Consider the following 72,089-nt stretch of genomic DNA (forward strand, 5'->3'; position numbering starts at 1 on the left):
TTGATTGGACCATGATTGGGTCCTTCTTGGGGACCCTTCGACTGGTCCTTGGGGCGTCGTTCTCGGACGTTTTTACCCTACTTATGTGCCTCTAGTTACTAGGGGGATCCCCACTGATTTAATACATCAAATAATACCTTAAAACAAGCACAACTTACAAGGACACACAAGAACGTCCGAAGGTTAACTTTTGAACGTCATGGACATTCTTTGAAGTTTGACTTTCAAACATTTCCAAACTTGACACACTTCCTACTATCACTATATTGAAACATTTTAAGACCTTATAAACTCATGACACACATGTTAGGTTGTAGTTCACCTTAGTTAGTGTTTAAGGGTTTTATAATCATGTTAATGCCATAGTCTACAGTTCATATTATAACAGCACCAGAATCCTAAGTAATTTAAAACCACACATATGCAGTGCATTAATGGAATCCCATAAAACCACTCACACTAAGCATATCCTTTAAGAAACCTTACTCATGTTTACCATTTATTTGTGTAATTCTTGACCCACTTCATATAGACTAGGAGGATATCACCTTTAGTCAACACATCAATGCAGACAACAATAGAAATAAACTATTCTAGGCACACATCATATAAGAGAAACCTTCATAAGTACCTTTAAAGTTATACTTGTGTAATATATGAATTAAATCTCATACTACATCCATAATAAGTAATACCTTAGACTATCATATTTAAATGGTTCCTATTTATGACTTATAGACTACAAAATAATAGCACCCTACTAGGATTGACCAAACTACTTTGGAAATCACATTATCATGAAAGAACAAGCTATATAAGAAAGGGCACCAATATCCTAACCTAGCTACCATGCAAACAATCAATGATGCTAATGCAAGCAACTCCTTATGAGAGCGTGGTTTATCAATCTTAAGCTACTCTTAGTAGAGTATAAGTACTCCATCCTAAGTTACCATAAATTATTTGTGTCCTCACCAAGTGATGCTACAATGAAGGACTTCTAAAAATGACAGTTCATGCTACTCTTAGGAGAGTATGTGTCCTCAATCATAATTTACCATGACTACACGAACTCAAGGTACCATGAAAGAATCATACACATTCTAATTCAATATTACCTTAGGAGAGTATAGTTCCTAAATCGAACGGTACCATGAGAACTCCTAATTCATGCTACATAACTTAAACTATACATGAATGGATCATTTTTCACAAACTTACTCTATTCTAGTCTACCATGCGTTGATTCATTTTAGGCGATTAACCTTTCAATTGATAATCATTCTATGTGACAAATCTTTCACATTTTACATACAAGTATTCATACAGTACTAGGTAGGCTATAAGGTAAAAGCCTCTCACAACAACCCTATCCACTAGCGTACAAATTTTATGTGATATATATCTTCATATTAAACATACCAAAAAAGCACTAGTGATCATCATGTATGATCTCACTCCTACTAACAAGACTAAAATTCAACATCCATCATATAAATCTAGATCACAATATATATTAGTTACAAGAGTTGTTCATAGGCAATTAAAATCATATTATATCATACATTCCCAATTCCAACAATTACTACTCAAGATCCATCATATGTACATTTTTTAATTCAAATTATGTTACAGTTTCCTATCCTTTACCAATTTCTATTCATGATATCAATTCTACAAGAGCAATTAAGAATCATCAATTTCCCTTAATCAGGCATAAACCCACATACTTTGATTTTATCAATTAAATTAGGGTTAGCCATGTAAAACTATTAATATCATCAATAAATACTAAATCAATCATAAAAAAGTACTATCTATTTCATTGGAATCATACCCCACTAAACCCATAAAATTATAAGAAACCCTAGCTTAGATTGGGGTCATGTTTTCAAATTAGGGAAAATCTAAGGGTATGTATGTATGGAATAATCCATAGCTGAAATAAGATAACATAGATTGACTCAAATCCAACATAAAATCTTGTAACAATGGAGAAAATTGACCTATCATTCTCTTTCTCCTTCTCCTTCTCCTTCTCCTTCTATAGATAAATATTTGAGAGGGAGTTTGTTCTCTTTGTGAATCTAAAATAATGATTTTGTATCGATCCAATTAAGGGCCTAATAGGTAATTATAGATAGTATCATTAGTTATAAACAAACCATAGTTACTAAATAACTAATTACTAAATATCAAGTAGTCCCTTAACCTAAAAAACTAACTCAAAATCTCCCCCTACATACTTTACCTCGATCCACGGACTGTAGGTCAGTCTACGGGGAGTTCTGCGCACTCGTAGGTGGTGGTGTGCAGCTCCTAAAATTTTGCCTTGACCCAAATTTCTTCTCTACCTAAGGAAATTTGGGCAGATTAACGGGAGTGGGCAAAAAACATAAAAAACTTAAAAAACAAATTAAACAAAGAGAAGAACAAAAAGCAGTAAACAAATTTTAAATTAAAACTTTAAAACACAAATTTAATAATCAAAATAAGTAGAGAATAATTACAAAATAACTTTTATTTGTTAAGGGAGAAAGAGAACATGGATGGAAATGGAAATTATAGGGAGAATGTAGAGAGGATTTCAAAGTCGTATGATTTTTAATACCTCTACTAGTACAAGTTAAAATCCTTAAAATAGGCCTCAAAAGTGCTTACTAATATAAGTTATTATGCTATCTATTTTGAATGAGGGTATAAACTAATACATATTATTCATCTTACACGTAACTAGTATCTTTTACAAATAACTGATGATAATTATACATGGCTTGAGGTAGATGTCACGAAGATAGAACTACTTACACATAGCCTTTACTGCACGTTTATATTCCTTTGCTGAAAATTTATCTTCAAAACATATATCTTGTTACTTGGTCCCTTTGTCACTTTGTAGCTGTTCACTTTATTCCTGTGGAATCCACTTGTTTGCTTATTTGTTGACATAATATATGTTAACATAATATTGAGTCTTTCTTGTCTTTATTGAAGATAATACATATCCTCGATACTTTTTTCACTTGTATGTGAGGATGCAGTGTCTAATAAATTTCATGATCTTTTCATGATTGTTAGTTTTTCTAAGACTTGATAAGGTTTCTTCGAGCCTTCTTTTTAATTCTTCTTTTGAACCATTGGATTTCATTTGTGATGAAGAGCTGATAACTATCCTGTCATCGTGATCTTTCCGAGTCCATCCTTTTATTTTTTTATTTTCTTGCTTAGATATTTGATCCTCTCAAATTCATGAATATCAAAGGACCAACTAATAATATAAGATATCCTTTTGGAAATAATGAACTTACACCAATTAATATTTTCTGGGACTATAGAGATAATCTTCTCTACCTGGAACTTCTCAAACCGTATTAAAAACTGTGGTGATAATACCTATTTATTTCCTCCGAATTGGCTCCACCATTCATAAAACCACCAAGGAATCGCTGCTCTTTTTATATACTCTGAATATTTAACGAACAGAGTATTTGTGTTTTGTCGGAGATATATAAAAATATACCGAGCTGCCTTGTAATCATACCAATCAAACGTCTGGGGACGATAAGATGTTGATAGCGGAATGGAATTATGCAGATGATCCACAAACCACTCAAAAGGATTTAACATTCTTTTAGTTGTAAATCTTGAAAATTGAATATTATCTGGATCATTGATATCTTCTAATTTATGCTCAATTTTTATTGAATAAGTATATGTTAATATGAACGCATAATACCTTCAGGTTTTTAGGATTTTTCAATTTCCATATAATTCCAATTAGTGTAACATGGTTTCAGGAGGTCGGACACTTTAAAGCATTCATATTCTTTGTGAAGCGCCATGATAGGCAGTACCTGCAAAACTGCTATGGGAAAATCCTTTTTATCTGAATGAGTAACCTTTTCTTTATTTTTTATTGGCGTAGATGGAACTACCGCATATGCGTATGTTTCTGGTGGTTTTATTTCATAACTATATATTGTTTGGACAAAAATAGTTGTTGATGATGGTTTATTTCCTGATGAGGAGTTGGGTTTTAGTAGGTTTGGAAATTCCGCCAGGACTGAGTAACGATTTTCTAATTTTTTATCGCCCTCTTTGAAGGGTTTTTTCATTTTATCTTCTGGTTTGAAGGGCTGTAGTGGGAGCCTCGGGGGCCTCATTCCTGGTACTCCTGGTCTTATTATTTTCTAGAAAAACTTCTCATATTAAAAAGTCGGGTAGAGAATTATTTTTTCCTTTTATAAATTCTATTTCAAAATCAAATCTAGATAATAAAGCTTGTCGTCTTGCAAAGATCTGTTTAGAAACTAGATTTTTAACATCCTTTTTCATAACATCTTTGGTTGCTTTGCAGTCAACTTTTAATATAAATTCTTTTTTTATTAAATCATCTTGAAATTTTGTAATACATAGTACTATAGCCAAAATTTCTTTTTTAATAGTACTATAATTTTTTTGAGTATCATTCTGCACTCCTTAAGTGAATCTCACTAATTGTTCAGTGGATTCTACAGAAAAATTTTGTTGAAGTATGCCTCCATATCCTATATCTGAGGCATCTGTTTATACTATTATAAGGGTCGTCTGGGTGTGGTATACCCATACATATGAGTTTTTGGACTATTCGTTTTATTTTTTGGACTGCTCTAGTATGCGCTAATTCCCAAAGCTCTTCTTTCTTTTTAATGTGCTAATAAAGAGGCTTACAAACCTGTCTAATATCAAGGATAAAGTCAACAACATAATTTACACTCCGTAAAAATCACTGGAGTTGTGCTTTATCTATTAATTCATCAGGATATTTTGATGAGAACTCTATGGCTCTACAAATTGGTTTATAGGTTCCTTGATATAATTCATCGCCAAGGAATATAATAGACGTATGGAATAATTTAATCATTTTACCACTTATTGCTAGACCATTTTTCTTAGCAACCCTTAAAAAGGTGTGGTGATTTTTTAGTAATTGTGTCAGCTTGTTTATCAAGGACTAAATTTTTAAGATAGTAAATATTTTTCCTAAAATCAAGATTTTTATATGATTTATCATATAAAAATGTTTCCTTATAACTTCTAGCAAAGACATTGCAGGTGCAACTTGCACTACCACATTCGCAAGTGTCGGATGACTTACTATCTTCAGAACAATAGGTCATCTCTACTTGATCGTCGTTGCTAAGATTTTTATCGAAGGAGAAATTTTTTTTTTCTAAAATAGAATAAAATTTATCCCTAACTTCTTCTTCCATAATTAGCATATTAGAGTACCATTACGGTTATTAGATCGCAGGGCATCCATACCAGGACGCTAAATTAAAATCTTATATTCCCCTGCATAAATATATATCAAAAGAAGAAAATAACTTCCTAAAAGAAGAAAATACTATAAAAATAAATCTATTTACACATCAAGAAAATTATACAATAAAAATTATTAAACCTTCTCCTCCTCCTAGGTTTAAATTAACCTTCTTTATAGAAAAAGAAGTTACTCAACCTCAAAATAATTTAACACAACTCAAATATATTTGGCATAAAAACGATGTTTTTTTTTTGGAAAAAATTATTATGCAAGTTTTTTTTTCCAAATAAAGGGAGAAAAACTCTAAAAGAATTTCATAAAAGAAATTTTTCAAGGAAATAATGAGGTCAGGAATAAGACTTTTCCCAACCTTCAAACCCGAAGAAAAAATGAAACGATCATTTTATGAAGAAGATCAACCAAAATCATATTAAAAGGACCCATAACCAGCTCACAACCACTTTATTCAGTTTTCAAAGAAAACTCATCCTTCTTGATCAATAAAAACATTTTGATCCAAATCAAGAATAGTTACAAGATGGAAAACGCAGAGATAGACCAAAAATTAAATCTCGGGGCCACCTCTCAAAATAAAAAGGATAAGGTTCCAAATAAAAATAATTTGAGGTAACAATGTTACATGTTGTACCAATTACTGCATTTGATAAAAAATGTAGGAATTATGAAATTCAGGATTTACTAAAGCCCTGCTACACTAATAAAAATTATGTGGATACGGAAAATCCCCTCAAGACCCGAAGGTATTACGAATTTATTTTAACGGATACCAATTCGGTAAAAATTGAGCATATATTTGACTAAAATAATTCAGATAGTACAATTCCAAATTCACTGTCGAAAGAATCTTGAGTTGAATAGTTTGAGGATCATCTGTCACGACCCAAAAATGGACGTAATGACACTCGTCTTATCCCATCAAGACAAGTCAGTCCAAAACTCAACCATTACAATAGAAAATGCGGAAAATTTACTATCAACTTACATTATACCCCCAAAACCTGGTAGTCACGTGTACAAGCCTCTAAAGTATTACAATTGATTCAAAAGAAAAACTCAAGTCTCAAATGAACTTGTTTCTAGAATAGAACAAGATCATAATTATGGAGAAGAAAGTCTGCTGAGATGGAAACAACTACCTCACAAATCTCCAAGAAGCCTCAGGAAAGAAGAGAATGACAAAGTATAACAAAAATTCAGGCTCATAACCTACAATAATTTGTAGAAGCAAAGGGTGAGTACCAAAACACACGGTACTCAACAAGTAAACCTCTAAACACAAACAAAGGGGATGAAATACGGGTACTCCTACCACCCCCAACCGAACCTCCACAACTACAACCTGCACTAAAAATCAACCTAACCTAACAACTCACAGTTTACATAGCACGTAGCTCAAAAACAAAACTTAGACAAATTACATATCCTCAACAACAACACTTCAACAAATTACATATCCTCAACAACAACACTTCAACAAATTACATATCCTCAACAACAATACTTCAACACATTTCAGCAATAACAAGCTCAATAGTGATCAATCACAAATTCCACAAAAAGATAATCAGAAGATCAGCAAAACACGATATCAAGTTCAATGATAAATATGTGCAATGCAATGGAATACAATGTCAAGTATAATGATGCATTTCTGACCTAGTGATACACACCCGCTGTCTGTCAGTCCGCAACCCATGGGGGACATATCTGTCCATGGATCTGTCGTGGCGCACGACACGACCCTCGATAATAGTAACCATCGCGGCGCGCGATACGCCCCTCGAAATATAGTATCTATGGTGGCGCGTGATACGTCCCTTGAAATGGTACATCCTTTTTAAGTTGTCATTCTTTCTCAATGGACATAACATTTTCACAACCATGTCTTACAATATTGCAAATGACATGTTCACACAAATAAAGAGGATATGACCACTTTCTTAACACTGCACAATTCACAACAACATCAACAATGATTCAACAAACTTTTCAAACCATTCCTTATTATCAACACATCACACACATGCAATTATTCACATTGCCTTTTATTACCCTTTCTTTTCATCATTAGAATTAATCAATGTGGACAAGTCAACCCATCACCAAGTCCCATTACTCCCACACATATACCACAAGGAAATACACGCATTTCATACACATAACAAGAGTTTAGAAATCTACTTGCTTCAACCAATCAAGAATTCACTCCGGAACATGAACCTGCCTCTCCTATTAAACTTCCAAATCAATGCAATCTATTCAAGTAGGTATTCACAATGAGATTTCTAATTTAACAACATCTATATTACTATAATCCAGTTCTTAATTTTAATGCCAATTAACATGTCAACTTTTCAATTTTCTCCAAATTTCAAGTCTAGGGTTTATTTCTAATTCCCCCAATATTATAGTTTAATAATATTCACATAATACAATATATCTAATATTTAATTATTTATTTCTAATTTTATTAACACTTAATTTTTTATACGATAATCATAAGAAGAATTCAACATGGTGAAACTACAAAACCAGTAACTTGCATCCAAAAAAGTAATTAGTTAAATACTCCATCCCATCCTTCTAATTATTGATGAAATATAATTTTCTAATCATTACAAATAAATTAATAAAAAAAAGTGTGTCCTATCAATAATCCATAAACGTGCCTTCTCATTTTTATTCTAACTTTCAATTTCTGCAATTTATTCAATTAAACAAATATATGACTTGTTGTCATTAATTCAACTATATAAGCTTTAGATTATCGGTAAACGTCCAGCCAACACGTTATGTCCTTCTATTCTTTATCTAACCAATGTATTATAATAATATATTAAGATATATGCTTATCAATTCAATTGATAACAAAATATTTCAAAGGGACGAGCATACCGACCTTAGGGATATTGAGCATCCGTAGTTGTTTTCCGCCACCGTTCCTTTTCATAGTTAATAACTTCAAAATAGTAAACCCTACTTACTTTATAAGTTTAATAAAGTTGGGATAAGAGGTCTATAAGGTATTAAATTACTATGGACTTGACCCGTTAACCATTAACTAATTAAATAAATCGTTTAATATATTTCCATTAATTAAGTAATTGTAGTTAAATAAATAGTATAAATTTTTCAAATCAACTTCACCAACTAATCAAAATACTCGAGGCAACTATGGATATGGGTAACAATTGAAATTTCGTATAAATTATTTTTTAAAAAAATGACTTTTCGGATCATTACATTATCCACCACTAAAAATCATGTTCGTCCTCGAACATAAGGTAAAAGAAGGAAGAGTAACCGATTTTATCAAAGCCTAGGTTATTACTAGTTGGTGTTCTTCTCTCTAAGTGAGCTCCTACTTACTACCATGTCATCAAGATTAACTAATAAGAATTGAACCTTTTAATCAAACTTTAACAGGTCTATAGCTCAAGAGTGATTATCAAGTCACAAACAAACTCATGAACCCAATCTAAAGTGAAACTAATTGGACCATAACACAACCATCAAGCACTCATAATGCACAAATCATCACAAATCTTGTAAAAAATTCTCTGCTCAAAACATCATCATTTCCCGAGCTTAAGTTATAGGAATTTGACCTTTAGGTATCATATATTCATCAAGGAGATTAAAACTTATGTAACCCAAAGATGATTTGAGTGAAGTAAACATCCAACAAATAATACACTCCAAAATGCAAAATCTGTAACAACTCTTTCATATAACCGTAAACATTTCATGGAAGCTCTTCTATAAGTTCTCATAAGACGGGTCGTGTAGATAGATATAGTGGTATACTTTAACTATACCAAACAACATCAAATCTATCATAATAGAGATAACCAAGTCTGCCTAAAGAACATACCCTATCAAAAGGATATAAGAGGATCGGTACATCCGATCCAACACTAGAAATCCACCCATGGATGTAGAAAAACACACGAGTATATGAAACGAATCACACTCTAAACCTTTTTTTTTAAACGAAGTAGGTGGTTACCTAAAAATGTACAGAATCAAGACAGGATAACATAAGATACTCTTTTCATATTAAAAATATCAAACAATTATAGTTAAATGACTCCATATCAGATTTTTTTAACCACCCACATGCAACTAGCCTGATATCATTACAATCTTACACATAGTCGATTGTCAAACTCCACTTACTTCTCACAATACTCCATCGAAGTCAACACTCTTAATATCAACAAACATCATAACCACAACATCCATTTACCTTACTCTCAAACCATCACTAGTATCAAAGTCTTCTTAGCAAATAAATTATAACCTCCAAAAATTTTGAACTATGACTTTCTCCCTCTCTCTTTCCATTTAAGTATCACATGATAAATAAGAGTCTCATCCAAGGGTGATAACACAAATTTCAATCCCCTCAAATCCGCATTAATTATGTAAAAGTTCCACACCGTTAAACATCAATAAGTTACCTATCATAATTTAAATAATCTAGGTCAACAAAACTACATAGAATCTTCCACATATAGTTATCTGTCACCCAACCAAAACTCAACCTTTAGAAAAGTGTATGATAACCTCCTAGTAAGTTTGTACAGAGCTAGTTCATATCTCACAGTCATATCTAACCTCATAGGCAAAAAAAATTAATAAATCCTTCAACTACCAACAAGGGTTTCTACGGGAGGTCTTATTCCTCCACATTTCTTAGATTCCTTCCATGGCATAAAATTCTAAATGTCTTGAACCCTTCAATACACCATTCTCTTTTTCCTTTCGCTGACTTGATTACCAATCTTATCATTTTACCAACAATTCATGATATATTGAAACCCCCGTTAAGTATAACAATCAAAAGTAACAAAATTTACTAATCAAATTCTTTTTAAGTCTTGCCAAGTGCTTCATACTCATTGTGATCGACATTTATTACCTTACCAATCCATACCTTGAAAAAACACACTACCAGAATTATAACTCACAATGAAAATCTAAAAAAAAAAAATTGCCAACCATGTAGCACAATCCCATCATTATTAACATTAACTCATACCTCGAAGATTTTTATGAATTCATTTGTATTACCTTTTCTTTTTGCCTTTCTATCGATCTTATCATATCCTTCGCTAAAAATTGAACCATTATACTCATTATCAAACTCAAGATCACAATAGAATTTATAATCACACTCTAGTTGAACGTATATACACTCCTTTCTCAAGTTTTAACCAATAGTTTTTAACCAATATGATGAACCTTTGACATTATTATCATAACCAAAGCAAATTGAAATAAATGACATGTCTCTAAACCCAGTTCTCAATCCATTTGAAGACACCCCTTTATCCTTTGCAATAAGAAAAAAAATAAACTTACTCTCACCTCTTTCTGAAGGCTCCACTACATTCCACACTTTTTTCAGTATGACTGTAGATGCTTCAAATTTTGTTCGAGCAGTGTCTCTACATATTCTTAGACTTTCTATACAACCACATTACTCATCAAATAGTGGAAACTACTACATTAGATACTTTCTAGTCGTTATTACCATACAAAATTTGTTTAACCTACAATCCTTATAATATATTTTCATCTTAATTGTGATTTCATCACAAATTCTTATTATCGTTATTCTCGTTAGACATTTTTCTCATCTCAGAGTCAACCTTTTCATGTTCATGACATTTCAAACCCATCTATACCGATCTAATTCAAACTAATTCAATCTTATATGTACTTTCTTACTAAAATTCTCAATTGCCTTCACACAAGTATACACGTTAGGACTTCCTTTACCCACAAGCTTGGCATTTCAACATTAATTCATTATATTGGAGCTTATGATGAAATCACTTGTCGTTTGTTAAATTTCTCAAGATACACTCAACAACCTAAACACATTAATATCACATCAAAAATCAACCACTAAAAATTCCCCTTACAAACAATGCTTAACTTATTTATCTGTAGTTACAAGTTAGTTGGTTTCTCAAATATGAATACAACATCGAATATCTTTTTACGAGCATGTGATACAATTGATAACTCTTTAATTAGTTAGTACTCACACTTGACATCACCGTATTCATTTCCATAAGCCACTAGTACCACATTGTTAAGTTTGTTAAATCCATTACTAGAAAACATTATAACTATGGAGAAGATTGTACCCAAATAGTCTACACATTTCGGCCCCATTAAGGAACTAACATACACTATCAAATTTATTTGATTTGCTGTCAAACGGTATATGCATTCCTTCGTAGATCAGGTCAATAATAAGAGTACACATTCTCTAACTCGAAACAAGTAAGAATCGGCACCAGTATAGTAGTCGTACTATGAACCTTTTTTATATACACTAAATCTATGAAAGACTCTAACCTTGATTAATGCAACATTATTCTCTAAGAAATCCAAATATGTTATGACAACTATGTTAATTGTATTTTCCAAGGTTATACTATTTGTTATCAAGCCATCATTTTAATCATTCCATTTCAAATTTTCAAACCACTCCAGATATTATCTATACCACATAAGTATTATTCCGTCAGTTGGGGAAACTAACCTGAAGAGGATAACACATTCATGAAGTCCCTCAGACCATTGTTCAACCTCACCATTTAGAAATTCTACGAAAATTATCGCCAAGCCATCACCTCATTCAATTGTTTCAAATTGAACATTTCAAATCTGATCACACATCTTTTTCATCTAAATATCAGGTCTAACCTCCAAACCATATAGGAAACACGAACTTCAAACATAAGGAAAAAACACACGACTCATCACTATAGCTGAGAGAGAATGAAATAAGGCAATAAGAATCAGAACGGACAATGATGCACGATAGAGATTCAAGAAGTGAAGTTCTTTTCCTAAAAGTCATTATAGCCTCTCGAAGATAAGTATAGACGTCTCCATACCTATCCTGAAGACTCTAGTTAGACGCGACTTGTATACACGTGAGACTTATGAACCTGGGGCTCTGATACCATTTTTGTCACAACCCAAAAATGGACGTGATGGTACTCATCTTATCCCATCAAGACAAGTCAGCCTAAAACTCAACCATTTCAATAAAAATGCGGAAAATTTACTATCATCTTACATTATACCCCCAAAACCTGGTAGTCACGTGTAAAAGCCTCTAAAGCATTACAATTGATTCAAAAGAAAAACTCGAGTCTCAAATGAACTTGGTTCTAGAATAGAACAAGATCATAATTATGGAGAAGAAAGTCTGATGAGATGGAAAAATCTACCTCACAAATCTCCAAGAAGCCTCAGAAAAGAAGAGAATGACAAGTATAACAAAAATTCAGGCTCATAACCTACAAAAATATATATATATATATATTTTTTATCTTATTCTAATTGTACATCTGGTATATATTTTTCTTCTCCTTCACACTTTGAGCATAGGTGATCCGGATATTTTTGCTCAATCAATTTACAGTATCTTGTCATTAGATTAGAGGAAATGAAGTTCTTCCGAATAGCTCTTGTTGTGGGTGTAGTTTCTGGTCTAAGTAGACTTAATATCCATTGTCTTAACTCTTCCATATCTGCTTCTCTTATATCTCTGCAGTTTGAATAGATAATTGTCTGGTCTCTGTTGTAATATGTCCATATTGCATTTTCATTTAAATAATTATTTGTTATCTCGTTTAATATGGTAGCTATTCCGATAGTTCTCTTGTTTGCATAGAATTCCGGAATATCTACTTTCTATATCTCTTCCTGGGTATCTATCTTCTCAGGGATTATCATTTTCCTTGTTAATCCAATTTTTATAACTTGGATTGTAGGTTTGACTTCGTCATATAGTATTTCTGCTGTAGCTGCATAAAACTTTATATAGAAAAGAGTGCCTTTAGTTATCCTCTTATATTGCAAAAATGCTTTATATAGTTCCGGTATCTTGGATATCTCATCTCCTGTCACTGTATATGCTGTGCTAAGCAAGCCATAGTTGTAGCAAGTTGCTACTAGATTCGGATTTGTTCCAGGTTGTGCAATTAACTTATTGTAACCTTGTAGATATTGGGTTATAAAGTCTTCATTGGGATTTTTCGTATTTTTAGCTCTGGTGTTTTGGTTTAGAAATGTTTGTACTTTGTATATATTTTCGATATATGTCCTGGATATGTAATTATATGTTTGTTTCTGGGATTCTAGGCTAGCTTTGTAGGTATTTGTCCGTGGGGTAACAGATATATCCTTTTGGGTATTTTGAGGAGTATATGGTTTTGAGAATAACTTATTCATATTTACATTTGTATATTTTATCTTAGTTTCCTCCTTTTTCGTAGATTGTCCTGCTGTAGATGTGCTGGCTGTAGCTGCATTTGAACAAACATTGTTATGGGTTTTACAGAGTTTCCCAACGTCTCCTTGTAGCGCCGCATGTTTTTGGTCATGCTGCTGACCTAGCTCCGTATTTTTAGAGTCATGCTGCTGACTATTAGTTTTCAGTTCCTGTACTTCTGTTTCTATCTTTTCCATTTTCTGGCATAGATTTGTCATCATTGCCAATAGATCTTTCAACATATCTTTTTCTTGAGAGGTAGTCTGCAATTAGATTTTCATCAGTTTTAATAATCTCGATTGTAAATGTAAAATTTAATATATTTAATATTAATCTTCTTATTTCTTTTGTTGTAACTGAATCGTCTATCTTTTTGGTTATCCACCACTTTACCTGTGTGTTATCTGTCCTTACAATAAATTTATTGTAAACTATATATGGTTCGAATGCTAGTAAACATTTATATAATGCAAATAGTTCCTTTCTATTTATCTCCCATTTTGCCTGTGCTTCAGTATATGATCCTGAGTAATACCTGCAATGGTGTTCTATTTTTTCTTTATTATATTTATATTTTAGTACTCCTCCATAACTGTGATCACTTGAATCTGTTTCAACTATATATATAAATGTCTTATTTTCATCAGGAAAATATAGTTTTGGTAATTTTTTGCATAAATTTTTGATATTTTTTATGTGTTCTTTATCTTTATTGTCAAAGTAATATTCAACATCTTTTTTAAGTTTTTTATATAGTGGTTTTAAATGTTCTGCTAGTTTTGGTATGTATTCTCTTACTTGATTTACTAGTCCTAAAAATGATTGTAATTTCTTTTTTGTATCTATATTTTCGTCAAGGGTGATTATCTTTTGTACTATGTGAGTTTGCATTTTTATTCCATTTTTATCTATTTGTATGCCTAGAAATTCTATCTGTGGTTTCATTATTTCTGCTTTACTTTCACTTAAGCTTATACCTGAATTTTTTATTATATGTATGAATTTTTCTAATAATCTTATATGTTCTTCTTGTGTTTTAGAATATAATAATATATCATCTATGTATACAATGCAATTTTCTAATTGGTTGAAATAGTTGTCCATAAAGTGTTGATATCTACCTGGTGCATTTTTATATCCAAATGGTAATACATTCCATTCATAGAAACCTTGTGGTACTGTGAATGCTGTTAATTGTTTAGATTCTTCTTCTAGTCTTAGATGGTAAAATCCTGATTTACAGTCAAATTTACTAAAATAGTTATATCCTTGTATCTGTCTTATTTTAAGTATTTTATTAGGTATTGGGTAGTTGTATGTTTTAGTTTTGGCGTTTAGATTTCTGTAATCTATAACCATTCTACTTTTACCTCTTTTTTGTTCACTATGTTTTATAACTATAAATGCCGGGCTTGTGTGCTTACTGTTACTTTCTTGTATATAATTCTTTTCCAGTAATTCATTTATATGTATTTTAAATTCTTGTAAATCATCGAAGTTATATTTTAACGGTTTCTGTGTTATTATACTATTTTCGTCTATTAGCTCAATCTTTACCTTTGTTTTATGTTTTTCCCATCCTTGTAATGGGTCTTCATTGTATAGTTGTTTTAGTTGTTCATTAATTATTTGAACTCTGTCTATTGTAAATATGATTATTTCTAATTGTGTTTCTTGTTCTTTATCTATATTTTTCATTTCTTGGTTTATTTTTTCACTACCTTTTATCCATTCCATAGCTTTTCGTTGTTTATTTTTTACCCTTTTTGCTCCTATTTTATTGCCACATGGCGTAGTAAGCCACCAGTGTGTTTTTGTTATTATATGTGGGTAAAATTTATCTAAAAATGGCATTCCTAGTAACATATCTTTTGTTGTGAACTCAAAATTATAGATTTCTTCTATTATTAGTATTTTATCCCATATTTGTATCTTTATATTTTTTGCTTTGTATTTTATCATACTTCCTTCATTATTAAATCCTGTTACTACCATAGGTGTTTTTAGTTTTTCCCATTTATCTTCTGGTAGACAATTATATTTACATATGTTTGCTTCTGCTCCTGTATCTATCATAGGTGTATAATATCTGTTGTAATATCCTTCTACAATAATTTTCGCAAGAATAAATATTTTCATTATTCATTTTGTTCTTTTTATGATTATTTTCTTATTTTGACAAGTTATTGTTAATTGTTCATTTTCTATATTGTACGGTTTAACTTTTTCTAACCATTTTATACCTAATGTGATATTATAATTTCCTTGGTATATTTTAAATTGTATTTTTAATGGAATTCCTCCTATAATTATTTCTTTTTCTGTTGTTTCTTCGTTTGTATTTATTATTTCACTGGGTAATCCAGGGTATGTGTGTCCTGTTTTTATAATTTCTTCTTCTAATACTAGTTCTCTTGTTATATGATTTTCTTCTTGTCCTGTATTTATTAAGATCTTATATTTTCTTTGATCCATTATTCCTGTTATAAAATAGTGGTTAGGTGTTATTTCTTCTAATAATTCTTGAGGCATTTCATATTTTCTTTTAGATGTACTCATTCTTGATGAGGTAGCTCTTGTTAGTGTATTTGGTACGCTTGAAGTACTTAATCTTTCTTTTACTATTTCTAAATCTTCTTCCATGTCAATTTCTTTATAGCTGTAGTCATTATTGTCTATTACAGTAATTATTTTTTCGAAAGGATTTTCTATTTTTATTTTATCAATTTTATTTCTTGCTGTTATTTTATGTTTTGCGGTTAATATATATAGATTTTTACATCTTGCTGTAAATATTTTACTTCCTGGTGCTAACTTTATTCCTGATAATTTCCAATATAGTACTAATGATTTATCTATGTTTGTATCTGTTAATGCTACTGTGTAATTAGCACTTATTATGAATTTAAATTTTTGGTATATTAAATTTCCTCTAACTGCACTGATTACGCTTTTTTCTATAGGATGTATTATTCTGTCATCTGCTAGATATATTTCAATGGGTGTATCTATTCCTTCTCTGAAACAAGCTTTTATCAGTATTTCTGTTCCTCCTAAATGTACATATTTTATATCTGCTTTATTTTTTATATTTTGTATTTCTTTATTTATTATTCGTTTGTTTATTATAGGTATATATGCTTTTCCACTTGTATATTTACAATCTATGGCATGTTCTTTCTGACTAACTACATAATATTCTTCTTTTCGTCTTTTAAACAAATTTTTTAATAAGGATGTTTCAAGTATCTTTTCAACGCTTAAATCTAATTCTTTTCCTTTTATTTGTTCAAAAATTGTGTTATCAAATATGATTTTTTGATGTGATATTTCTTCATTTTCATAATTTTCTTCAGTTATTATTTTTATTTCACTTTCTGACATTATTCTTCATTTATTTCATCATTATCTGTATTAGTATTTTCTTCTTCATTTTCAGTTTCTATATCTGATACTTCGTATATACTATCATTTTCACTTAATTCATAGTCTATGTATTCTATTTGCATATATTTTTCTTCGTCTATAATTAATTCTGCAATTTGTTTTCTTTTTAGGTTTTTTGGTAATTTACAATTTTTAGCTATGTGTCCTATTTTTCCACAATTGTAACAAGTACATTGGGATATTTTCCTCTTTGGTCTATATGGTCTTTTTGTTTTATAATTTTTTATATAATATCTTCTTCTTGGTTGTTTATATTTATACTTAGTTTTATTTTTTGTGTAATTTTTATATCTTTTACTTTTCTGTTTTTTATATGTGCATCCAAATTGTGGTGCCATTTTATTTTTGCAACATGATAAGTTTTTATTTAATACTTTTTCCATTTTTAATTTTTCTTTTTGGCTTTCACATAATTGTGTAAACCATTGAGATAAGAATTTTATTCTAGATCCTAAAGTATCTGTAAGCCCTTCATTCTCCCAATCTTTAATTACTTTTGTACTAAATGGTTCTGGTAATTTTGTAAAATATTGGTGTCTTACTTCTTTTGCTTCATTAAGATTATATTTTGCTTTGTAGTAATATTCTTTAAATGCGCAAGTGTATTCTTCTATAAAGCACATTTTACATATAGCTAATTTTGTCATAAGTTGCCTGTTTATTATTTTTTCTTTATTTTGTTCTTTTACATCTGTGGTCATACCTCCGAATTCACTTCTTATCGTCAATTCGTATTTATCTAATATTTCTATATTTGTTGCTAAAGAAGATCCATCTAATTTTGTATTATTTCTAAGTACTTCTAAACTTTCTGGGGGTAGATTTTCTATCCATAATTTAACTGTTCCTACAAATGTTCTTTCTATATATCTTGGTGTTTCTGTTGTACTTATTTTGTTATCTATTAGTTGTTTAGATATATTTCCTGTCCATAGTAACATTACTTTATTTATATCTGTTACACAATCTAGGTCTAAGAAATTATATTGTTCATTTGCTGGTTTTGGTATCCAATTTTTATTTAATCTACTGTTCCATATCGTATTAGCTCTATCTGACTGTTGATAACTTTCTGTATAATAAGTTGGTTGTGCCCTTCTAGGACTAGTTCTGGGACTATTTCTTGGACTATTTCTTGGACTATTTTCTGGTTTAACTCCTGATGTACTAGGTCTATTTGTATCTCCTGTATTTATTTCTAATTTCTTTAGTTTGTTTGTCTGTTCCAAGATTTCTGTATATGTTTCACTTATATCACTTATTTCCGATTTTTGGTCATTTTCATTTTCATCTATTTCATTTATTTCATTTAATTCAAGATCTTCATCTAATTTTTGTCGTACTTCGTTTATTTTATTTTTTAATTCTTTTTCTAGTTCTTTTTCTTTTTCTATTTGTTTTGCTTTTTGTTTTTCTTCATATAATAATCTTAATTTTGTTAGTTCTTTTTCTAGTTCTTCTATTCTTGTATTTTTTATTTCTTCTACGTATTGTACTTCTTGTTTTGCTTGTATTTTTATTTTTTCTATTTCTTTTGATCTGTCTATTTCTTCATTTTCTTTTGTTATTCTTACCATAGCTGTTAAACTGTCTTCTAATTTTGCTGTTTCTCTTTCTAACATTAAGTATAGATTATTTCCTATTTTTTTATATCTTCTTCCTAGATTTGAAAATATTATTTTTATTATCATTCCGTCTTGATTTTCATATGTTTTTTCGTCTACTGCAAATTCTTCTTTATTCATTATAATTTATGTATTATATTATGTTGTAACTCATATTCAAGACAATCTAATTCTAATTTTAACATAGATATATCTTTTCTTTGTACTAGTATCGATTTATTACATACATCTGCTAATATGTTTTCTTCTAATCTTCTTTTTCTATGTTGTAATTCTTGTTCTTTTTCAGTTATTTTTTCCATTATTTTTTCTATTAATTGTTGTTTATAAATTTCTTTGTTCATACTGTTTTTTCAAATAGCGAACATATTTGTATTCTGTTTTCGAAATTTTATCTATTAAATGATCTTTTTCATTATTACTTGTTTTGACTAGTTGTGATAGTTCATATTCTATATATAAGGGTCTTAATTTTTTCCATGTCTTTCTTATTTTTTTACCTATATTGTTTGTTGTTATTTTAGTTTCTTTGCTTGGTATTATATTATCCTTCATAAAATGTCTTTCTGTAATATTCTCTTTTAAGTAGATCTAATCGTTGTATTTCATTAGCATTATTTGTAATATATTCTAGATGTTCAACTTCTCTAGTTCTCAAATAATCGAATAGATTTTCTATTAGTAATTTCTCATGTAGATCTATATCTTCTATAGTTTTTACCCAATATTGTAAATATTCGTAATTTATCATTAGTCTGTATCTATATCATCATATAAATCATACATATCATAATAAAGTTCATCCTGTATACTTTGTATGGTTAACTGAGTCCAACCTTGAGTTGTTATCTCTATTATTTCATATGTTACCAATTTATCATAAATTTCTCTTTTTATGTCAGTATTAAGATTTTTTAATATATAAAGTAGTAATATCTTATATTCATCATTATCATCAATTAAGTAGGTACTCATTTTATTCATTTTTGCTAAAAGTTTTATTCCTTCCAACCTCTTAATAAATTATACTTACTTATTATGTAATAATAATGGTTTAATAATCATCTCGTCTAGTCACTACTACAGCTTTCTTCTTTGATTAGTTACCCTAACAGCGCCTCAACTCTGTTTACTCCCCTAAACGGCCTTCTTTGCCTACCGGTTTCAACTTTAGGATGGCCACATTGCCTTTTACTACCCTTTGTTTTCATCATTGGAATTAATCAATGTGGACAAGTCAACCCATCACCAAGTCCCATTACTCCCACACATATACCACAAGGAAATACACACATTTCATACACTTAACAAGAGTTTACAAATCTACTTGCCTCAACCAATCAAGAATTCACTCCGGAACATGAGCCTTCCTCTTCTGTTAAACTTCCAAATCAATGCAATCTATTCAAGTAGGTATTCACAATGAGATTTCTAATTTAACAACATGTATATTACTATAATCCAGTTCTTAATCTTAATGCCTGTTAACATGCCAACTTTTCAATTTTCTCCAATTTTCAAGTCTAGGGTTTATTTCTAATTCCCCCAATATTATAGTTTAATAATATTGATATAAACCAATATATCTAATATTTAATTATTTATTTCTAATATTATTAACACTTAATTTTTTTATACGATAATAATAAGAAGAAGTAAAGTTCATGGTGAAACTACCAAAACCAGTAACTTGCATCCAAAAAAGTAATTAGTTGAATACTCCATCCCATCCTTCTAATTATTGATGAAATATAATTTTCTAATCATTACAAATAAATAAATAAAAAAAATGCATGTCCTCTCAATAATCCATAAACGTGCCTTCTCATTTTTATTCTAACTTTCAATTTCTGCAATTTATTCAATTAAACAAATATATGACTTGTTGTCATTAATTCAACTATATACGCTTTACATTATCTATAAATGTCCAGCCAACACGTTATGTCCTTCCATTCTTTATCTAACCAATGTATTATAATAATATATTAAGATATATGCTTATCAATTAATTTGATAACAAAATATTTCAAAGGGACGAGCATACCGACCTTAGGGATATGGAGCATTCATAGTTGTTTTCCGCCACCGTTCATTTTCATAGTTAATGACTTCAAAATAGTAAACCCTACTTACTTTATTAGTTTAATAAAGTTGGGTTAAGAGGTCTATAAGGTATTAAATTACTATGGACTTGACCCGTTAACAATTAACTAATTAAATAAATTGTTTAATATATGTCCATTAATTAAGTAATTGTAGTTAAATAAATAGTTTATAATTTTCAAATCAACTTCACCAACTCAAAATACTCGGGGAAACTATCGATATGGGTAACAATTGAAATATCGTATAATTTTTTTTTTTAAAATGACTTTTTGGATCATTACATCATCTACATACACCTATTCACTTATAAAAAGCTCATCGACTCCAGACATATAACTGGTATGATTATAAAGCAGCTTGATATAAATTTATTTTTGCTACACCAGGTACCTACACCTGGTTTATCAAATATTTAGAAGAAATGAAGACCGCAATTATTCTCCGATGGTTTTATGAATGTTGGAGTCATATCGAAGGAAATAAACAGGTATCATAAACTCAACATTGAATACAACTTAAGAAGTTCAGGTAGAGAGAAATATATCTACCTTATCAGAAAATACTAAATTATGCAAGTTCTATATTGCCAAAAGAATCACTTATATTATTTTTTGGTCCTTCGACATTTGTGAATTTGAGAGGATGAAATATTTAAGCAAAATCATTAAGATCAAAGGATAGGCGCCAGCTGTCCGCAATGATAATTTAAGTACAAGTTCATCACCCCAAAGGAATTATGAACACTCCAAAGAAACGTTAAAAAGAAGGCTCGAAGAAGTCTTACTAAACCTCAACACTGATACGGAATAAAATTTGAGTTATTAGAGACTGTTGCCTCCCATGACGATATTAGCATTGGAGATATGTTAGATCTACAAGGAATAACACAAGCATACCTTCTGAATTAAAAGAAAATTCCAGCATACTTTGATGATAAACAAGAAAAATATCAACAAAAAAAAATATTCGAAAGTGGACCCTACATACAAAGATATATTATGCAAGACCATTATAAAAATCAGCATTATTTCAACAGTTCTACCAATATGTGACCCCCGTAGGAATAAAACCACAAAGTAACAAAAGGACAAAAAATCAAAATATACTTTGAAGATAATATTTCAACAAAAGAAGATAAACATGAAGTAAAGTCTATAGAAGTAGTTTCAGCTAACATGTCACCTATTCCAAGCCACGTACAATTATCATCAGTTATTTTAGTAGGTAGTAGTTACATGTTAAAAAAAATGAGGTGTATTAGGGTATACACACATGTAAAATAGATATCATAGTAAGTTAGATTAGTCAGCAATTTTGAAGCCTATTTAAGGCTTTCAACTTGTACCAGTATGAGGCATTCAAAATCATAAAACTTTGAAATCGCTCAACTTTCTCCCATGTTCCATGTTCTCTCTCTGTTCCCTAAATAAATCATGTTATATTTTAAGTATACTTTCTCTAATATTTTGTTTATTTTATGTGTTGAATTTTAATGTTTTGTTTTAAGTTTGTATACTGCCATTTGTTCATCTCTTTGTTTACGTTTTTCTTAATGTTTTTAAGTACTTTCTCCCTTTTGTTACTCTGCCCGATATTACATAGAATTCCGTCACGGAACTCGGTCCGTCCCCTCCATATCAATGGACGGGAAGGACCAAGTTCCGGGACGGAATCCTATGTAAAATCGGGCAGTGTAACGGAAGTAGCAAGAACAAGTAAACATTAAAATAAAACTTTAAGAATACTCAATGTAAAGACAGGAGCGAAAAAATAGTAAACAAACATATATTGTAATTTTAAAACATAAACTTAATAATTAAAATGAGTATAGAAAGTTTATACTTACAAAATTTTATTTATTTACGGAAAAAGAGAACATAGATGGGAAAATGCAAAATATGGGAAATTGGGAGAAAGTGTAGAGAGGTTTTTCAAAGTCAGTAAGATTTTTATTGCCTCTACTATTACAAGTTTAGAACCTTAAATAGGCCTCAAAAGTTCTAATCAATATTATTTATTATGCTATCAATTTTACATGTGTGTATACACAAATGCATATTATTATTTTTAGACGTATCTACTAACTATTTACAAATAATTGATGATAATTGTATTGTCTTGGAATAGATGCCATATTAGCTGATACTACATACGTAGCCTTCATTGCATTTATATCTTCTTTTGCTGAAATTTTATCTTCAATGAATATATTTGTTATTTTTTCCTTTTGTTAGTTAGTATCTTTATCCTTCGGGGTCCACATGTTGGTGGAATTGTTGACATAGTGAATAAGCTTGCTTTGTCCCATGCTATTTTTTTATAATGGTCTTGAAACTTGTATAACATATCTTTGTATGTATGGTCTACTCTTGGATAAATCTTTTCTTGATATTTTTCTTGTTTATCATGAAAGTGATAACAAAGTGTGTTGTGACTTTCTTTTTATTAAGAAAGTAATTTTGTGCTATTTCTTGTAAAATGAATATCTGATAATTCGCATTTTGATTTTGTATCAGTGTTGAGGTTTAAATAAGGCTTATTTGAACCTTCTTTTTAATCTTTCTTTGGAATTTTCATGTAATATGATCTTGTAAAAATAAGGAACTTTAAAGGTGTTCCCAAGTTGTACAGTAAACTAGATAGTGCTTATAATATATGCTATGTACATGTGAAAGCCTTTCTCACATGATTTAGGTTGAGGAACTCTCATCTATGAACTATGTGCTAAGCATATAGGGAGTCAATCTCCTAAACCTTAATTTCATAATGTAATGTTAATGAAGGCTTTTAATAAAAAGGGAACTTAGCTTAGCACCGAGTAAACGTGAATATGAGTGGTGTTCCTTCCCAATGTCGGAAGGAAGGTCCACCATAAATCTCTTGAGATGGATAGCCTCATAGCCCAAGGGCATAGAGTGATGTTTCCATGAAGGAATCCAAGTTACATAAACTATGCTAGCCACATAGGATCTAGCAAGTTATATTACTTTGTATGTCTCCATGTGTTAATATTCTACCTTGGCTAGGTAAGAACACCATTCTTTGATTTAAGGCTCTACAACACCAAATTCAGTTTTAGCACCCATGGTCTTAGTGTCGGTTAAGGCTATAACTTCCCTAATGTAAAATGGACAATGGAAGTAATGAACCCACCTAGACATTGTACAAGTAGCTATCTAAACGATTCCTAGGAAGGTTTTCAAATGTATGTGCATGTTTTTATGGTTCTCTTGCATAAAAATGTGTTAGTGTCTTCATGACGTGATGATATAAATGATATGGAGTTGTAATGTGAAATGTTGGCATTGTTTATGAGATGGTCATATGATTATATATGTTGAGTTAAAATGTTGTATGTATGGTTTTCTTTTGGTGTTAAGATGATACTTGAGCATGGATATTTTTGTGGCATATTACTCATACGCTGCCCCAAGTATCACTAGAAGGATTACTTGGGAAGGTCAAGAAGTTGTAAATAAAAGTAGTTCACTGTAAAAGGAGAGTAGTTCACCGTGAAGTGAAAATAGCTTACTATAAAGTGACGTAAAACGTGCCTTAAATTATATATTTTATTTGATATAATGTTTGGCCTTTGAATATGTCTATATGAAGTATGTGAATGTTATAAATGCTATTGTATCAAGGTTTTATAAAGATTTCACAAAAAAGCATCATGTATGGTTTTGAAGTAAAATGTCCCTTCTAAATGCATGTTTTTGCATGGTTGCCATACTTACTGCATTCTTGTACTAACACCATTCTTCTCTACTTATTTCACAATGTGTAGGTTATGGATACTTAAAGGATGTATCTATGATTTAGGAGCTTGATATGTGATTCCCAAGATCAAGGAAAGGAATCCTTAAGTCCAAGGGTGTCTTAATGTTTAGCATACTGTAAAGTCTTATAAATTATATAGTTATGAATTACGTTACAAGGGTCGTTTTCCTAATGTACACTAATGATGTTGAGTCTAATATGGAAAAAAGAGACTTAGAGTTCTTAATATGTATAAAGATATTTTATATATATTAAAGTAATGTTCTAGCATATGATATGGCAAGAAAGTTTTAAAATTTTCCGCTAATTTACCTATGACAATGCAATGAATGATAGTTTTGGTCTTGTAAAAGACCTTCGGGAGGTCAAGTACGCCATGTTACTTCTATGGGGTGCTCCCCTTATATGACACCTTAGGGTTCTGATTATTCAAAATTTGACTTTTCTGACTTATGACATCATAATCTTTTTGTATTTCATTTTTTCACCGGGCTTGGACCATGTCTCCCGAACAATCTCAGTACATATGGCGCAAGACGATTCCACATATCGAGGTCGAACTAGGAACCCGAAGTCAAAACTATCATTTAAAGATTTTACCCTGTATTACTTAGTTTAATTAACCTACACAATTACATACCATTATACCAAGGTCTATTATAGAATATTCATAAACATATATCCATAAAATTAACAACCCTAAAACCCTAAGGTCAAGTTCCAACTACGTGACTTCATAATACAACTATGAATAGTGAATTCAAAGTCTGTGAGAAGTTTTTCACCTTAAAAAAAATCAAATTTGGTTAGTGTGACAATAAAATAGACTCCTTATAACTATTTTTATCCTTTGACATCAAGCTTTAACAATGGAATCGTTTGGCAATGAAGGTGAGTGATTTGGGAAGAGAAAGAAAGATTTTGGGGAATATGTGGCAGTGATCTATGGGATGTGGGGATTTAATGGACTGACTATGGGAGTGAAAGGGTTTAAAAATTGGTTTGTAGGGATTTGCGATCGAATTAGATGAAAAAAAATGAAAATATTTAATTTTTATAAGGTAACTAGGTCGGGTCAGGCAAAGCCTAACTTTGGGCCCACAAGACCCCGTATGTGGTCTCCGATTCAACCTACAGTCTGTAGGTATGTTCTGTAGGTAACCCAGCACTTAGAACATTAAAGAGAACTTACCAGGGGTATACAAACACTATTCACTTTCCATGAATAGAATCAAGGACCGTTGATGGTGTCCTTGGACTTTCGCATGTTTTCTGCATATTTAACTTGTCGTCCCTTCACATGTAGCAACCATTAGGACTTTCCTTTTACATATTATTGAAACTTTTTTGACACGAACCCTATGTTATATCTAAAAAATACTAGTACAAAACTGACACAACAAATTAAAGAACTATAAAATCAAAATTCAAGAACAAATAATACTATATTATATCTAACCAATACGCGGACACATTGATTACTCAGCCTTCATCAAGATAGTAGGCCTCGATCACTTCTTGCACACTCTAAGATTTCCCTATGTAGAACTAAATTCTCTGCCCATTCACTTTGAATCGTGTTCCCTCCTTGGGCACAAGCTAAACCATTCCAAGTGGGAACACTTTTGTGACTACGAATTAACCTGTCCAATTGGACTTCAGCTTCCTCTGTAACAAGTTCAACCTTGAGTTTAATAGAAGCAACACATCACCCACAAAAAATTCTCTCTTCTCAATCTTTTTATCATTATACATCTTCATGTTGTACTTGTACAAGGTTGAACTCTCATATGCCTTTAGGCAAACTTATCAAGCTCATTCAAGTCATTCACTCTTTGACTTGATGCAGCGCTTCAGTCAAAATTCAACTTCTATAGTGCCTACGTGGCCTTATGACCTAACTCTACCGACAAATGTTATGAATTCCCATAAAGAAGTTGGTAAGGGAACATATATACCTACGGTTGTATTGAAGATGGTGCGATAGGACCATAGCGCATCATCAAGCCTCCTTGACCAATATGTTCAATTTGCGTTCACAGTCTTTCCAAGGATTTGATTTATGTCTTTGTTCGACACCTCAACATGGCAACTAGACAATGGAGGGTAAAGAGTATATACATTTTAACTCACCTCATATTTATGTAGCAATGCTTTAAAAATTGTTACTAAAATGGGAACCTCGATTGTTTATAATCGCCCTAGGTGTACCAAATCTGGAGAAGATACTCTTCTTCAGGAATGCGGTGACGCTTTTACCCTCATTTGTTTTAATGCCAAATCACTTCCATCCATTATGACACATAATCAATCTCATAAGAGTATGTGAGCTCACAAATGGACCCATGAAGTCAAGGCCTAAACATCAAATAAGTCAATCACCAAGATCGGAATCATGGGTAACTCTTGCCTCTTTTAAATTCCTTCTTCTCTTTGGAAACGATTATAAGACATGGCAAAATGGTTATTATATTGGTGGCTGGTATGCAAGTAATACCAACGTAGCAAGATATTATGAGAAGTCCGGATACCACTATGGTTTCCACCATTAGGTGATGAATGACATGTATCCAGTATACTCATCATCTCAACATCGGGCATAAAAAGATTAATAATACTATCATTACAACTACGAAAAAAGCAAGGCTCATCCCAAAAGAACTTCTTAAAATAATGCAGAACTTTTCCTTTGTTGAAAGGGAAAATTCGATGGAAACGAATTGCTAGCAAAATAATTAGCAAACTCATTAAACTAAGGGTAAGGTCATAATAAGCAACCAATACCTATACATTTGTGAACTCATCATTAATCTCAATTCCATCATAAAACTTGTTCATACCCTCTTCTACTAGTCTTGACAAATGATCGGTAACCTGATTTTCCGTCTTCTTTCTCTCTTTCAACTCGACCTAGAAATCCTGTAGACACAACACCCATATAATAAACCTTAATTTTGCATCTTTTTTCTCCATGAGAAACCTCAGAATGGTCAGTATGCACTATCACCTTAGTACCAAAAAAGTAGGATCTAAACTTTTCAAATGCAAAAACCACAACAAGTAGCTCACGTTCAACAATTCTATAACTCTTTTGTACCACATAAGCCTTACTCGGGTGAAGAATCTTTTTATGCCTTTGTCCTAAGACCACTCAAAGTCCCACCCCACTTGCATAACACACATCCTCGAATGGTTTTCCCTAATTAAGTGAAATAATGATTGGTCGAGAAGTCAACTTGTCCTTCAACTATCCAAATGCTCTGGCACAAGCATCATCAAACATTAACTTGCACTTCTTATTGAGCAGTTTGCACAATGGGTGTGCAATTTTTGAGAAATCTATAAGGAACCTTCGGTAGATGGGTGGCAGATGATTTTCGACTACCTCAACCTTTGATTGATCAACTTTTATACCTTTTTATGAAATTTGATGACCCAACACCTTCTATGACAATGAAGTTACACTTTTCCAAATTAAGCACCAAATTGCACTATTTACATTTTTTCTGTACCTAAACCAAATAAACGCATCAACAATCGAATAAGTCACAAACCACAGGAAAATCATCCAAAAATACCTCAATAGTATGGTCAAAAATACCTAATCAGATCAACATTATACACTACTAGAAGGTTAATCAACATTACCCAAGAAGCAAGGCATTCTTTTTAATGAGAAAGTCCCATAAACGAAAGTGAAAGTTGTCTTATCTTGGTCTTCCTGAGCTATGGAGATATTATTGTAGCCTAAATACCTATCTAGAAAATTGTTCCAACATTTACCAGCAAGAGGATCCAGCATATGTGTCACATCCGGAAAGCATCTCCTAGACGTAACTGGCATCATCGTCCTCTAAGAGAACTAAGACTAACCTTTTAGAATTCATCATTTAATACCATAGGTTAAAAAATGGAAAATTTAAAAAATTTCATCTACATCTACATCATGAGGTTTACATAGACCTCTCGCTTACACATATTATATACATAGGGAGTTTACTTAGAATCGTCGCATAAGAAATTGACTTAGTGTTCTACTTTAAAGTCACATATACAATATCAACAATACAAAGTCTAATACATATGTCTCATATAAAACTATCTAACTAGGAATAGAAACAATTCAGTAATATCATGTACACAGATGTATAATTGCCATAGGGCTTACAATAAAGTCTTGAACAAGAAGTGTGAAATGAATGTCATTAAACTATAGCAAATCACATATGTAGAATGAGAAAAGGAATCATCCTCGATTTTTGAGGACATACCTACACTTGGAGAAATGATCCGAGCCTTCTTGCAAATTATCCACGAACCCTTCAATGATCAAAACCAAAATTTTTTGTGAAAAAGGGAGAAATAGGGGTTAGTACATCACTTGTACTAAGTATGGAATCATATGCACAAACAAACTTAGAAATCATTCTAAAAGGGACATTTGTTCAAAACCATGCCATGTTTTTTTGAATAGCCTTATGCACAACCAAGAACATTTATAAGACAATACTCATATATTCCTTAAGACCATATTATATTCAACACAAGACAAAGATCTTCAAGTTATGTCAAGTCAACAAGTGCATAGCATATTATAACCATATCCATAAACAACTCTAATATCATGTTATAAAGACAAAGCAAGCTCAAGAGTTCATAACATTACAACATATACAAGACCCTTACTCATAACCCATTACCAAGCTTACTAGTGAAACGGATTAGTGAAGCCCCATAACCCCACTCAACACAGTACACCAACCAAAGGATCACAAATAATGTCTAACTCCACATAACATAGAATCATGCGTATTCATCATCATATTTAACAAAACAAACCAATTAACATGTAAAATCAACATAAGCATGTCATTCGCTTCATAAGATCATACGACCATAAGAACATCCTCCTAGGACTTCCCTCAAGGAAAACTAGTGCAATGTATAGGTAGATTCCCATACCCTACCTAGACTAAGTCAAACACCTTAAGTCCTCCTAGTAAGAGTTTACTTTATTACATTTTTTACTTTCGGGAACATATTTCCTTAACCGACATACACTACATGAGATAATGTGGAATCCTGTGTTATGGAACCCTACACCATAAGAAGGTGGACTACTTACCATGGTAGTACCAAAACATGAACATAGAATCTAGGTGGATCCACTAATTAGTATTCCTATGGGGGAAACATAGTTCAATAAGTAGGATATTTAATTTGGACTCTTTATGCAATATACATAATAGTATTTAATCTCATGAGTACAATAGTGAACCTACCTTCCCTATTTGGGAAGGGACACTGCACACTACTAGTTGACTCAGTGCTAAGCTAGAGTCCCGTTAGAAATGTATTTCTTTAACTATCATAAATTAGTTTAGTTCATAGGAGACTACTCCTCGTATAGTCATTGTCATTATCTCAATAGTAATTGCATGAGAACATCCTTTCAATACAACCCTCATATGCGAGCATACCATATTATCATCATTATGTCATAATAAGGCACATAGGCAATTCATGACAAACCTTATATCATTATATATTAAGCATAATGTCATACACACGTAATCAATACGTTTCTATTTCATCATCATACCACAACTAATAATCTAATGACAAGATATACTTCAATTGAGCTTCATCATCAAGTACAAACCATCATATTTTAAGTAAAGGTTTGAGATCACACGGAATTACCAAATATCCTTCCAAAGTCATCATCTATGGTCTTACCATAGATAAACCAATTTCATCTGATAATTTGTGTAATAACATCATACAATAGTAATTAACACACGATCTACGTTAATTGCAGGATCATTAACCAATTCAACATCCGTTCATAACCTAGGGTTAGGGGAATAGGGTTCATCATGATTTATTCAAGAAATATATCCAATCCCAACAGTACATTACCCTTTTCTTTCAGTGAATGAATTTTAAATAGATAAAACAAGTCAAACAATTGATACATTCATCAATTGTCATCGCTTCATAAAAAAGATCCAAGATTTTGGGGAAATTAGGGAAAAGACATAAATAAATTGAAATTCCCATCAATTAACATAAACTAATAAACAATATAAACTTAATTATTTATGGTTAATCACAATTAGACATAATCAATAATTAATTTCAACTTTCGAAGAAAACCCATTTTTAGAAGAAAACCCGTGGAATTGGGTGATTTGGAATTGCAAAACCTCTAAAAAGACTTAGGTGAAAATATATACTAACATAATTGTAATGAGGGTATAAGTTCCAAAAATGGTTTATAATGTGTTATTGAGGCAATGTCTAAGAGTTTAGGTGATTTGAAAGTCAAACGTTAAGGGACGACCAAGACGTTTCACGACTAGCCACCTATGTGCCTCATATGTGGTTATGTTCTTATATATGTGTGTGTTATGAGATTATGAGTCTCTTATATGATTTATAACGATGTTTAAAGTCAGTGTTTCAAGTTTCATGAAGTTTGGAGGTCAAACATCGATGGAGTTCGAAAGGTTTGCCTTGAAACGACCTTGTGTGTCTTGGCATGATTCATCGATTTGTACGTGTTCATTTTTAATGAAATTTATATGAGAGGTTCTAAAATATTATATGATCATTTTTGGATTGGAGCTGTCCTGGTTAAAGTCAACAAGGACCAACAAAGGAAATTTGAGGAAGTACCCTTCCTTTGAGCCAAAGGTTTCAAGACAAGTCCAATAGACAAAGGAAAACTATTGCTTGTTGTCTTTTACATGCCCCGTCAATGGGAGTTATTCGTTAAGAATTAGCCTAGGGATCTGAAGCTCCAAATGGATAGTCTCAGCCCCAAACGACGACCAGCCAGGGCGGTCCGTCGATTGCGACTCGTTGGTGAGGTCTATTCCTACGCAGTTCACTATTAATTTCGAGGGTGAATTGGTAAATTCACCCATAATCAAAATATGATTTTGGGAGGTTACATAGGGTTAATTTAGGTATTTTATGTTGTTATATAAGTCCTAAATACTTAGATGAATTCATTCTTCGAAATAAAACCCCAAAATTCTCTAGAACTCCATTGGAGCGAAAACTCTAGGAAGAGCTTGGATTGGAGATATGAGTTGTGATTATTCGTATATTTCTTGGATTAACCTAATTGAGGTATGGTATTTGATACTTGAAACTCTATTCATCAAGGATCCCAAAAATCAAAGGGATTTGTAAAGTTTTATAGATATGAACTTGTATAATTTTATGATCTATCCATGGGTTCTTGCATTAAAGGTTTTAATCATTATATATTTATTAAATTTATTTTAATTCGATAATTTATACAGAATTAACCTATGAACCCATGTAATTCATGTAATAATTGTATTCAATTGATGTATAGGTTGTATTATATTGATAAATATATATTTAATTGACCTTTATTCATTGATTAGTATGGTTTTTGTATTGAATTAATGATCATGGGCATGGGTAAGGGCCTATTGATATTGAATTAGATTATTTAGTTAAGGATTTAAGTGGAGAGAACGGATTGGTGGTACTCTGCCATATTTATATTTATTTTATTTAATATAGATATTGAATTATGTTGTGATTGGTTTGTTCCACTAATATTGGAGGTGCTATGTGAATGATGTGGGCTTGTCGGCGTTACTTTATGTATTAAGATGATCATGTCCTTGTAAAAAACCACTTGAAGTATTTTGGTGATTTGTATGGTTGATTATCTGAAGTTGATCATATCTATCTACATATGAATGAGGTGAAGGTATGTGTTCTTCTATTGATGTTTCTGGGTGATCATGTTAGACTATGTCTATGTCCTTATGTGTGTAGTTTAGAGTTGATACATTGTTAATCCTACTTGATTATATGAGTCTATTATGGCTATATTTATGATGTAATAGTAGTGTATAGGGTGACCTAAAGATGATGAAGGTTATACGTTTGCGCTTCTTGAATATGATATGCTATATGTGACAAAGTAAAGTAATGATCTGTCTTATTTAGGTAAACTTAAGTACCTCTTGTTGATGCATGAATGATATGTGAATATGATATGTTTTGACTTAGGATAATAAAGACTCATAGTCTTGTATGAACGAATGATATGTAGACTTGAACATAGTGAGAATGTCAACTTATCTGGAACCTTTGAGAAAGAAGGTTAAGAAAACCTTGAAGTCGAACTAATTGTATCCTTCTTGTGTGAGTGATGGACTTAGAAATGTTTGAATAAAACAACATGAAATCAATCGTAGGAAATTCATTAAGTTGTCCTCTTCGCCATTGTAAGGAAGCCCTAGTGGACCTTTTTGGTAGGGTGAATGTGATTGGATTGTGAACTAGATATGGAACCTCTTAATGTGATCATTAATGTGAATTACTCAATGAGAACAAAGGCTTTCACGAGTGAGTATAGTAAGGGAAGTTGCTCTAGATAAGAATGAGGCTAGAGTACAAAGTAAACCCTTCATATTCCTCAACCATAAGTCTACATGGGATGTGTCCAATTTCTACCTTTAGAAAGTACAACACCTCCATCTTACAATTCTGGATTCCATGTTTTTCTACCATGGTCTATGTTTCTTATTATCTATTCTCATCATATGGGATACCTAGTAGTATTTAGATGTTCAATTATGTTTAGGCGGTGGTAAGGGACAATATCTAGACATTGCACAATAGGCATTGAAGATGTTAGGGAGAGTCCCTCTTCTCCAAGACCATTATTTTAATGTCCTTATCTATATTGAATATCTCTTAAATTCAATAATGAATCCAATGACTTAAGTTAAAAAATCATGTTAAAATAATGAGTACTTATCTAACTAACTAAGGGTCGTCTAGTTAAGGTGTAAAGGGGGCATAGGAGTGGTCCCTTCGTATCATACCTAGAAAATTCATAAGAATGACTTGAGTTAGGGAAGTTGGTTGATTAAGTTGGAAAGATCCAAACTTAGGTATTCTTAAGGATTAGTTAGGTAATCTTGAAGAGGTCAAGTATGGATATTATCTTCTTGATTTACTTGAATAAGTATTTTAATAACCTTTGGAAGAAGAATGTCATGATCATGTGTTTGTTTTATTGTAAGTGTGTGTATCTCATTATAGGTGGTCTTAAGGATCATTTAGGTGTGCCTAGAGAGTGTATATGGGCGGTTTCTCTTTCGCTTAATTAAATGAGTCTTAATATAGCTTTTAGCGAGAAGATTTGATGCTTGAAAGGGGTCTTTGTGAAGTTAATAAACTTCATTGAAACAAACAGTTGATTCATTGTAAAGTGACATAGGTTCACTATAGCTTTTCAATAACTGTGATAAAATGATTATGTGATATATTATACATTTCAAAGATGTTAAATGTCGTTTTCATGCTATTATTATGATATTTAGATTAAAAAGAGAATATTTCAATTGAAAGTCCGTTCTCATGATTTTATGCATTAAGTTGTACTTAGTAAATGTGGTTGTACAAATTCCATGCTTTTATCTATCTCTAAAGTGATTTATATGTGAAGGTTCTATTGGAGGCGAAGTTTTGGATTATAGGATCATTCAAGCAAGTTGATGTATGTCCTCACTTACCCCAAGGACATAGACGTCTTTAGAGTTTCTTTAGATTAAAGTATTGTAATAGACATAAAGTATTATATTTTGATTGTATGGGTCGTGCCCCAAGTATTTGTGAGTCTCATATTTGATGATATGAGACTTAGATTCCTTTGATTTTATATGAAAGATATTTTGAAAGACCATTTAGAATATTTTGAGAAAAGTTTTAATTCCGACTATTTTTCATATACGTATATGGGATGAATGATGTGAAAGGAATTGTGTGTGACCTGCAAGAGGTCAAGTATGCCGGTTGCACTCTTAGAGTGTCATATCTTCTAGGTTATTCTCTCGTGATGTGATAAGATTTGTTTCAGAGCATAGGTTATGAAAGTAGTCTTAGGAATCAACAAGTCTCATGAAGTCACGTCTAGTAGAGTCTTCACAATCGGTGTGTGTCGCGATAAATCTATGGGTGGGAGGCTATAGAACGATAGAGTTTCCCTTATATTCTACTCCTATGTCGTGCCGTAGAATAAATTTTATGAGCATCCTTTTCTTACCGTTTTCCTTTTGTTTTTGGGAAGATGAATACAAGGAGGATACCGACTAGGAAAGTTGAGGAGAGTGATGTAAATGAGGATAATCCTCTTCAAGTTGAGCAAGTTACTCAAGGTTCTTAAGGGGTTCAAGGAGATCAAGGTTCTATATATTCTTAAGTTCGTATTGTTGAAGGTGGTAATGATGTTCGGGTGGTTTCCCTAAAAATTACTAATCGGGAGATCAAGGAGGCTTTACTTCTTTTAACCCGATCTTTGATCACCCATTTGAATAGGGGTATTGATCCTCGAGTGAATGTTGTGGAGAGCATTATTGCATCAAGATTGAGACATTTTGTGAGGATGAATCCTCTTATCTCTCTTGGCTCTAATGTAGGAAAGATCCCAAAAAGTTCCTAGATGGACTGTATAAAGAATTGAGTGCCATGGGGGTGACTTCTAGGGAGAAGGTGGAGTTAGATCCGTACCAATTGAGGGAGGTTGCTCAAGTGTGGTATACTCAATGGAAGGATAATAGGCCGGTTGAGTCAGGTTTTATTAAGTGGGAAGAATTTACAGAGGCTTCTCTAGGAAAGTACTTTCCCCGTGAGAGGAGAGAGGTAAAGGTGGAGGAGTTTATCAATCTCAAGCAAGGAAATTTTAGTGTTGAGGAATACTCTTTGAAGTTCTCTATGTTTTCTGGATATGAACAATCCTTAGTGTCTAACCCTAGCGATGAGATGAGTAGGTTTGTGACCAGGGCCGCCGACTTAGTGAAAGAAGAATTTCATAAGGCCATGCTAAATGATGATATGACCCTATCTAGACTCATGGTTTATGCTCAATCAAATTAGTAGTCTAAAGTTTGTAGGATAGCTAGAAACCTGAAAAGGAGTGGTTCAAGTAATCAAAGTCAACCTAGGATCAAGAAGAAGGTTACACTCAAGATGAACCTAGGAGTGCTAAGGTAAAATTTGAGAAAGGAGGTGGTTCTCAAAACGGCAAGCCTACATGTGCTACTTGTGGAAAGAGTCACTATGGGGAATGCCTATTGGGTACAAGTATTTGTTTTGGATGTGGTAAATATGGACACAAAGTGAGATATTGTCCTAATTGAAATGGTAAGCAAGTTGTTCCTAATGCTCTGAAAGATAATGCTCTAAAAGAAAGGCTCATTTCTATGCACTTCGGGCTAGAGGAGGAAAGTCGTATGAGGGTGATGAGCATGATGTTATGTTCTTGTATTTCTCTCTTTAGTGATATGAGTTTCGTATAAGTGGGGGAGTATGGTTAGTAGATGAGCTAGATGATTATAGTAACATTTTGGATTGTTTTATAGATATCATTGTGTTCAAGAGTCTTGTTGGCATTGAATTTCATTGATTCTTTGCATTGTGTATTCTCTGAAGTTATGACTACATTGTAAAATGTGTTTATATGGTTTTATCTTTCCTATGAGCATCTTTCTATCATTATTTTCCTAAAAGATGCATTTTTTAAAATCTTGGCGTAATTCACTGTAAAGCTACCTGTTCACTGTATGATTTTTTAAAAAAGTGACTAATTCATTCTTTGGTTGATAATTGTTGCAATGTGTATAGAGCTGATGTATATGAGTATGGTAAAAAATATAAAATCAGTTTTTGCTATTTGGACTGAAGAATGTGAATTTTATGGCATAATAAGTTGTAGAACTACTTTCTATCTTCTTGTTGTGTTCTGGGTCTCTTGATTATGTGAAATTGATGTAGCTTGTAGATTTTACATTGTATAATGTGTTATGTGGTATGTTTGAGCGTTGTTAACTGAATATTTACTCTTGGAAGGATTTGGAGAGCGACAAGTGTCATTCGAGGACGAATGTTGTCCAAGTGGGGGGTAATGTAACACCTCAAAAATGATTTTGGTTAAACTAGATCGTACCGTGGTTTTCGTGGGGGTCTAAGGTCCTAAAATTGTTTATACTGTTGTATTGATGCAATTTCTAAGATTTTAGGTGAATTGGAAGTCAAACATCAAGTGACGACCAAGACGTTCAATAACTAGTCACCTATGTTCCTCATATGTGGTTTTGAGCTTATATGTGTGAGTTATGACCTTATGAGTCTCTTATATGAGCTACAATTATTGTTAAAATTAGTGTGTCAAGTTTCATAAAGTTTGGACGCCAAACGTCCATGAATGTCCATGACGTTTGAAAGGTGTGCCTTGAAATGATCTTATGTGTCTTGGCATGATTCATCGAGTTTTACATGTTCATTTTGGATGAAATTGATACAGAGGTCCTAAATTTGTATACGATCATACTGGGATTGGAAACGTCCATTCAAAAGTTCGCAAGCAACAGCCAAGGTTTCTTGATGAAGGACCCTTCATTTGAGATAGAGGCTGTCAAAACAAGTTCAATCGAATGAGGCAAACGACGGCTAGTTGGATAGTCCACACCCCATTGATAGACTTCGTTGGTCAATACATAGCCTAGGGATCTCAATCTCCCAATGTCTAGTATCAGTCCCAAACGACGGCCAGCCAGGATGATCTGTTTGTGGACAAATGGTCCATTGATGGCCAATCGTTGGTGACGTCTAGTCCTGCGCAATTCACCATTAAGTTGGAGGGTGAATTGGTAAATTTACCCAACGTACAAATAAGAGTTTGGACGTTTACTTAGGGGTAATTTAAGTAATTCAAGTTCTTATATAAGTCTTAAATAGCTAGATAAATTCATTCTTCCAAATCAAAACCCCAAAATTCTCTTAGAAATTTTCTAGAACTCCATTGTAACGTAACACTAGGAAGAGCTTGGATTGGAGATTTGAGTAGTGATTATTCATCAATTTCTTGGATTAACATAATTGAGGCATGGTTTTTTATCCTTGAAACTCTATTCCTAAAGGAGCCCAAAAAGAGAATTCTAATGTTTTCTAAAGATGAACTTGTCCAATTTTATGACCTATAGAGTGGTTCTAGCATTAAAGGTTTAGAATCATAATATATTTATTACATTGATATTAATTAGATGATTTATAATTAACCTATAAACCCATGTAATTCATGAACCCTAGATTTTTACTACTTTGTGGTTGACTTGATATTTTCTTAATCCTTATGAGTTCTAGTATAGTTTCTGGGTTGTTGAATAATTTTATAATCATAATCAATTTATATATATGTTTTATTATATTGATAAACCTATATTGAATTGACCTACAATCATTGAGTATTATGGTTTTTGTATTGAATTAATGATCATGGCCATGGGTGAGGGCCTATTGGTATTATATTGGATGATTTAGCTAAGGATTGAAGTGGAGAAAATGAATTGTTGGTACGCTTCCCTAATTATATTTATTTTATGTATTACAGATCTTAAATTATGTTATGATTGGTATGGTCCACTAATGGTGGTGGTGCTATGTGAGTGATGTGCCCTGTCAGCGTTACTTTATGTATTATGATGATCATGACCTTGTTGGCAACTACTTGAAGTATTATCATTACTTGTATGGTTGGTTATGTTAAGTATCATCATATCTATCAACATGCAATTAAGGTGAAATTATCCGTTCTTCTAATAATTTTTCTAGGTGATGGTGTTATACTATAACTATGTCCTTATGTGTGTAGTCTTAGAGTTGATACATGGTTATTCCTACTTGACTATATGAGTCGATGATGTCTATATTTAGTATGTTATATTAGTGTATAGGGTTACCTAAATATTATGAAGGTTGTGTGTATGCGCTTCTTGAATATGATATGCTATATGTGACAAAGTGAAGTAATGATGTGACTTGTTTAGTTAGACTTAAGTATCTCTTCTTGATGCATGAATGATATGTGAATATTAGATGTCTTGACTTAGGATTCTAAAAGCTCTTAGTATTGTATGAACGAATGATACATGACCTTAAACATGGTGAGAAGGTCCATTTATGTGGAACCATTGAGACAGAAGCTTAGAAAAAGCTTGAAGTCGAAAGCCGTAACGGTATCCTTTTTCTGTGAGTGATGGACTTATAAATGGTTGGCTGAAACGTCATGCAATCATTCTTAGGAAATTCATTAATCTATCCTCTTTGCCATTTTAAGGCAGCCCTAGTGGACCTTTTGGTAGGGTGAATGTGATTGGGTTATGAACTAGATATGGAACCTCTTCATGTGATCATTCATGTGAATTACTCTATGAGAACAAAGCCTAGGACTGGTTGAATATGGTAAGGGAAATAGATGTAGATATGAATGAGGCTACAGTGCAGAGTAAACACTTCATATTCTACCATTGGCAAGTACAATACCTTCATAGGAGTAGGATACAACTCCAGATTCAATGTTTTTCTACAATGGTCTATGTCGATTATTGTCTATTCTCATCATATGGGATACCTACTAGTATTTGAGAAGTTCTAAGAATTTAGGTGGTTGTAAAGGACCCTATCTAGACATTGCAAAATATGCTTTGAAGATGTTAGTTAGAGCCCCTAGGTCTTCTCCAAGACCATTACTTTAATATACTTATATGTAATAAAATTATCTTAAATGAAATAATGAATATAATGAATTATGTTAGACAACCATGTTAAATGAATGAGTACTTATCTAGAGTAGTTAAGGGTTGGCTAGTTAAGGTGTGTAGGGGGCATAGGAATGCTCACTACGTATCTTACCTAGAAAAGTCTTAAGCATGCTTCTAGTTAGGGAAGTTGGTTAATTTAGTAGGCATGATACAAACTTAGGTATTCTTAAGGACTATTTAGGTAATCTTGAAGAGGTCAAGTATGTATATTCTTTTCTTGATTTACTTGATTATGTCTTTCGATAACCTTTGGAAGGAGAATGTCATGATCATATGTTTGGTGTATTGTATATCTGTTTATCTTAGTATGGGTGGTCTTAAGGATAATTTAGGTGTTCCTAGATAGGGTCTATGGGTGGTGTCTCTTTTTTTTACTTATGTGAGTCTTAGGATAACTTTTAGTGAGAAGATTTAATGCTAGAAAGGGGTCTTTGTGAAGATGAGAAACATCACTGTAAAAGTGAATTGATTCACTGTAACAGTGAATTGATTCACTGTAGAGTGACACAGGTTCACTGTAACTTCTATAAAAAAAAGTGATAAAATGCTTATGTGATATACTATGTATTTCAATGGTGTTAAATGTTGTTCGTATGATATTAAATCAAAAATAGCATATTTCCATTAAAAGTCCGTTATCATGATTTTTATGCAATAAATCATACTTAGTACATATAATTATACTAATTACATGCTTTTATCTATATATAAAGAGATTCATAGGTCAAGGTGCGATTGGAGGACAAGGCTTGGATCATAGGAGAGTTCAAGCAAATGGAAGTATGTCCTCACTTGATTCGAGGACATAGATATCTTTAGTGTTTCTTGATATTTACGTATTGTACTTGACATGTGGTATTATATTTCGATTGTGTGGGTTGTGTCCCAATTATTTGTGAGTCTAAGAATTGATGATATGAGACTTAGTTCCTTTGATTTTTATTAAAAGATATTTTGAACGACTTTGAGAACGTTTTGTGAAATGTTTTAGTTCTGCACTACTTTTCAAATATTTATATGCGATAAATGATGTGAAAGATCTTGTATGAGACCTCCGAGAGGTCATGTGCTCCGATTTCACTTCGAGAGTGCCATATATTCAAGGGTATGCTCTCGGGATCTGACAGAAATTAACTTTTAAAGGACCTATTGGCAAAAGGAATCCCAGAGTGAAGAACCCATACATTAATTAATCTTAATACATGAAATTCAACTGAAATCCTAGAGAAATTGGTTTTCTTCTTCAAGCTTTCTTCTTCCTTCAATGGTTGTTGAATCGAGAGAGAAAGTAGAGACAGGTGAGAGCTTTTGGGTTTTGATTTGAGGATTTTCTTTGAGTGAGTAAATATGAGGGAAAACTGATCGAAAATCAATATGTATTCCGCTCATGAAATACAAAAAAGACCCCTCACTTAAGTTGACCCTTTAATAAAGTCAAACTTGAATTCCAAATTTTAGAATTTTGTCGGAGAAAAACTCCGCGATACGGAGCTGCTCCCGCAAGATTTAACAATTAACTTTTTAGACAGAAGAGTACACGATTTGTCCGCGACGCAGTCATCATATTTGGACAAAATAACAACCAGTCCGCGACGCGGACCTATTCCAGCCAAGTGCAATTTGGCTACTGCTTTGGCAGCATGATTGGCTAAGTTTGGGGTCCCGTTGTGGATACCTAGGGCGATCCTTGGGAGGTCGGACCTATTAGTTTTCACCCAATACACATTATTTTACCTATTAAAAGTATTTATACATGTTTTAGACTTCTTTTGAAACCTCCAAACAAACCTGAAACCTAAGGACGCTTTATTAGTTCAATTGCACTAGCTTACGGACGTAAAGGACATTTCTTGACGCCTTGACTCTAAAACATCCTAAATGGTTTCTAAATATTATTTTAGGATTATAAATAGTGTTTTAAGATTTAATTTATCATGTATGGTTATATCTTAGGTCATGGACTTTCGGAGTGTTACATTATCCCTCCCTTAGAAACATTCATCCACGAATTACACTTAAATCTTTTGTAATTAAAAAAATAGACTCAATACTAGCAGCCCAACAAAGAACAGCATGAAAAAACATGAGTTACAACTCAAATAAAAATTGTATTATGGAATTTACACAGAGTAACATGAAGCGTCAATTACTTCATATAAGAGCTCAACATTATCGCATGAGGAATTTCCTTCTCAACAACAACATGAGCTCAACACAACATATAGAGTCACTTACGCCAAAATTCCTTTCAATGCACATCAACATGCTCAATAACTTTTCATAAAGGCAACAACATACAGAAATACACCAAAATAAGTGCAAATCAAGTAAAAGAGCATTTTGCATGAAATTTCATTTTAGCAAAAACCTTTATCATTAATATGCTTATCTTCGCAAAACAAGTCAAATTCAATTTATTTATTATTTTCATTATTAATATGTAAAATTAACCTTAATTAGCAAATATATGAGGATAACATGACTTCATGTTGGCCTCGGCCTCTCATGTTTCTCTCTCAACTAGTTGGTTTATCCGTAGAATATTTACAGAGGCCACCTCTTTGTTCCTCAATTTTTTTACTTGCCGATCATGGATTTCCACCGGACTTTTTTCCTAGGAGACGTTCACATCCACACCTTCAATAGAATAAATGGACTCGGGATCACCGATACACTCTTAAGCATGGTTTCATGGAACACTGGATGAATCGGAGCTAGTTCACAAGGTAATCTCAACGTGTATGCCACCATGCCACCCCTTTGTGAAATTTCATACGGACCCACATAATGCGGACTCAACTTTCCTTTCTTCCCAAACCTCATCACCCCTTTCATGGGTGAAATTTTTAATTACACCTTATCACCTTCTTTAAATTAAAGTTCTCTTCTCCTATTGTCGGCATAAGACTTTTGCAAATTATAGGCTGCCTTCAATCTATCACTTATGACACGAACTTTCTCCAAATTTTCACATAATAATTCAGGACCAACGATTGAAAACTAACAAACTTCCGATCACCTAATCGGCGATCTACATCTCTTACTATATAAAACATCAAAAACAGCCATGGATATAGTCGAATGTTAACTATTATTATCAGAGAACTCAACCAAAGGCAAATCTTCATCCCTACATCCCTTGAATTCGATAACAAAAGCTCTAAGAATATCGTCAAGGGATTGAATAGTACTCTCCGCTTGACCATCCGTTTTGGGGATGAAAAGCGGTGCTTAACTTCACTCTTTGTAACCAACCCTCTTTAGAATGACCTCCAAAATCTATATGTGAATTGTTTTCCCCTATCCGATATGAAGGATAATTGAATACCATGAAAGAAACACAATCTCATCTATGAAGGTGATTGCATAATTCTCCACCTAGTAAGTGGAATTGACGGGATTAAAATGAGCGGATTTTGTAAATCTATCCACCGCCACCCATATAGAGTCATTTTGCCTTCTAGTCCGAGGCAAACCGACTACGATGTACATATTAGTGTCTTCCACCCGACTTTTGGTAGTCGTGTTTCAATTGTTTGCAATTTGGACACCTTGCAACGAATTCGAGTATGTACATTTTAATCCATCTAACCAAAACACTTCTCTAAGGTCATGATATAACTTAGTAGAACCCCTAAGGTCATGATATAACTTAGTAGAACCCGTATTAATTTAATAATGGGAACTATGAGCTTCCTCAAGAATCCCGTATCTCAAGTTATCAACAATGGCCACACACAATATATCTTGATACCCCAAAACACCATCCCCCTTCCCCAAGGCGAATGACTCATTAAGCTTACCAAGAACAAATTCCATCAACTCAATCAATGATGGATCAAGGTGTTGCTTAGACATCACCTCAACCACCAAATATGATTCGGAGTTATGATGGACCATAAAACCACCATTTGGAGAATCTTCCAATCTAACCCCAAAACAAGCCAACCTATGAACATCTTTCACTAGGTATTTCTTGGCTTCTTCTAAATGAGGCTAACTATCCGTGGTCATATGACTTAGAGCATCAGCTACCACAATGGCCTTGGCGAGGTGGTATAGAAAACTTATGTCATAATATTTCAACGATTCCAACCATCTTCTTTTTTGAAACTTTTAATTATTTTGGCTAAAAACATATTGAAGCCTCTTATGGTCGGTATACACATCAACATGAACCCCATCAAGATAATGCCACTATATTTTCATGGGAACTACCACGGCCGCTAACTCAAGATCATGAGTTTGATAATTCTTTTCATGCACCTTAAGTTGTCTAGAGGCATAGTCTACTACTTTATCGTGTTGCATAAGGACACAACCCCTAGTCCACTCAGGATGCATCACAATATACCACAAACACCTAAGTATCATACGGTAAAGGCAACACCGGAACGGAGGTAAGCTATCTTTCAAAATCTGGAAACTTCTTTCACACGACTCTGACCACTCAAATTTTACACTCTATTGGGTCAATATAGTCAAAGGAGAAGAAATGGACGCAAAACCATACAGCAAACTTCAATAGTACCCTGCTAGACCCAAGAAACTCCTAATTTCGGTTTGAGATAATGGTCTAGGCCAATTTTTAACCATGTCGTTTTTCCTTGGATCAACCTCAACTTTCTCACTAGTGATGATATGACCAAGAAACGCCACCGACCTCAATCAAAACTCACATTTGCTATACTTGGCAAATAATTGGTGTTCCTTAGGCACTTGTAAAACCTCTCTCAAATGGTCCATGTGTTCGCCCTAATTTTTTGAATGTACCATGATGTCGTCAATGAAGACAATGACAAATGAATCTAGGTAACTTCAAAACACTCTATTTGTTAGGTCGAAAAAAACCGCCAAGGCATTAGTGAGACCAAAGGACATTACTAAAAACTCAAAGTTAACATACCTATTTTGAAATACTATTTAAGGTATATCCTCACCTCTCTCCCTAAGTTGGTGATACCCCGACCTCAAGTAAATCATAGAAAAGTAGCTTGCCCCTTGGATTTGATCAAATAAGTTGTCAATCTGAGGGAGATCATACTTGTTGTTAATGGTAACTTTATTGAGTAATCAACGCACATTGTAATAGACCTATCATTCTTCTTCACAAACAATAACAGAGCACCCCATGGAGAAATACTAGGTCTAATAAAGACTTTTTCTAGTAAGCCCTTCAGTTGAGCCTTAAAATCTTTCAATTTGTCCGGAGCCATCCGATAACGATGAATTAAAATATGGTTTGTATACGGTAGCAAGTGAATACCAAAATCAATTTCCCGTTCGGGATGATTTCTAGGAAGATCATTTAGGATAACCTCCGGAAATTCCATCACTACAGGGACCAACTCAATGGGAGGATTTTCGTAGTCTGAATCATTGACTATTATAATATGGAATAAACACCCTCTAGAGATCATCTTAAAAGCCTTTTAAAAAGAAATGATACGACCTCTAGGAATAGAATTGCCTCCTTCCACTCCAAAATGGGTTTGTTAGGAAAATTAAACATGATAATTATTGTCCTACAATCTAGGGAAGCAAAACAATCATGAAACCAGTCCATTCCCAAATGGACATCAACATCGACCATATAAAGTTCTACTTATTAAACATGAGTAACTCTATGAGCAAATATTATAGGACAATTGTTGACATCCAATTTTGGCCTAACATTTTAAAAAAAATTCATAATTTTGGGCCACAACGCTAAGCCCGTCATTTGAGCCCATTTTGAGTTTTTATTTAACTTGCTAACTAGGTCAAAAAGAGGGGGGGAAATTTTCGGAAAAAAAAAGGAGCCGCAGCCCCCTCTCCTCTCTTTCTCCTCCCAGCTGCTCCTAGCCGCAGCCCCCTCTCCTCCCAGCGCTCCCTCTCATCTTCCTCCCAATAACCTTCCTCTTCTCTTCTCCCTTCCCTCTCCTCTCTTACCGCCGCCCTGCTCTCCATTGAAGTCGATGGATGGGATAACGGCAGCGACGACTGCTCCGCCCAGCAGCTGTGGCGAAGTAGCAGCAGCTGCACGCAACCGGAAGCCACCTGCGTGAGGCAGCGCCACCCCTCGCTTCTCTCACCTCTCCATATCCAGCCGCTCTCACTCTTCCTCTCCCCTTCCCTCTCCCTTTTTCCCCCTCTCCCCCTCGTCTTCTCCTCTTTCACCTCTCGTTTCTGGCGAGCAACGACAACCAACAGCGATAGCAGACAGCCACCTGCGAACTCCGGCCAGCTCAAAATCGGAAACCACCACTGAGACAACCCACATTTTCCCTTCCCCTCTTGCCTCTTTTAAATGGTATGTTAATTTTTTGCAGGCCATCAATGAGCTTAAAGCTCTATCAAGCTAGCGCTCGGAGCTCCGAACAGAGAATACAACCCCTATCTCCGTTTCCCATCTTTTCCGGTGAACTTGAGCTCGAAGATACACTAGCGCCGCACAAACATAATAGCAACACCAAAACGATCTCAACATCCAACCAAATTTGCCACTTCCGGCGGAGCTCGAAGCTCCAATGACCAGAATCCTTTTCCCTTTCCCCCTTCACGATTTCTACTCCATCTTTTTACAGGTATTCATTCAACTAATAAATCAGCAATTCAAAAGCAACAAGAAAACATCATTTCTGACGAAGGAGCATGAAGCTCGAACAACAACAGCCTCGTCTTGATTCCGACAGCAACAAACTCCCAGATCTGCCCGGCAAAGTAGTAGCATGGTAATCCGTATACATCACTGTTTGTTCTTATCTTCATATTAATTGATATTGTTTCTCATATTTTTATTTTCTTGCAAGTTTTAATTATTGTTTTGGTGTCTGTTATATATTGGTGTTATCTTAGTTATAGTTTATTTTTGTGATTCAATTTTATTATTTTTATTTTGTAGATTTTTTTTTCTTTTACCTTGTATGCCTTGTTTCATTTTTTTTTTCATTTTTTATGTTATTATTGATGGGCTGCACATGTTTGTTTTATTTTGTGTAAATGATTATTTATTCTATTTTTAATTAGCATATAGAGTTCGTTAGCTCCTTATATTTATGGCTTTAAGTTATTTATATATTTTTGGTGATGTCTTGATATTTTAAAGAAGAATTGTGTTTTTATTGGTTGGTAAAAGTTATTGTCTGTTATTATTTCTCTTTATTTTATCCAACAATATAGTTTTCTCATTGTTTATTGTCTTATATAATATTTATTTTATCATTTTTATTACACCGTTAAGTTTATTAAAATTTGTTTTGCATTATGGTAATAGTTGTTAGTTTCATCTTCATTATTATATTATATATTATTAAGTACATTTCATCTTGATTTGTTATATTTAGTCATTTTGTTGATCTATTTTGTTTATATATATGACTATTCTTAATTCATTTAGCTTCATTTCATTTAGTAAAAAGTTACAAAAAATACTCAAGTAAGTTACGTGGTTGTTTTTATTTAAATTAGCCTTTGTTTTTAATCTTTTAATTAAGCTTGGGCAGTAGATATGTTAATCATTATTATTAGTGTTATTTTGGTGTTGGCATTTCATTATTTTTATATAGTTATTGTCTTTGAGATTTGTTGGGTTTATTTTATATATTTTGATGGATGTGCACATAAATTTAATTCAATTTCATCTAGGTTTTTACGTTGTCTCTTTATTGCCATTGCGTTATCTTGATTATTTTGTATAGGTTAGCCTTTAAATTAATCTTATTGGTTGAAATTGGCCAATGAAAAAACTCTCCGTCGGTTTTGGAGGCCTTCCCATTTTTAAAAGACGGAAATTCTATTCACGTTTATATATTTAGTTGTTGCATTTGGCCGATGAAGAAATTACCGTCGATTTCCAAGGCCTTCAATATTAATAAGACGGATTTTTATTTGTAGGTTATTAATTGAGTCATTCATTTTTAGTTTTATTTATTTTGGCACTAACTCTTTTACTAAGTGTCTTTACAGGTACCCGGAGATGCTTCTCCTTGAAATTATTCGAAAAAGTTCGAATTATATTTCATTCATTATTATGTAAATATTGATGTTAGGCAAACCTTAGGCCGATAATTATTATTTTATTTTATTTTATTGTTTATATTGCATGTTTATTATATGTGTTTATTATATATTCTTCCTCAATTTGAAAAAAAATGAATTCAGTCGGGAACCACAATTGTGGATTCCGAAGGGTGCCTAACCCCTTCCCTTCGGAATAACTTGAACCCCTCACCTAGAATCGATTGGTTTCGTAGATTAATAATTGGTTTCCTAGTTTTCCTAAAATTAGGTGGCGACTCTTTTTGAAACTCGTTTATTTTTAACATATTATTAAAATTAAAACAATTAATATATTTTCGAGTTGCCGCGACGTTTCGGCCTATTTCGAAAGATTAGGGATGTAAACAACAATTTCTACATACTCTTTTCGCAACCACTGAATCACCTTCCGGGGTAGTGACCATAAAAGGTTCATTTAGGACATCGGTAAAATATCAAACTTTCTAACAAAGAAATGAGTAACAAGAGATAATGTTCCACCCGGATCAAGTAAAGCACAAACATCAATACACAAGATTTGTAATATACCGGTCACCACATCGGGAGAACTCTCTTGTTGACCCCTGGAGCGAAGAACATAAAGTCATTCTTTCTTGGAGCATAAATATTAGAACAACTCACCCATGGAGCGAAGAGCATAAACTCATTCATTCTTGGAGAATAAATATTAGAACAACTTGATTGAGAATTCCTATTCTCCTTGTTTTTCCCCTTCACATTAGGCCAATTTTTAACCTTGTGGCCACTCTTTCCAAATCCAAAGCAATTCTCCATCCTAACAAGGCACTCACCTAAATACTTCTTAACACACTTTCCACAAGTTGTCTTCTTACTTTATGAACTAGTACAACTTCCATTTTAAGACTTAGGGTTACACACCCTATCATCACGAGCCTTCAGAAATTTGTAAGGAACTTGATAGGAGAACTTCTTCTTGAATCTGGGCTTGTCTTGAATTTCCAACCTTCCCTTCGACGAGTTACATTCATAAGTCTTGGACCTCTTGGCCTCTATGTTCTTCCTCCTTAGTCTATCTTCATCCACTTGTATAGCATGAACCATTAGATTTGAGATATTCATATTATCATGAAGCATATCCTAACGACATTCTCGTACTAAGTCTTCGGACACTTACGTAAGAAAATGACTCATCTCGTCCATTGCGTTAGACACCAAGGATGGAGCATACTTGGACAATTTAGTAAAGTTCAATTAGTAGTCAAGTACACTCATACCTACTAGTCGAAGGTTGATGAATTCTTCAACCTTAGCTTCGCTCAACTCTAAAGAACCTTTAAATTAAGGACTTCTTAAAAATATGACAGTTCACCGGACCACCTCTTAGTGCCCTATTATCTCTCCATTGTGTGTACCATGTTTTGTCTACATCTTTGAGTTTATAGGCCGCCAACTCGGCCTTGTCAATTGAATTCACACCCATAGGATAGAGGATCTTAGAGATCTTATCAAGGATATATTGATGGTCTTCATCCGCTTTTGAATATAGAAACACAGGTGAGTTCATTCTAGTAAAGTCTCTCAAACGTGAAGCCATAATGCTTGCATGTTGAGGCACTCGGGGTCCAACCTCCTTATTCGCTTGAGCCCGTCATGGATTGGAATTGAGAAGTGACAACATTAGATTGAGAGTTCATGGCTTTGGCCAAATTGAGAAAAGCCAACCTTATCTTTGTATCCGTCATAAGTGGAGGAACAATCGGGACATTACCGTCCATAAGAACTTACTAAGTGGAGGAACTTGGTTTTCTTGTAGTGGAGCTTGGTTGTCATGAGCACCCATATTAGCAATCCCTTCTTCTGTCCTTCTTGCTGATTCCCTTCTAGTAGTCATACCTATAACAACAATAAAAGACTCTAGAGGCACGACATAGGAGTACAAGAAGATGAGAGTTTCCTAAGAATCACAGTCTCTCATTCATAAGTGTGGTGCGCTTCATAATTATGAACAATAATCTAAATAGACGTGGTTTAACAAGTCATCGATCCTAAAAATATTCAATATCATGTTGTGATACAAAGTTTGTCACATCCAGGAAGCACCCGCTAGACGTAACGAACGTCTTCATACTCGGAGAGGACTAAGACTAGCCTTTTAGCATTTGTCATTCGATATCATAGGTTAAGACGTGTGGAAAATTTAAATTTTTTCATTTACATCTACATCATGAGTTTTACATAGACCTCTTGCTTACACATAATATTTACATAGGGCCTTTATTAAGACTTCTCGCATAAGAAGTTTACTCAATTTTCTACTTTTAAGTCACATATACAATATACACTATATAGAGCTTAATAGAATGTCTCATATAAAGACATCTAAGTCAAAATAGAAAAAATTCGGACATTGCCCATACATAAATGTATAATTTCAACTTAGGGCTTACAACAATATCTTGAACAATAAGAGTGAAACAAATTTCATTAGAATATAGCAAGTCACATAGGTAGAATGAGAAAAGGCATCATAGTCGGATCTTGAGGACATATCCAAACTTGGAGAAATGAGCCAAGACTTCTTGAAAATTGGACACAAATCCTTAAACGACCGGAACCTAAAATGTTTGGAAAAAGGGGAGAAATCGGGTAAGTACATCACTTGTACTAAGTATGGAAACATATGCACACACAAACTTATAAATCATGCTAAAAGGGACATTTGTTCCAAACCATGCTAATTTACTTTGAAAAGCCTTATTATCACATCCCAAAATCATACCCTAGATGTTAGGGTACAATCTTTGATTGTAACCGGCATCGTCGAACTGTCGGAGATCTTAGACAAGCCTCTCTCATATATTTCATTGCATATGCATAGTGACAAGTAGTGAAGAATTAAAACTTTTCACAAAACATAATATAGTCTTCAAAATCTCTTTCATACCAAAGTACTAGGAAATACTAAGTCTCAATCTCGTCATCTTATGACACAAGAATACTTGGGACACGACCCAAACATCAAAATACGAATATAGAAATACTTAGTCTATTACAATACTTTGAATGAAAACATAAAAGACATATATCCCCTCGAGTCAAGTGAGGATATACTTCAACGATCTTCTAAGTTCAATTCTTCACTTCTCAAATCACCTGATCTACCAAGAACTATACATCTAGAAACATGGAATTAGTACAACCGCAAGTACTAAGTATGGTTTTATGCATAATAATCATGAAAATGGACTTTATTGGAAATATGCATCTTTTCATTTAAAAATCATACTTTAATCATAATAACAACATTAATTAATTTAGAAACACATAAAATACATCTAGCATGTAATTTCCTCACTTGAAGTCATCCTAAGATTCAGTTAAGTCACACAAAGAGAGACCGCCCATGCACCCTCTCTAGATGTGCCTAAAGGACCCTTAATTACCTATAATGAGTGACATACATCCTTACAAAGCAATCATAAACATCAAGGTAAGATTCTTCTACCAAAGGTGAACTCTAAGTATAACTTGAGTGAGTTGTGAAGCGACCGCCCATACAATCTCTTACACCCACACTTAAGAGATACGATAGAGTCCCTAAGATAGAATCATTCTCACTAAGTCACCAACACATAGATTATATGACATTCTCTTCCCAAAGGCTATCAAAAGACCTACTTAAGTAAATCAAGAAGATAACGTCCATAGTGACCTCTTCGAGATTACCTAAATAGTCTGTAAGACTACCTATGGCTTAGTTTATGCCCACAAAATAAACAAAAATCCCTTACTAGAGTCATCCTCAAGACTTCAAAAGATAAGACATGAAGAGATCATCCCTCATGCCCTCTTATCACTTTAGCTAAGGAATCCTTAAGTCACTTTAGATTAGGTACTCATTTATTTACATACACCTTAACATAAGTCATTACATCATTAATTAATTTAGACTCATACATTACATAAAGGAAATTTGAAATATTGATCTTGTACAAGACCTAGGAACTCCACATAACACCTTCAATGTCTATTGTGCAATGTCTAGATAGCATCCCATACAACCACCTAAACTCCATACACTCCTTAAATACTAATATTCATTCCATATAATGAGAATAGGCAATAACCGACAAAGACCACGATAGCTAGACAGATTCTATCCTAGTCCGATCAGGTTGTTATACTCTCCAAGGTAGAACTTGGACACATCCAATGTAGGCACATGGTTAGGGAATATGAAGTTCATACTCTGTAATCTAGTATTATACTTAACTAGAACTACTTTCCCTTTCCATACTCACTCGGTACTATCCTTAGTTCTCGTAGATCAATTCTCATTAAGGTTCATATAAATGGGTCCCATATCTAGTTCATGACCCAATTAAATTCACCTACAAAAGTAAGGTCCACTAGGTCTTATATCACTAAGGAGACAAGAAACTCATCGCGACTTTCCTAAGGTATAATATGATACCATTCCATCCAGTTAACCTTAAGCCCATCACTCCTTTAATTTGAAGGATACCATTATGGCTTACGCTTCAACAATCTTAACCTTTCCCTTAAGTCAAGGTTCCACATAAATGACCTTCGTATCATCATACAAGGCCTCACCTATATTCATTTATTCAAGACTAAGACCCTTTAGGTTTCTAAGTCAAGACATCACATATTCACATAAGCATCAAGCAAGGGACCCAAGTCAACCTAAACAAGACACAACATACTTCCATTTAACACAAATTGCCTATCTTCCTTTAGACTCTTACGAATGACCCATAACCTTATTTAGTCATCATATTCATTACCTTTACATTATAAACCTATTCATTTTAGACTTATCTAGCCAATTTAGGATCAATTATGTATCAACTCTTAGACTATACACTTAACACGTAGCCATAACAAAATATTATTGACTAAATATTATTGATAGTCTAACACAAACTTTCACATATAGGTAGATATGATCACACATCATCAAAGCAACTACACAAATAGCCATATAAGTTAAAGTAGTTGCCAATAAAGCCATGCTCATAATATTGGATAAAGTATCGCCGACAAGGCCACGTCAATTGCAAGTAAAACACATAACACTGCCACCATAAGTAGACCATACCATTCTCAATAAAATTGAATTATTATTAATATCGAATTAAAGAAACCGGTCAGCATACCTTCATTCCCTTATTCACACTTCAATTCAATGCTAAATCCTCCAATTCAACATCACAAGGCCCTTACCCAAGGCCATAACAAACAATTAATGAAATAATCATAAAATACAATGAAATCTCTATCAATTCAATCTAGGTTTAACAATCTAGAATCAATTATATAATAATTTAATACAATTCTTATATAATTAGAAAGCCCATAAGAAACTACATAACAATTCATCAATATTAGCTTAATATTAAGTAAACCACATTATAGTAAAAAACTTGGGTTCATCAATTTACATGGGTTCATAGGTAATTTATGTTAAAATAATCAATAAAATATCAATTAGATCATAATTCAATGTTTAGAAATCATTTATACAAGAACACATGGTAGAATCATGAATTGGACAATTCACTTTAGAAAACTTTGAAAAACATCTTGAGAGTTGGACTCCTCCAAGAAACGAGTTTCATGGATCAAAAGTCACACCTCAAGGATGATAATTATTCACTTTTATGAAGAATTTCTACACAAAAACCCCTCACCAAGAGGCTTCTTAAAGTTGTAATTCAATGGAGGTTTTGAGATATTTTCTAAGTGTTTTGGGTTTATGATTTTTAAGAATGAAGTCTTCCATGTGATTACCCTTTATATAATTAATTAAAATAACCAAATAAAAATTAAATAACCGTCCATGAATTAATTTAGAAGTGGGGTGATATTGGTACTTGACAACAGACCTACGCAGGAGAACAGGTGCGTGCAACGCCTGCCATTAACGGGGCGTCACCACCTCGACAGGCCGTCACAGTCCTCCACCGGTGGAAGCAATGGCCGGCCAAGATTACTCTATTCACCATTAAATAAGTACCTCATGACGGGAACCTTTGACAGGGCGTCACAGCCACGACTGGCTGTTGACTGCTCTGTTGCCACGGTCTGCCTGGGATAGCCTGCACACTGATTTTTGGGTCCTTCCTCAAGGACCATTTGGTTGTCCTTGGGGATAATTTTCCGGACATTTCCAACCCAAATACGACCCTCTAGAAGTTTAACACATGTCACATGAATTTCATACAAAACAAACACATAAAACTCTACGAAACTCGCCTAGACGTACAAGGTCGACTGAAGGCATATCTTTTGAAACCCTTGAACGTTCTTGGTCGTTTGACCTCCGAACTTCACGAAACCTTAACCACTGCCTATACATGCTATATTAACTATATTAAGAACCTTAAAAAACCATGAAATACATAGAACCACAGTTTAGACATTTAGGTGACTTAGTCGTCAAACGTCTTAGTCGTCCCTAGACGTTTGACTTCCGACACCTCTAATACATTAGCTACCGCCTATATAGTATACTTTAGACTTATTTAGGATCTCTGACCATAAATACAAACATGTTAGGATCTAGTTAACCATGGTCATCTTCGGGGTCTTACACTTACGCACAATAAAGAACATTTATAAGACAATACTCATATACTCTTTAAGAGCATAGCATATTCAACACAAGACCAACATCAAGTTAAGTCAAATCAACAAGTGTATAGCATAATAGAACCGTAGACAAAGCAACTCTAATATTATGTTATAACAACAAAGCATGCTCACGAGTTCATAACATTACAATATACACAAGACCCTTAATCATAACCCTTTACAAAGCTTACTAGTTCAAGTGCCAAGTGAAGCCCCATAACCCCACATAACTTAGTAAATAAACCATAGGATAACAAATAATGTCTAACTCCATATAACATAGCATCATGAGTATTTATAATCATATATAGAAATACAGACCAATTAACATGTAAAATAAACATAAGCATGCCAGTCATTTCATAAGATCATCAAAACATGAACATCCTCCTAGGAATTTCCTAAGGCCAACTAATGAAATATATAGGTAGAGTCCCATACCCATACCTAGACTATGTAAAACCCATTAAGTTCTCCTAGTTAGATTTGACTTTATTACTTCATTTTAATTTCAGAAATATCTTACCTTAAATGACATAGACCACATGAGCTAATGTGGGACTCGGTGTCATGAAACCCTATACCGAAATAAGGTGGAGTACTTGCGAAGGGAGTACCAAAACATGAACGTAGCATCTAAGTGCATCCAATGGTTGGTATTCTTATGGGGGGAAAATAGTTCAAGAACTGGGAGATGTACTTGGGACACTCTTTATGCAACCAACATTATAGTCTCGAACCTTATGAGTACAATAGTGAACCGACATTCCCTACTAGGGATCGGACATTTCTCACTACTAGTTCACTCGGTGCTAAGCTAGAGTCCCTTTTGAAATATCTTTCTTTAACGATCATAACATAGTTTAGGTCATATGAGACTACTCCTTGTATATTAAGAGGCATTAGCTCAATAGTAATTGCATGATAATATCCTTTCAATACAATCCTCATATAAGGGATTAGTACATTATCGTAATTATGTCATAATAAGGCACATATGCAATTCATAACCAACCTTATATGTGTGACACTTCTAAAATTACATAGGTGAAACTAGAGCCTTGCATGTTTTTCGTGAGGGTATACGGTATAAAAAATGTTTTTAATGTTATAATTAGGCAGTGTCTAAATATTTAGGTGAATTGAAAGTAAAACATCAAGTGCCGACCAAGACGTTCAATGACTAGTCATTTATGCACCTCATGTGTTTTTATGTGCTTATGTGGGTGTCACATGGTCTTATGAGGTTCTTTTATGATTAATAATAATTTTTATAGGCAGTGTGTTATGTTTCATGAAGTTTGGAGATCAAACGTCCAAGAACTTCCATGGGGTTTGAAAGGAATGACCTTATGTGTTTTAGCATGTTCCCTTGAGTTTTATGTGCTCGTTTTGAATAAAATTGATATGGGAGGCCCTAAACTCAAATAAGATAATATTTTTGTTGGAAATGTTTTGGGAAACATTTCCAAGGACCAACCAAGGGTCCTTGAGGAAGGACCCATCATTGAGCCAAAAACTGTCTAGACAAGCCAAATGACTAAGGCAATCGACGCCAGTAGGCTGGTTGCGCCTCGTCGATGATGAGAGTGGTTGATTAATTAATCTAGGTATCTTAATATCCCAAAGTGCAGCTAGTACGACCCGTCGTTGCACCAACGCTCCGTCGATGGGCAGGCATAGGTGAGGTCTTCAATCCCGCAGCTTCACTCTTAAATGTAAGGGTGAATTGGTAAATTCACCCCACGTCAAAATTATTGTTAGGGAGGTTTCCGAAAGGTATTATAGGTATTTTAAGTGTTCTTATAAGTCCTAACTACCTATATGAATTCATTATTTTAAAATCAAAACCCAAATTCTCTTAGGAAGAGCTTGTATTGAAGTTTGGTTGGTGATTCTATATCAATTTTTGTGGTTTAGATTCATTTTGGTATGGTTTCTTCATCGTTGAAACTCTTTTTATCATGTATCAAAACTCCAAAGTGATTTCCAAAGTCTTCTAATGATGAACTTGTCGTATTTTATGATCTGGCCATGGGTGATTGCATAAAATATTTTGAATCATTGGATATTGATTGAGTTGATCTTCATTAGATTATTTTAACCTAAATCTCCATGAACCCATGAAAAAACATAAACTCTTCAAACTGGCTATATTATGGGTGTTATGATCATGTCTCAATGCTTATGAATTCTAATGTAGTTTCTTTGGGCTATTGAATGATATAAGTTTTTTTTTTGGATTGAGGTATAGGCTGTGTTGGATATATGAATTTATATTAAATTGAGTTAGATTCATTTAGTATTATGATTTTTGTATCGATTTGATGATCATTTCCATGGGTAAGGGCCTATCGGTATTTTATTGGATTATTTAGATATTGATTGAAGTGGTGAGAATGGATTGGTAGTACGCTGACCTAATTTTATTTATTTTATGTAATATAGGTCTTTAATTATGTTTTGATTGGAATCGTCCACTTATGGTTGCGGTGAAATGTGTTACAATTGTGAATTATATAGCCTCGTCGGCGTTACTTTATGTATTATGATGATCCTGGCCTTGTCGGCAACTACTTGATATATTATGATGGTTTGTGTAGTTCATTTATGTGAAGTATGATCAAATCTATCTAATTGTGATTAAGGTTAATATACTGTGTTCTTCTTTTGATGTTGTTAGATGATCATACTAGACTATGACTATGTCTTTTTGTGTGTAGTCTTCGGGTTTATGCATGTATTCCTATTTGATTATATCAGTCTAATAATGGTTATATCAATAATATTATAGTAGTGAATAGAGTGACCTATAGATAATAATGGTTGTTCATATGTGTTTGTAGAATGATATTCTACATGTGACGTTTGTGTGTATCTTGTTTGGTAGACTTGTGTCCCTTATATGATAAATGTACAATGTAAATATGAGATTCTTGACTTTATGTTAAAGCTCCTTAATCTTATATATGTGATGGACATGTGACCTTGAATATAGTGAGAAGGTATAATGATGTGGAGCCCTCAACCTAGTTGAGAGGTTATGATATCCTTAAAGTCGAAAGTCGTAATGGTATCCTTCTTGTGCAAATGGTGGACTTAAGGTTTTTTAGGTGGAATGAAATGAAGTCATCCTTCGGAAAATCATTGAGCCATCCTCATAACCATCGAAAGGAAACCGTTGGGGACATCTTTGGTAAGGCAAATGTGATTGGGTTATGAACTAGATATGGAACCCTTTCATGTGATCCTTTTTTTTTGAATTACTCTATGAGAACAAAGGCTAGCACTGAGTGAGTATGTATGGGAAGTATATCTAGTTAAGAATGAGGATATACTACAAAGAAGCCATATTCCTTAATCATGTGCCTGCATGGGATGTGTCCAGGTTCTACCATTGGCAAGTAGAACACCCTCCATCGGAGCAGGTTACAACTCCGGATTCCATTACTTGCTACCATGGTCCATGTCGGTTATTGCCTATTCTCATCATATGGGATACCCACTACTGTTGGACAAGTTCTATGAAGTTTAGGTGGTGGTATACGACGCTACCTAGACATTGCATAATTGTGCTTTGAAGATGTTAGTGAGTGAGTCCCAAGGTCCTCTACAAGATCATTACTTAAATGTCCTTATGTAATGAATGTCTAATGAATAAACAAACGAAGATAATGACTTAAGTTAGAAGGTTTGTAAATAAATAAGTACCTAGTCTAGAGTAATATTAAGCATTGCCTAGTTATAGTGTGAAGGGGGCATAAAGGATGGTCTCTTCATATCTTACCTAGAAAAATCCTAAGAATTACTTTAGATAGGAATGTTTGTTGATAAAATAGACATGATTTAAACATAGGAAGTCTTAAGGATTATTTAGGCGACCTTGGAGAAGGTGTATGGGTGTTCTCTTCTTGAATTACTTAAGTGAGTCTTTTGATAAACTTGGTGAGAAGAATGCCATATTATTTATGTTATGTGTTTTGGTGTATTGTAGGTGTATTTACCTTAATATAGGTTGTCTCAACGATCACTTAGGTGTTCTTAGATAGAGTGTATAGGTGGTCTATCTTTGTCATACTTAAGTGTGTCTTAGGATAACTTTTAGTGAGAGGGTTGCATGCTAAATGGGTTCATTGTGAAGCTTGAATTAGTTCACTGTAACTTGACTTAGTTTACTGTGATATTTCTTAAAATGTGATAAAATGCTTATGTGATGTCTTATATGTTTCTAAGGTGTTATATTTTTTTTATGCCTATATTATGATGTTTAATAAAAAATTATTTCCATTAAATGTCTGTTATCATTATTTTATGCATTAAACCATACTTACTATATATGTTTGTACTAATTCCACACTTTTATATCTCTCTAAAGTGATTCATAGGTGAAGGTGCTTTTGGGACAGAAACTTGGATTAAAGGATCTTTCAAGAAAGGTTGAAGTATGTCCTCATTTGACTTGAGGGCATCACTATCTTAGAGTTGTTTTACTAAAGCATGGTAATAAATTTAGTAGTATTGTATTTCGATTTTATGGGTCGTGTCCCAAGTATTCTTGTGTCCAAGAATTGATGATATGAGACTTAGTATTTCCTATGGTTTTTATATGAAAGAGATATCAAAAATATATTCGAATGTTGTGTAAAGCTTTAATTCTGAACTACTTTTTATATATGCATATGCTATTAATGATATGAAAGGGATTGTACAAGTCCTACGAGAGTTCATGTACGACGTGCCACGACCTTAGAATTCCCTAACTTCTAGGGTCTAGGTGTGGATCGCTAGAAACATTGTACCAGCATAGGTTATGAAAGTGGTCTTAGGAACTCAAAAGTCTCATCAAGTCACATTTAGTAGAGTCCCGTTCATCGGTATCATTTGCGACACAACTATGTGCGATAGGCTATAGGACGAAAATTTCCCTTATTTTCTACTCATATGTCGTGCCATAGAGATTTAAAAGTTATTAGTGTTCTTTTCTTATGGTTTTCCTTGTGTTATACGAGATGAATACGAGGAGGAGACCGACTAGGAGAGTTGAGGAGAATGATGTGAATGAGGAGATTCCTCCTCAAGTCGAAGATGTTGAGAAAATTCTTGAAGGTGCTCAAGGGGCTCAAGGTGCTAGAGATGTCCAAGTCCCTATTGTTGAAGGACGTAATAATGTTCTGTTGGTTCCCCAAAAAATGTCTAATGGGGAGAATAGAGAGGCTTTACTTACTATATCCCGAGCCTTGACTACTAATGTGAATAAGGGTATTGAGCCTAGAGTTATGTTTTGGAGAACTCTATGACATATAGATTGTCTGACTTTGTGAGGATGAATCCTTCTATGTGTCTTGGCTCTAAGGTGGGAGAAGATCCCAATGAGTTCCTAAATGTGATTTATAAGGTGTTGAGTGCCATGGGGGTGACTTCTAGGGAGAAGGCAGATTTATCTTAGTACCAATTAAGAGAGGTTTATCAAGTGTGGTACATTGAATTGAAGGATAATAGGCCGGTTGATTCGGGTCCCATAGAGTGGGAAGAGTTTAAGGAGGCTTTCTTTAGAATGTAATTTCCCCGTAATGTTTGAGGAGTTCATCAATCTCAGCAAGGAAATATGATTTTGGAGGAGTACTCATTGAAGTTCACTATGTTGTCTACGTATTCCCTATCCTTAATATCTAACCCTAGGGATGAGATGAGTAGGTTTTTGACCAGGGTCACTGACCTACTGAAACAAGAGTGTCATACGGCCATGCTCCATGATGATCTAATTTTGTCTAGTCATGATTTATGCCAACTCCATTGATGAGTCTAAGCTTTGTAGGATTGATAGAAACTTAAAGAGGAGTGGGAAAAGGGATCAATGCAAATATAGTTTCAGGAAGTAGGTTTCAAGTCAAGATGAACCTAGGGGTTCTAAGGCAAAACTATAGAAGGGTAGTTTTTCTCAAGGTGGTAAGCTTACATGTGCTACTTCAGGGAAGAGGCACTATGGGCAATGCCTAATTGTTACCGGTAGTTGTTTGGATGTGATAAAGATGGAAATAGGGTGAGGGATTTTCCTACTAGAACTTCTAGAGGAAGAGAAGGTGAGCAGTATCCTCCAAGAGTTCTTGGAGATGATGCTCCAAAGAAAAATCGCTTCTATGCACTAAGGGCAAGAGGAGCAAAGCATGATGAGTATGATGATGATGGTAAGCCCTTTTATTTCTCTCTTTAGTGTTATGAGTTCCTTTTAAGTGGGGAAGTATGGTTAGTGGAGGAGCTAGATGTTCATATTGGTATGTTGTTGTCACATCCGGGTAGCACCCCCTAGAAGTAACATGGCTTACTTGACCTCTCGACGATCTTGTACAAGCCCATATTTATCATTCATCGCATTGAAATAGTAAATTCTGCGGAAAATTTAAAACTTATCATAACACATCATATGCTAGAAACTTTTGTTCTTATATATATAAAATAGATAATTCGTATTACATATGTAGACCCTAAGTCTCTTTGTCATCTTAGATTCAACAAATTTAGAATACATTACGGACACAACCCCTTTAAAATATCAACAAAAGTACAACCTTATATACTTCATAGTAAAGACATAAGTAGGATATCCTTGAATTTAAGGATTCCTTTCATTGATCTTGGGGATCATCTATCAAGATCCTCAATCATAGACATCCTTTAAGCATCAATAACCTACACTTTGTGTAAAAATTAGAAAAGAATGGGATTAGTACAAGAACGCACTAAGTATGACAACCATGCAAAAACATGTATTTAAAAGGGACATTTTCTTGAAATCATACTTCATCTCTTTTTGAGCAAATTTTTATAAAACCTTCATACCATAGCATTTATATCATTCACATACTTCATATAAACATATTCAAATGCCAAACATCACATCAGATCACATATAGAATTTATTGCATTCTTAAGGCACATTACAGTAAGCCCTTTTCCCTTTAACAGTGAACCACCTTCTCTTTTGTTCATTAACTTCCCAAGTAACCCATTAGTGATACTTGGTGCAATGAATCACCTTAAGGCCACAAGGAAACATACATCTCATCAAAAAAAGACAACACATACAATCATTGAAGTATAGTACAACATAGACATAGTTAAGTCAAAACTATATGGACATTACAATGAACTCCTAGTCATTATATTATTTTATTTCATATTGAACCTTATAAGACCATACTCATGCCCCTAATCTAATCCTACTAGTGCTATGTACATGTAACTCCCCATAACCTCACACATACTTAGTAAACATGTCATGCGACCACAAGCCTTTACATCCAAGTCATATATCAACATACTAAGAGGAGACCGCATCATTTATGTCAAGCAAGACATTCATCATATTGTCAAAAAGATCAACATCTTGCATAAATACACATACCATGCATCTTCACAACAAGTAGACAAATACTACAATGTCATGCGCAAGGACAAATACAGAGGGACATGCATTAGAACCTCTTCCTAAAACTTCGTAAGGAGCTACTTGTGCAATGTCTAGATGGGTTCATTACTTCCACCTCTCCTAAGTAACCTCTCTTAAGTTATTCTAGTTAGGGTACTATTCATTTTCTTCCATTGTCCATTTTACATAAAGGAAACTATAGCCTTAACCAACATAGACCATGTGATTCTAAATATTGAATCCAGTGTCATAAAACCCCACACCAAAACAGGGTGGTCTACCGGCCAAGTAGAACCAAACATGACATAGCTTATTAGGTGGATCCACTAGCTAGTATCCTATGGTGACAACATAGTTATTGAACTTGGGGGTACATGTGAAAACCCTCTTTATACCAAGATTAGGCATTGTAGTTATTTACTTATGGAAACATCACTCTAAAACCCGTTTGGGATATGAGGCTATCCACCCCGTGAGGTTTATGATGACCTACCTTCCTACCATAGGAAGGGACACACACTCATGTTCAAGTTCACTCAAAGCTAAGCTAAGTTTCCTTTATTGAAAACCTTTATAGTATTTTACTTTAGAACACAGAGGTTTAGGAGAGTCATCCCCACATATTCCTAACTCATAGGTTATAGATTAAATTTCATAAACCTAAATCGTGTAAATAATCTCTTCACACGAACATATCATATGTAAAGCAACATCTAGTTTAAGGTACACATAAACACACCATTCAAGTCCCCTCTATTGACTAGATCTTCATACATGTGTGTGTGCAAACATATATGTGATCAAACCTTTCACATAACATATTAAGTCACACATGTTCATACATGCATATTCAGACATATAGAAACAAAAACTAGAACTATCCTATCAAGGTACACATGTTCAATGCATAGGCAAAGTCCCATACCTTTGCCCATACTAGTACACCTATCAAGTAATCCTAGCTAAGGAAACACATATAATTCTTTCATAAACATCATCTTCCTATGCATAGTAGTAGAAACTAGTGAATATGAGAACTACCTTTCATTTAGACAGCATGACCTACACTACTTGTAATATGCATGTAAAGTGAGTGTGGGTGTACATTGGTCAACTCGATAACATAATGGCTGTGAACAGTATATTGAGGCGGCCACCCTCTTAGACTATAATAATCCATCAATTATAGACCACACAACATACAATAGCATAGGAGACAAGCCAACTTCATATAACACTTAAGACTCCTAACTTGTTTTGCCATTCATGCATTCACATAGGGTTATATAGGTTAGGGATTATTAACCAGTTTTATCTTATCAATAGCAGAACCTAAACTTTACCCTAACATTGATATACACATGCTTATAAAATAGCCATACAACCTAGATCACAACTAGAATAGGAAAGTAGGCATAAACTTGTCATAGTGTAATAGTCATTACCAAACACTCATACACTTATCAATTTGCCTTCAAGGCCATGGTAAAAACATATATAGATTGAAAATAAAGTAAACACCGCCACCATAAGTGGAATATACCACACAATGCCATACTAGGCTTCATCAACATTAGTATAAAGAAATAGAGAAGTAGAAGAGTAGAGGAATTCTTACCAATCCTTTATCCTTTGGTAATCATTGACCGTTACTGCTCTTTCATAATTAAATAAAGTATACGTCAAGATATTAATGTACCATAATCACATATGATGTTAAGCATAAGCTACTACAAGGTCATGTTACAACTAGTAAAATACATTAACATACTAGAAGGTAGAAGGACATAGACAATCTACAAATTTCACTTGCATGGATTATAAGTCATATTTCGTCAATACCACCAATATAGGGAAGTAGTTTTATGAAATCATATCTTAGAGCAGATCCTACTATATTTGCCAATAAACTCTAGATCACTATAATGTGCTTCATATTAGGAATTTTATGGAGGATAAATTTACAAATGTTAATCATATTCAAACTATCATGCATTAATCTACATTAGATCCATTACATATAATTCATAATTACATTACATCATAGGAAGTAGTTAACCATCATTTTAACATAATTGAATATCATAATAAGCATGATAGAATCATCAATGTATATGCTAAAGCATGTAGGTCAATCTTACCAAGTTTCCTTTGATTAGGTAAATAAGAGTTCATACCCACAATTTATTCATAATATAAACTTAAGAATGTGTCTACAATGATCTTTACTCATTCGAAATCCCATAACAATCAATATGAATCTGAATATATAGTAAACACATAGAACATGGGCTAGTTTTGTTCAAATTTTCATACATGGACACATGGTTTCTTAATCATCAATTCATAATCAATTAATATAAATTACAGAATATATAAGCAATTTAACGTAAGAAAATCATAATATAATCAATAACAAGTCATGATCACAATGCCCATGCAAGGACTAAATCAATTTAGGTAGGCAATATGGGTTCATCATGCAATTGGAGTAAAATCATGTTCAAACCATTACATTTACATCAATTCATCATTATTTAACCATTAAAAACGTTCTACAAAGGAACCCATGACTACATCAAAAGATTGAAAGATTGATCATAAAATCTTATTTAAAAACATTGAGAAGAACTCTCCAACTGAAAGGTTACTTGGAGATGAAGCATCATCATACCTTTGTCTGTTTTAAAATATCTAAAAATTTATGACTCATACATGTAAATCCAAGCTCTAAATCTTTCTTTATCTTCACCAACAATGGTGGTTTCTGGGGAGAATATTATTTTTGGACGGAAAAGTTCAATTCGTGGGAGAGGATTTGGAATGGGTTCTTCATGTGTTAGATGACTTATATACACCCAAAAGCATCTAAATAAACCTATCAGAGTCATTTTAGGACGTGGGGTAAATTTTACATTCATACCTACGATAAAACAGACCCAACACACTAGCTACAGGCCACCATCGGCGGACACATCAACTGGCCGTAGGTCAGTCTACTAGTCGTCCTTTGTCTTACGTCGATTAGTCCTTGGACAATTTTTGGGTTTACACCTGACCATGATAAGTACCAATCGACGAGACCTGTCCTATGGGCCATTGGTTGACCAACACGCCCTAGTTTGGTCCGTCAATTGACAATGCCAAGGCAGTGTATCGACCAGACTTGGGCCCTCATGTGGGTCCTTTTGTGGGTCCTTATAGACGTTTTACCCGGACGTTTCCAATGTAACTAAAACCCTTAGAATGTTTTAGACCTTTCACATAAGTTTCACCCAAATCAAAAACCTGCAACTCGTCCAAATAGGCTAGGCCATATCAAGACACACGTTGAGCGTCTTAAGGGCTATCTTTCGAACGCCTTGGACGTTCTTGGTCGTTTGAACTCCAAACTTCTCGAAAACTCATATACCACCATTAATAATCATTATAAATGATTCAAAGTCCTAATAATATAATGAAATACAGTATATAAACACGCATGAACCCATGAGGCACATAGGTGACTAACCGTCTAACATTTTGGTTGTCCCTTGTTGTTCGATTTCCAAATCACCTCAAACTTTACAAACTGAAACAAGACCATATTATAAGAAATTTTAGTACTTTATAACCTTAATAAATACATGTTAGTATCTAGACACCCTAATTCATTTTGGGGTCTTACAGTTGCATGTTGCATTGTGTTTAGGAGTCTTGTTCAAATTGACTTTCATTGATTCCTTCAATTGTGCATTTCAAGAAGCTTTGATTATGTTTTAAAATGTGTTTATATGGTTTTTTATTGAATATTAGAACGTTTCCATCATCATTTGTCTAAATGTTTCATTTTTAAAAAATTGAAGCATGTTTATTGCAAGGGAATTTAGCTTAACGTAAGAAATTGCAAAATTAAACTAAATTGTTCTTTGATTTAAAATTGTTGTAGTGTGTATATAAATGATGTATATGTGCATTAAAATAAAGTAAAAAATAGTTCATCCTATTTGAAATGAAGAATGTTAGTCTTACTGCATAATGAGTTGTAGACTGAGTTTCTATTTTCTTTTTTGTGTTGTGAGTCTCTTGATTATGTAAAATTGATGTTTTCTCATAGATTTTATATTTTATAAAATCTTGTGTCGTATGTTTATGATCAGTTAGTTGAATCTCTACTATTGGAATTTTTGTTCAGAAAGTGGCAAGTATTTTTCGAGGACGAATGTTGTCCAAATGTGGAAGAATGTGACACCTCTAAAACTACTTAGGTGAGTTTAGAGACTAAGATTTTTTTAATGAGGTTATAAGGTCCTAAAATGATTTATAATGTGGTAATAATGAAGTTTCTTAAAAAATTAGGTGAATTGAAAGTCAAATGTGAAGGGACATCCAACATGTTCGACGACTAGTAAGCTATACGCCTCACATGTTTTTATGTGCTTATATGGGTTTTTCATGAGCTTATCAGGTACTTCTGAGTAATAATAGTTTTTATAGGCTGTGTGTCATGTTTTATGAATTTTGAAGGTTAAACGTCCATGACGTTTGATGGCTTTCCTTGAAACGACCTTATGTGACTTAGCATGTTTCATCGAGTTTTATGTGTTCGTTTTGAATGAAATTGTTGTGGGAGGCCCTAAACTCGCATAAGATCATATTTAGTTTGGAAACATCCGCGAAAACATTTCTAAGGACCAACAAAGGGTCCTTAAGGAAATACCCATCATTGAGCCAAAGGTTGTCTACACCAGCCAAAAAGACTGAGGCAATTGACAGCCAGTATGTTGGTCAATGCCCCGTCGATGGTGAGCGTGGATAAATACATATCCTAGGGATATTAATCTCCCAAGGAACATTCTCTGATCCAAACGATTGCCAATCAGGATGGCCCGTCGTTTGCGCAACGCCCCACCGATGGGCAGACGTTGGTGAGGTCTGCATATTTGCAGCTTCACTATTAAATGCAAGGTTTAATTGGTAAATTCACCTTAATTTAAAAAAATTTCTTTGTAGGTTTCCTAATGGTATTATAGGTAGTCTAAGTGGGTTTATAAGTTTTAACTACCTATATGAATTCATTATTCTAAAATAAAAACCCTAATTCTCTAAGAAACTCTCTTGAACTCCATTGAAGTCAAAACTCAAGGAAGAGATGTAATTGAAGTTTAGTTGGTGATTATTCATAAATTTTCGTTATTTAAATTCATTTAGGTATGTTTACTTCATCCATTAAACTCTTTTCATCAAGTAGCCAAACTTCAATGTAATTTCTTATGTCTTCTAATGATGAACTTGTCCAGTTTTGTGATTTGGCCATGGGTTATTGCATAAAACGTTTTGAATCATTGAATATTTATTTAATTGATGTAATTAGATGATTTTAACATAAAATCTTCATGAACCCAAGCAAAACATAAACTCTTCAAATTGGCTATATTATAGGTGTTACGATCATGTCTCAATGCTTATGAATTCTAGTGTAGTTTTCTTTGGGATATTGAATGATATAAAAATTGCATTGGCTTGATGTATAGGCTGTCTTGGATTGAGGAATTTATATTGAATTAAGTTAGATTCATTGATTATTGTGATTTTTGTACTGAATTGATGATCATGGCCATGGGTAAGGGCCTTTTGGTATTGTATTAAATTATTTAGCTATGGATTGAATTTGTGAGAAAGGATTGGTGGTACGTTGCCCTAATTCTCTTTATATTATGTAATGTAGGTCTTGAATTATGTTGTGATTTGTATGGTCTAGTTATAGTGGCGGTGTAATGTGTTACAATAATGAATTATGTGGTCCCATCGACGTTACCGTATGTATTATGATGATCATTGCCTTGTCGGCAACTGTTTGATATATTATGATGGTTTGTCTAGTTTATTTATGTGAAGTATGATCATATCTATCTACTTGTGATTATGGTGAATATATGTGTTCTTTTATTGATGTTGTTAGGCGATCATGTTAGACTATGACTATGCCCTTATGTGTGTAGTCTTAGGGTTGATTCATGATTCTTACTACTTGATTATATCAGTCTTATAATTGTTTTATAGATGATATTATAGTTTGACTAGGGTTACTCATAGATGATAATGATTATTCCTATGTGCTTGTAGAATTATATGATATATGTGAAGTATGTTTGTGTATTGTTTGGTAGACTTGTGTCCCTTACTTTATACATGTGCATTGGAAATATGAGATTCTTGACTTAGTATGCTAAAGATTCTTAGTCTTGTATATATGATGGACATGTGTCCTTAAACATAGTGAGAAGGTCAAATTATGTGAAGCACTAAGCCTTTTTGAATGTTTATGATATCCTTGAAGTTGATAGTCGTAATGGTATCGTTATTATGTGAAAGGTGGACTTAAGGTTGGTTATCTAGAATGGCCTAAAGTCATCCTTATGAAAATCATTGAGTCATCCTGTTAACCATCGAAAAGCAACCCTAGGGGACCTCTTTGGTAAGGTGAATATGATTGGGTTATGAACTAGATATGGAACCTCTTCATGTGATCCTTTTTATGAATTACTCTATGAGAACAAAGGCTAGCACTGGGTGATTATGTTTTGGGAAGTAGCTCTAATTAATAATGAGGCTAGAGTACATAGAAAACCTGGATATTCCTTAACCATGTGCCTACATGGGATGTGTCCATGTTCTACCATTGGCAAGTAGAACACCCTCCATCGGAGTAGGTTACAATCCTGGATTCCATGCCTTGCTACTATGGTCTATGTCAGTTATTTCTTATTCTGATCATATGGGATACCCACTAGTGTTGGAGAAGTTCTATGAAGTTTAAGTGATGGTATGGGGTGCTACCTAGACATTGGAAATTTGGGCTTTGAAAATGTTAGTGTATGACTTCCTAGGTCATTTCCAAGACCATTACTTGAATATACTTATGTGATGAATGTGTCTTACATGAACTAATGAAGATAATGACTTAACTTTGAAGGTATGTAAATGAATAAGTACCTAGTCTAGAGTAACTTTAAGGATTGCCTAATTAAAATGTGAAGGGGGTATAATGGATGGTGTCTTAATGTCTTACCTAGGGAAATCTTAAGAATGACTATAGATAGGAAAGTTGGTTGATAAACTTGACATGATCCAGACCTAGGAAGTCTTACGGATTATTTAGATAATCTTGGAGAGGGTGTATCGGCGTTCTCTTATTGAATTACTTAAGTGAGTCTTTTATAACCTTGGTTAGGAGAATGGCATATTATATATGTTGTGTGTTTTGGTGTATTGTAAGTGTATTTACCTCATTATCGGTAGTTCCAATGATCATTTAGAAGTGATTAGATAGGTTGTATGGGCGGTCTCTCTTTGTCTTACTTAAATGAGTCTTAGGATAACTTTCAGTGAGAGGGTTGCATGGTAAATGGGTTCACTGTGAAGCTTGAACTAGTTTACTGTAACTTGACTTAGTATGCTGTAATATTCTTAAAATGTCATAAAATTCTTATGTGATGTCTTATATATTTCTAAGGTGTTATGTCTTGTTAAAGCGCTTATACTATGTAGTTTTAATCATAAAGATCATATTTCCATTAATTGTCTGATATCATGATTTTATGCATTAAGCCATACTTAGTACATGTATTTTTACTAATTCCTTATTTTTATCTATCTCTAAAGTGATTCATAGGTAAAGGTTCTTTTGGGAATGAAGCTTGGATTATAGGATCTTTCAAGCAAAGTTGAAGTATATCCTCATTTTACTCGACGGCATCACTATCTTAGATTTCTTTTATTAAAGCATTGTAATAGACTTAGTTGTACTATATTTCGATTGTATGGACGTGCCCCGTGTATTCTTTTGTCTAAGATTTAATAATATGAGACTTAGTATTTCCTATGGTTTTTAAATGAAAGAGATTTTGGAAGACTATTCGTATGTGATGAAAAGTTTTAATTTCGCACTACTTTTCATATATGTATATGCGATGAATGATATGAAAGGTCCTGTACAAGAACTCCGATAGGTCAAGTACGTCATGCCACGACCTAAGAATGCCATAAATTCTAAGGTATAGGTGTGGGTCTTGACAATATCAATACATCTCAAGCATAATCTCACAATCACTTAATCAAGACATTTCAATTGCTTCATCATACCACACCTACTTATTCTAATAAAAATATATACTTCAATTGAACTTCATCACTAAGTACAAGCCATCATAATTGAATTAAAGGTTTGAGGTCAAAAATACTTACAAAATTTTCTTCCATAATTATCATCCATGGTCTTACAATCACCAACAAATTTCATCAAATAATAGGTGTAATAACATCATACAACAGTAATTTACCCAAGAACTAAGTAAATTGCATCATCACTAATCGTATAAACATCAACTCATAACCTAGGGTTTGGGGAATAGGGTTCATCATATATTCTTCAAGAAATAGATCAAATACAAACAATACATTACCCTAGGCTATCCATGAATGAATTTAAATAGATAAAACAAGTCTAACAATCAATACATTCATCAATTACCATCAATTAATAAACAAGATACCAGATATGGGAAAATTGGGGAAAAGACATAAATCAATCGATACTCCCATCAATGAACATCAATTACTCAACAATATAGACTTAATTAACCATGGGTAATCACAATTAGACATAATCAATCATAAATTTCATGTTTATAAGAAAATCCATTTGTAGAAGAAAACCCTTGGAAATGGGAGATTTAGAAATCAACTTTGAAAGGACATCTTGGGGAAAGGAATTCCAAGAGTGAAGAACCCATACCTTAATGAAGCTTTGTAAATGAAATTCAAGTGAAATCCTAGAGAAATTGGTCTTCTTCTTCAAGCTTTCTTCTTTCTTCAATGGAGGTTGAATAAAGAGAGAAAGTAGAGAGAGGTGAGAGTTTTTGGGTTTTGATTTGGGGATTTTCTTTGAGTAAGTATATGTGATGGAAAACTGATTGAAAATAAATACTTAGGCCCCCCGTGAAATACTCAAAAGACCCCTCACTTAAGTTGACCCTTTAATGAAGTGAAACTTGAATTGCAAATTTTAGAATTTCGTCAGGGAACAAGTCCGCAACGCGGAGTTGCTCCCGCAAGATATTCAAAATTAATTTTTGATATTGAAGAGTACGCGATGTTCCCCTGACACAGACTTGATTTTTTTTATCAAAGTCACACCAAGTCCACAACGCAGACCTATTTCACCCAAGTTCAAATTGGGTGCTACTTTGGCAGCTTTCTTGGCGAAGTTTGAGGTCCCTTCGTGGACCCTAGGGCAATCCTTGGGGGTTGGACCTCCATGTTTTCACCCTATATATATTTTTTTATCTATTCAAATTCTTTGTACAAGTTTTAGTCTTCATATGACACCTTCAACCTTTCCTAAAACCTAAGGACGTTTTACAAGTTCAATTACACAAGATTCAAGAGGTCATTGACATTTCTTAACGCCTTGACTCCAAAACTTTCTAAATAGTTTATAAACATTATTTTAAGATTAGAAAAATTGTTTTAAGGCTTTGTTTATCATGTGAGGCTTTAGATTAGGTCATATACTTTTGGAGTGTTACAATTTAATCCTTAAACGACACTACAAAGTGAACCTTTTCTCGCAATGCATTTAGCTTTTGGTAGTGCATGCACACCCTCTAGCCAATAACCGATCTCATCAGAAAAAGCTCATTCTTTGAAAATGGAAACACGCTGATTCCCCTTTCTTGGGAACTCATTGAACTAAGCAAAGCCAATTTTTATTGGCAATGGGGTACATGACTAACATCCAACCATTTGATGATCTCTTTCTTTTCAACCTCTAGCATCAGGGTATTTAGTCATATTTGGTTCTCAATACTTGGCTTGGTTTCAGACATGAGTTGGATTGTATGAGTGTGAATCCCTAGAGGGATCCCAATAAAATCTGCAATATTCTACCCAATAAGTTTATTGAACCTCTTCAAAATCGAAACCACGTCCTCAACTTGCTCCATACTCAAATTCGCATCAGTGATTACCGGCAAAGTCTCACCCTTTCCCAAGAAAAGATACCTCATGTTGGATGATAGATCCTTGAGTTCCTTTTTTTGAGGCTTATTTACAGAAAAAAATTTTGGCGGCGACTCACGATTCTTCATGTCTAACTCTAACCTTTTTGTCTTGGAACGAAATTCAAATCTATCAAGTGCGGTGACCAATTCATCATATTTTTCAGTACCATCACCCAAAAAATCATAATTACCATTCCTAGTGCATAAAACCCCAACATCTCTTCAATGGACACTTTAAAACCACACTTCAAAAAATAATATACACAAAAAATTGTTTCTGATCACTTTCATTCTTCATGTACCTACAAATGTTAAAAGTAACCTCCTCATTGTCCAATTGAAACTTCATTAACCCTTTATCCATATCAACTAAGGCACCTTATACAAAGGAATGTTCTCGCTAAGTGGGTGGGGACCTCAAAATCAACCTTACAATCAAGTATCACAAAGTATGCTGGAAAGATGAATGACTCCACTTTCACAAGAACATACTGAAGCACCAATAGGTCTATCCATATTCTGGTCAGCCATGCGTAAATCCACCGCATCCATTTTTGGTGCCCCTAAAACTAAATTGAAAACGAAAGTTAATGTTAGCACCCTAGGTCATACAAATATTTCGCAAACAACATAACCCCAAAGGTTCAAGTAATAGTAAGATCTCCCAATCTTATTTATTTTAGACAAGCGACCTAGTAGCAATGGAACTA

The 72,089-nt window shown here is 33.4% G+C and overlaps 1 pseudogene; it reads right to left on the reverse strand.

Annotated features, from left to right (window-relative positions):
* Nucleotides 1-12,688: 12,688 nt before the first annotated feature.
* LOC107027620 lies at nucleotides 12,689-45,514 on the reverse strand (annotated as a pseudogene).
* Nucleotides 45,515-72,089: the final 26,575 nt, after the last annotated feature.

The sequence above is a fragment of the Solanum pennellii genome, chromosome 8 (genome assembly GCF_001406875.1).
Source record: "Solanum pennellii chromosome 8, SPENNV200".
Lineage (NCBI taxonomy): Eukaryota > Viridiplantae > Streptophyta > Magnoliopsida > Solanales > Solanaceae > Solanum > Solanum pennellii.